The sequence below is a fragment of the Petromyzon marinus genome, chromosome 59 (genome assembly GCF_048934315.1).
Source record: "Petromyzon marinus isolate PM22_M1 ecotype Great Lakes invasive population chromosome 59, UKy_Petmar_22M1.pri1.0, whole genome shotgun sequence".
Classification (NCBI taxonomy): Eukaryota; Metazoa; Chordata; class Hyperoartia; order Petromyzontiformes; family Petromyzontidae; genus Petromyzon; species Petromyzon marinus.
Genome location: NC_133725.1, coordinates 8,665,380 through 8,729,029, shown reverse-complemented (window position 1 = coordinate 8,729,029; position 63,650 = coordinate 8,665,380). Strand labels below are relative to the sequence as shown.

At 50.3% G+C, this 63,650-nt stretch overlaps 1 protein-coding gene across 2 annotated transcripts; it reads left to right on the top strand.

Moving 5' to 3' along the window:
- Positions 1 to 6,836: 6,836 nt before the first annotated feature.
- C59H1orf21 (chromosome 59 C1orf21 homolog) lies at positions 6,837 to 43,974 on the top strand. 2 transcript variants are annotated; one of them, XM_032976553.2, is made up of 6 exons: positions 6,837 to 7,055; positions 30,257 to 30,528; positions 31,899 to 32,050; positions 32,956 to 33,017; positions 40,342 to 40,402; positions 42,337 to 43,974. In XM_032976553.2, exons 2-6 carry the CDS (start codon positions 30,384 to 30,386, stop codon positions 42,373 to 42,375), a joined length of 459 nt encoding a protein of 152 aa, XP_032832444.2. In that variant the 5' UTR covers positions 6,837 to 7,055; positions 30,257 to 30,383; the 3' UTR covers positions 42,376 to 43,974. The 2 variants fall into 2 exon arrangements, with proteins under 2 accessions (XP_032832444.2, XP_032832443.2); XM_032976552.2 differs by having other exon boundaries at positions 6,842 to 7,055; positions 32,953 to 33,017.
- Positions 43,975 to 63,650: the final 19,676 nt, after the last annotated feature.

Genomic DNA, 63,650 nt, shown 5'->3' with positions numbered 1-63,650 from the left:
TAATGGCAGGTGTAACATCAAGGTGTAAACATCACAGGTGTAACATCAAGGTGTAAACATCGCAGGTGTAACATCACAGGTGTAAACATCGCAGGTGTAATGGCAGGTGTAACATCACAGGTGTAACCATCACAGGTGTAACATCACAGGTGTAAACATCGCAGGGGTAACATCACAGGTGTAACATCGCAGGTGTAAACATCGCACGTGTAAACATCACAGGTGTAAACATCGCAGGTGTAAACATCGCAGGTGTAACATCACAGGTGTAAACATCACAGGTGTAAACATCGTAGGTGTAACATCACAGGTGTAAACATCACAGGTGTAACATCACAGGTGTAAACATCACAGGTGTAAACATCGTAGGTGTAACATCACAGGTGTAAACATCACAGGTGTAAACATCGCAGGTGTAACATCACAGGTGTAAACATCACAGGTGTAAACATCGCAGGTGTAAACATCACAGGTGTAAACATCACAGGTGTAACATCGCAGGTGTAACATCGCAGGTGTAACATCGCAGGTGTAAACATCGCAGGTGTAACCATCGCAGGTGTAACATCGCAGGTGTAAACATCGCACGTGTAAACATCGCAGGTGTAACATCGCAGGTGTAACATCGCAGGTGTAACATCACAGGTGTAACATCACAGGTGTAACATCGCAGGTGTAAACATCGCAGGTGTAAACATCGCAGGTGTAAACATCGCAGGTGTAAACATCGCAGGTGTAACATCACAGGTGTAAACATCACAGGTGTAAACATCGTAGGTGTAACATCACAGGTGTAAACATCACAGGTGTAACATCACAGGTGTAAACATCACAGGTGTAAACATCGTAGGTGTAACATCACAGGTGTAAACATCACAGGTGTAAACATCGCAGGTGTAACATCACAGGTGTAAACATCGCAGGTGTAAACATCGCAGGTGTAAACATCGCAGGTGTAACATCACAGGTGTAAACATCACAGGTGTAAACATCGCAGGTGTAAACATCACAGGTGTAAACATCACAGGTGTAACATCGCAGGTGAAACATCACAGGTGTAACCATCACAGGTGTAAACATCACAGGTGTAACATCACAGGTGTAAACATCACAGGTGTAAACATCGCAGGTGTAAACATCGCAGGTGTAACATCACAGGTGTAAACATCGCAGGTGTAAACATCGCAGGTGTAACATCACAGGTGTAAACATCACAGGTGTAACATCGCAGGTGTAACATCGCAGGTGTAAACATCGCAGGTGTAACCATCACAGGTGTAACATCGCAGGTGTAAACATCACAGGTGTAAACATCACAGGTGTAAACATCGCAGGTGTAAACATCGCAGGTGTAACATCACAGGTGTAAACATCGCAGGTGTAAACATCGCAGGTGTAACATCACAGGTGTAAACATCACAGGTGTAACATCGCAGGTGTAACATCACAGGTGTAAACATCACAGGTGTAAACATCACAGGTGTAACATCACAGGTGTAACATCACAGGTGTAACATCACAGGTGTAAACATCGCAGGTGTAACATCACAGGTGTAACATCACAGGTGTAAACATCGCAGGTGTAACATCACAGGTGTAAACATCACAGGTGTAAACATCGCAGGTGTAAACATCGCAGGTGTAACATCACAGGTGTAAACATCACAGGTGTAAACATCGCAGGTGTAACATCACAGGTGTAAACATCACAGGTGTAACATCGCAGGTGTAACATCACAGGTGTAAACATCACAGGTGTAACATCACAGGTGTAACATCACAGGTGTAACATCACAGGTGTAACATCACAGGTGTAAACATCGCACGTGTAACATCACAGGTGTAAAGATGCCAGAGGTGTCATCTTTGAACGTTCATCAATTATATTTAGTTTCAAATCATTCCAGGTTCTTTGTTGAGTTTTGTAAACGACCGATCAATGTGACCCCACAGAAAGAAGACACTTTGTAGATATTAATAATTATGATAGACACAATATTATCTTTAAAAAAATACAGAGTGAGCATGCGTTAATGCCAGTATTAAAATAAATTAAATAACCCTGTGTCATAACTTTTGGGCCACCCTGTATATATGGGGGAGCGATAGCGCCCCATCATATACGGTAGCGCACTGCGCTTCGGTGAACCAAGTGACCACCCCGAGTTCGACGAGAAACAGTGGTGAATATCTGAACCGGGCCTCCCCTAGGTCGACTCAGCCAATGACACGGAGCGTGTGTGAGCGATTCTTTTGCTGACCCCCGTAATCGCCCTCGGCTTTACAATCGAGGATTTTTTTAATGGGGCTCGATCGCGTCAATATAAACGTGACGGGCCAATTAGCAAGGTCTGTCACGTCAACGAAACGTGGCCAAACCGTTCCGAGCACAGCACGAACCGGTTTCTTCCAGGGCGAACCCACCGCAAGAGAATGAATCCCTGCAGTCACGAAAGCCTGAAATCGAAATTTAAAATCCACTGCAACATTTTACAATTCGAATATCGTCACGTTTCGCCGGTTATTTACAACGACAAGCAGCATCATCAGTAGGGGTCGGGGGAGGGAGCTCTAACGACGCGTTTCTATTTTACGTGACCTAAGCCAAAAAACCAAAAACTCTGCATTGTGTCCTCATACTCACAAGTCATTTGGATTGCACCCGTTGAGTTCTACTTTAGTTCCTTTGGATTGTACCACTGTTCGAGTTCACAGTTACATGCTAATCTCTCACGTTAACATCACTAGCCCCGGCCACTTCTTTAAGACCCTTGCGGCTACACCCATTTCAAACTATTTAAAAACAGTGAGGCATCAGCAGCAGGCCATGCCCTCCCACCTGTTCACGGACGCTTGTGTTGCGCCCGAAACGTCGTGATTTATTTGATGTTATACCTACGTGAATTTACGGGAAGAACCAACGAGTATGATCTCTTTATGAGACCTCCTTTGCCAGAAACAATATATAGGAATAGGTTTTACCCTTTTAACTGGCACAAAAACTGACACCTTTATTCAAGGCATCATGTTTGCAATAACCACAACACAAGCAGTCAAAATGCAAACAAAAAAGACAACAGTGCATATTATTATCAAAATAATAAAATATATATTTTATTAGTTTCCCTTCAACGTAGAATTGTTTTTATTATTTTATTGTTTCCCTTCCACGTGACTTTGCCGAAGGAAACCAGGAATATGAATCCCTGCAGTCGCGAAAGCTTTAACTCAAAACGAAGAACATTGTTCACCTGTTGTGTTTTCGTTGTTGTCGTTGATGTTGTCGTTGTTGTCGTTGATGTTGCAGCGAAGGCAGGAGACCTGCCCCCGGGGGCTGTTAAACGGTCGGCAACCACCACACGCAGCACGCCGGTTGGATGTTTATCTCCCGGCGCGGCAGTTGAAACGAATATTGCTAATTTCAGAAAATATTTTAAATACTAGCTTTTGGTTTGTTTTGCCCCCCCGCCCCCGTCCAAGGAAAGGTTGTACTGTATATTACAGTGAGTCTGAAATATTGAATAGAAAAATTGTTCAGCTCGTGATTATTAATGAGGGGTGTGAGTGGGGGGGTTGCCATCATGTGGAGTGACGTCACCCGCTCATGATTATTAATGAGGGGGTGGGGTTACTCCATGTGGAGTGACGTAACCCGCTCATGATCATTAATGAGGGGGGTTTGCCCCATGTGGAGTGACGTCACCCGCTCATGATCATTAATGAGGGGGGGTTGCCCCATGTGGAGTGACGTCACCCGCTCATGATTATTAATTGGGGCGGGGGGTGGGGTTACTCCATGTGGAGTGACGTCACCCGCTCATGATTATTAATGAGGGGGGTTGCCCCCATGTGGAGTGACGTCACCCGCTAATGGTTATTGGGGAGGGGTGCGGCATGTGGAGTGACGTCACCCGGTTCCGCCGGCGACGTGGACCCAGCACGTTGTGGGTTCACTCTCCAACACAGCGGCGCGTGCTGTGAGAGTAACGAATCGGCACGTGACAAACCCCTCACTAATTGGCTGTGTCGGGCGGTGGCGGGTTGAACGACACATTTATATATACATATTTATACGCCATCTAACCCACACACACACACGCAAAAACCTCTACAATGCATGTTAAAACCGTGGTTGGCCCGGTCGCTGCGTGCCATGTGGTGAAGTGTGGCTATTGCTCGCCTCCTGCGAGACCGCTGATCGGCACGCAAGGAAGAGTAGGCCAAAGTGCGCCAAACACTTCCGCAGGGGTCCTCCTCTGCTGCGGCAGAGTTGACGGCACACGTGGGCAAGATCTAGGCCACGCCCTCACCGAAGGTTGCCGTGCGGCTTCTACGTTCGCACGCGTGCCAATGGTTTAATTGCCCCACATTTCACTCACACTATGGGGAGGCCTTCATCCAGCAGTGGATAGACCGTGACTGCTGCTTGGTGATGGTGTGTGGGCTTGGGTGTCCATCATCCAGCAGTGGATAGAACGTGACTGTTTGGTGATGATGTGTGGGCTTGGGTGTTCATCATCCAGCAGTGGATAGACCGTGACTGTTTGGTGATGGTGTGTGGGCTTGGTGTTCATCATCCAGCAGTGGATAGACCGTGACTGGTGGTGATGATGTGTGGGCTTGGGTGTTCATCATCCAGCAGTGGATAGACCGTGACTGGTGGTGATGATGTGTGGGCTTGGGTGTTCATCATCTAGCAGTGGATAGAACGTGACTGCTGGTGATGATGTGTGGGCTTGGGTGTTCATCATCTAGCAGTGGATAGAACGTGACTGCTGGTGATGATGTGTGGGCTTGGGTGTTCATCATCTAGCAGTGGATAGACCGTGACTGGTGGTGATGATGTGTGGGCTTGGGTGTTCTTCATCCAGCAGTGGATAGAACGTGACTACTTGGTGATGATGTGTGGGCTTGGGTGTTCATCATCTAGCAGTGGATAGAACGTGACTGCTGGTGATGGTGTGTGGGCTTGGGTGTTCATCATCCAGCAGTGGATAGACCGTGACTGCTTGGTGATGATGTGTGGGCTTGGGTGTTCATCATCCAGCAGTGGATAGACCGTGACTGCTTGGTGATGCTGTGTGGGCTTGGGTGTTCATCATCCAGCAGTGGATAGAACGTGACTGCTTGGTGATGATGTGTGGGCTTGGGTGTTCATCATCCAGCAGTGGATAGAACGTGACTGTTTGGTGATGATGTGTGGGCTTGGGTGTTCATCATCCAGCAGTGGATAGAACGTGACTGGTGGTGATGATGTGTGGGCTTGGGTGTTCATCATCCAGCAGTGGATAGAACGTGACTGTTTGGTGATGATGTGTGGGCTTGGGTGTTCATCATCCAGCAGTGGATAGACCGTGACTGTTTGGTGATGGTGTGTGGGCTTGGTGTTCATCATCCAGCAGTGGATAGACCGTGACTGGTGGTGATGATGTGTGGGCTTGGGTGTTCATCATCCAGCAGTGGATAGACCGTGACTGGTGGTGATGATGTGTGGGCTTGGGTGTTCATCATCTAGCAGTGGATAGAACGTGACTGCTGGTGATGATATGTGGGCTTGGGTGTTCATCATCTAGCAGTGGATAGAACGTGACTGCTGGTGATGATGTGTGGGCTTGGGTGTTCATCATCTAGCAGTGGATAGACCGTGACTGGTGGTGATGATGTGTGGGCTTGGGTGTTCTTCATCCAGCAGTGGATAGAACGTGACTACTTGGTGATGATGTGTCGGCTTGGGTGTTCATCATCTAGCAGTGGATAGAACGTGACTGCTGGTGATGGTGTGTGGGCTTGGGTGTTCATCATCCAGCAGTGGATAGACCGTGACTGCTTGGTGATGATGTGTGGGCTTGGGTGTTCATCATCCAGCAGTGGATAGACCGTGACTGCTTGGTGATGCTGTGTGGGCTTGGGTGTTCATCATCCAGCAGTGGATAGAACGTGACTGCTTGGTGATGATGTGTGGGCTTGGGTGTTCATCATCCAGCAGTGGATAGAACGTGACTGTTTGGTGATGATGTGTGGGCTTGGGTGTTCATCATCCAGCAGTGGATAGAACGTGACTGGTGGTGATGATGTGTGGGCTTGGGTGTTCATCATCCAGCAGTGGATAGAACGTGACTGTTTGGTGATGATGTGTGGGCTTGGGTGTTCATCATCCAGCAGTGGATAGACCGTGACTGTTTGGTGATGGTGTGTGGGCTTGGTGTTCATCATCCAGCAGTGGATAGACCGTGACTGGTGGTGATGATGTGTGGGCTTGGGTGTTCATCATCCAGCAGTGGATAGACCGTGACTGGTGGTGATGATGTGTGGGCTTGGGTGTTCATCATCTAGCAGTGGATAGAACGTGACTGCTGGTGATGATGTGTGGGCTTGGGTGTTCATCATCTAGCAGTGGATAGAACGTGACTGCTGGTGATGATGTGTGGGCTTGGGTGTTCATCATCTAGCAGTGGATAGACCGTGACTGGTGGTGATGATGTGTGGGCTTGGGTGTTCTTCATCCAGCAGTGGATAGACCGTGACTGCTTGGTGATGATGTGTGGGCTTGGGTGTTCATCATCCAGCAGTGGATAGACCGTGACTGCTTGGTGATGCTGTGTGGGCTTGGGTGTTCATCATCCAGCAGTGGATAGAACGTGACTGCTTGGTGATGATGTGTGGGCTTGGGTGTTCATCATCCAGCAGTGGATAGAACGTGACCGCTGGTGATGGCGGTTTGTGATTGGCCCTGCACCGACAACATCACGGACGCGTCCCCTTTAAACAACCAACCCTTGGCCACTTGCCATGCCACATCTGTGCCCCCCCCCCCCGCCGCTAAATAAACCCTCGCTCGCGTTAACCGCGCATGCGCAAGCCAGCCCTCTTCAACGCACGCGGGTGTGCCGCGAGGACGTGGAGGAAGAGGAGGGGAGGGGGGTCCAAATTTAGCAAACGGGAAGAGGCGACCCCCAACCCCCCCCACCCACCACCCACCCACCCCCCCGGGGTCGCGACTGGGGAAGCGTTTCAGGCGGCGCTACTTTTCACGCTCTGAGGCGAACAGAAATCAGGTGAAAAACATTTCGATCAAAACTTACATTTGTACACGTTCGTGCCGCCTCGCGCGCCGCGCTATCGAAGGGCGTTCGCTGATCCACCACTCGAACGTGTTAAAACTTTATTTATTTAAATCCCCGCTATCCCCCCTCACGACGGGCACGGCGTCGTCTTTATTGTTTCGCGTTGCTTGCGGCCGCTCGTGGAGGTGATTTTTTTGTTTTGTGTTAATTCGTAATTCCTGACGATTTTAAGACGCACGCATCGCAGGTTTGTGTGCTGTGTAAAAAAAAAAAACACGTTTATGTTTGGCTTGTGTTCGCTTGATACGTCGATATGTTGAGAAGAAAAATAATAATCTTAATAAAATATCGCCTGGCGCCGTGGTAGGCCCAAGGCGTGGAATTGCGAGCGAGGAATCTCGTGCGTGACATGGATGGGTGGGAAGAACTTGGCCCCGGCCATAGCAATGTGGAATACACACACCACACACACCCACACACACACACCACACACAGCACACACCACACACACCACACACACACCACACACAGCACACGGACATTGCGTGGCTATAATTGTGTCGGTTGTGAGGGGATGAAGGCGCACGGCTGCGTTGTGATGCTGATGAGAACCCGCGATGAGAACCCGTGATGATGATGAGAACCCGTGATGATGATGAGAACCCGTGATGATGATGAGAACCCGTGATGAGAACCCGCGATGAGAACCCGTGAAGAGAACCCGTGATGCTGATGAGAACCCGTGATGAGAACCCGTGATGCTGATGAGAACCCGTGATGAGAACCCGTGATGATTATGAGAACCCGTGATGCTGATGAGAACCCGTGATGCTGATGAGAACCCGTGATGAGAACCCGTGATGCTGATGAGAACCCGTGATGAGAACCCGTGATGATTATGAGAACCCGTGATGCTGATGAGAACCCGTGATGCTGATGAGAACCCGTGATGAGAACCCGTGATGCTGATGAGAACCCGTGATGATTATGAGAACCCGTGATGCTGATGAGAACCCGTGATGCTGATGAGAACCCGTGATGCTGATGAGAACCCGTGATGGTGATGAGAACCCGTGATGGTGATGAGAACCCGCGATGATGATGAGAACCCGCGATGATGATGAGAACCCGCGATGATGATGAGAACCCGTGATGCTGATGAGAACCCGTGATGCTGATGAGAACCCGTGATGATGATGAGAACCCGTGATGATGATGAGAACCCGTGATGATGATTAGAACCCGTGATGATGATGAGAACCCGTGATGAGAACCCGCGATGAGAACCCGTGAAGAGAACCCGTGATGCTGATGAGAACCCGTGATGAGAACCCGTGATGCTGATGAGAACCCGTGATGAGAACCCGTGATGATTATGAGAACCCGTGATGCTGATGAGAACCCGTGATGCTGATGAGAACCCGTGATGAGAACCCGTGATGCTGATGAGAACCCGTGATGAGAACCCGTGATGATTATGAGAACCCGTGATGCTGATGAGAACCCGTGATGCTGATGAGAACCCGTGATGAGAACCCGTGATGCTGATGAGAACCCGTGATGATTATGAGAACCCGTGATGCTGATGAGAACCCGTGATGCTGATGAGAACCCGTGATGCTGATGAGAACCCGTGATGGTGATGAGAACCCGTGATGGTGATGAGAACCCGCGATGATGATGAGAACCCGCGATGATGATGAGAACCCGCGATGATGATGAGAACCCGTGATGCTGATGAGAACCCGTGATGCTGATGAGAACCCGTGATGATGATGAGAACCCGTGATGATGATGAGAACCCGTGATGATGATTAGAACCCGTGATGATGATGAGAACCCGTGATGAGAACCCGCGATGAGAACCCGTGAAGAGAACCCGTGATGCTGATGAGAACCCGTGATGAGAACCCGTGATGCTGATGAGAACCCGTGATGAGAACCCGTGATGATTATGAGAACCCGTGATGCTGATGAGAACCCGTGATGCTGATGAGAACCCGTGATGAGAACCCGTGATGCTGATGAGAACCCGTGATGAGAACCCGTGATGATTATGAGAACCCGTGATGCTGATGAGAACCCGTGATGCTGATGAGAACCCGTGATGAGAACCCGTGATGCTGATGAGAACCCGTGATGATTATGAGAACCCGTGATGCTGATGAGAACCCGTGATGCTGATGAGAACCCGTGATGCTGATGAGAACCCGTGATGGTGATGAGAACCCGTGATGGTGATGAGAACCCGCGATGATGATGAGAACCCGCGATGATGATGAGAACCCGCGATGATGATGAGAACCCGTGATGCTGATGAGAACCCGTGATGCTGATGAGAACCCGTGATGATGATGAGAACCCGTGATGATGATGAGAACCCGTGATGATGAGAACCCGAGTTCTTGTCTCCGACCAAGAAGCGTCGCCTTAAACCAGACCGCCGCTGGGTTTGACTCCACCGGCCCACAGCACCGTGGAATTCCCGTTCAAAAAGAATCGTGATGCAATATTGTTGTTGTTGTTGGGCGTGAGGCGGGAGCAGTGAGCGCACACGCTGCGCCCTGAACGTCGGCGACCCCGAGTTTGAATCCCGGCCACGGCGAACATCGGTGGGTGATGAAACGTTTCTGGTAACAGCACACACCGGTAGTGTGTTGGAGAGCAAAACCACGATATTTACAATCTGATTGCGACGTTTCGCCATGAATTACAGCTAGCTCCATCAACTAGCTTGAACTGGTTATTACAACTAGCAGATGCTAGTTGTGAAGCCACAACATTTACAATCCGAGGACAACGTTTCACAACTAATTACAGTTAGCTACGTGACTTTACCGAAAGAACCAAGAATATAGCTTCAACCAGTTGTAATTACAATTAGATGAAGCTAAATTTTGATTTAAAGCTTTCGTGACTGCAGCAATTCATATTCTTAGTTCTTTCGGTAAAGTCACATTGAAGGGAAACAATAAAATAATAAAAAATATATCAAACAAAAATTCTCACGACGTTTCGACCATAACACAAACGGTCGTTTGTGTTATGGTATCTAAACCAAAATAAACTGCGTGGATGATATTGGTCGCGAAAGCCTACGTGTTAAACATCGGTGGGTGGTGTTTAGCTGAACCGAGGCTGGTTTGGGGTCTCCCCTTCACCAAACCTGCATTAGGCGGGAATGGTCGGGGCCCAGGGAAAATCCCAATGTGTGCCCTCCCCCCACACACACCCCCAGACGCTTTAAAACTAAACCGCAATTATTACATCTGCTGACACTGTGGCGTCGAAAGCGTGCCCCCCCCCCCCCCCAAGCGCGGGGCCCGGGGCGGTCGCGCCGGGTACCCCAGGGACGGCTCTTGCCAACCCGCGTTCGTCAGCGTGGTGCATGAAGTATTTGGTCAAATAGTGGCCGACACCGGTGCGTGGGCTGTATCTTTGCTTTGTTTAATACAGCAGTGGATTGAACATGGTCGGAATGTATTGCATGGTGTAATGTGGGCCCTTAGCCACGGTGTATCCTGGACGTGCAATCGAGAGGCTGTCAGTTTTATCTCCCGGCGCGGCATCTGAAACAATAGTGAAGTTTATTATTCCCCCCCCCAACGCTTCAGTCCTCCCAGCACTATGAATGGGTTCACTACAGGGGTCGGCAGGTCGCGTGTGGTGGGTTAAAGTGTGGCTATCCTTCCCTCGTTCAACACGAGTCACGAGGCGCCGGATGGCCTCCATTCTACGGCATGAGGGTAGCACAGTGCCAACACTGGTGCCTCGCTGCAGGATACACCTGCATTAGATTCCTAACTCTGGCACCTTTGTGCAATTGCTATGTTTTCCCCGTATTCTGCGTGGGGTTTTGTCTCCAGGATTCTCGGGTTTTCTCTGATAGCGAATCACATGCAGTGTAATTGATGTGGGCCATGCATCCCAAAGCATGGTCTTCCTACAACCAAAACACCTCTGACTCGGTGTAACTTTCCTGGGTTAAAAAGTTATTATCTAGCGGTGGATAGAGAATGGTTGATGAAGATGAAGCCTAGGTCTGCCGATGGCCGAACTTGTACCGTGGATTGACTTTTCACATCGGAAATGCTGCATCGTCTAGTTTGTGTCTTAAGTTTTACCCACAAGGCGACAGGTTCTCCTCGGTTTTCACTTGGTCTCGTGCACATGTGTCCGTGACTCGAGAGGCTTTCCTGACGAGAAGGCCCTCCACAGTCGTACTCTATCTCACAAGGATGTACAGTGGTACCTCGGTATACATCGTTAATTCGTTCCAGAAGGTAGGAGGACTTATACCCGAAAGTGACGTCTGCCAAACGAATTTTTCCCATGAGATATAAAGGGAAAGGAATTAATCCGTTCCAGAGTATAAGAAATTATATTTTATATGGCATATTGTACATTAATGGGGTTGTATAACATAATGTAGACACTACTTATTACTAAAATGCATACATAGATTAAAATAAATGCATACATAAATTAGAATAAAAATATAGCAAGGGTTGTGCACTGAACGAGATCTACTTGCACAGGCAGACTGTGGAGCGGGGCTTTGTTTCAGTCGTGAGCGGGGTGTACGCGGGTACGCGGTGACTCATCCCGACCCATACAAGTTCTAGCAAGCGCGTCGTTATCCCAAGACATTTTTTTCTCGTCAAAACACGACGTATACCAAATTCGACGTATTCCAAAGCGGTCGTATACCGAGGTATGACTGTATGGTCAAACTGCTGTGCGCAACTGGGTATTATAGGCTTCTGCGTGGCCAGGTTGTGGGCGAACGTACGAACCACACGGCAGTCTAGGTCAGCGGGTGGCTGTTGGACTGTACTTTTGTGCTCCCCATCTATGTGCCTCACCCTCCACCGGTGGGGGGAGGGTGGGGGGGGAGGACGCCTTCATCCAGCATTGGATTGTCAAATGTGTCGTACATGTACCTGGGGTTAAATTTCAGAAGATGAATAAGAACAACATTGGACCAACATTATTTTGAAATGTTGTTTTCTCAGTGCAGACTCACAAAAGATATTGCAAATATGATGTTTTCAATTTTAACACCAATGTTGATTCATTGGTAATATACTGCTCCAGGCAATCCATTTATAGACACCCCCACTGATTTATAATTACCCTCTTTATTTCGAATGACCTCGGCTCTCGCATTATGGAATGTTCTGAGTGCATCAGACCGGCTAAGTTGGACAAAATGTTTCGGGAGGGAGTTAATCAGTGCATTTAGATTACTGTGGGCAATGTCTGGAGGCTTTAAATAAAAATGTGGATTTCTCACTTAATGTCTCTCATCCAGCGGTGGATTGACAAAGGACTGCACGTACGTTTCACCTCACGCCGTGCCCGCCAAAAGAGAGATACCAAAGACTGTACAAGAAAATCGCAGTGTACCGTCACATGGGACAGTGGCAAGGGCCTGTATTTTCCTTAGTAATCGAGTAACGTCTCCTGACGTGATGGTAATCGTGTGCTGGTTGCAGCCTCGAATGCGTAGCTGTTGACAAGCCTGGTGTGTCCACTCTGCAATGGTAAAAGTGCAGCCCTGCAATTGCTTCGTTGCACGCCTACAGCTGGCAGAAGGGCATCCACTAGGGGGAGCTCTGGAGGGGCCCCCTCTTGATGGTTATTTGAGGGTGTTGACCCCCTTTCACTCAGCTAAACCCTCCAATACTGATGGGACAGATGAAATTCGTCCAAATGTGTTGCGCTGCTTTATTTAAAGCCAGGATTTGTCTTTTCGATACCCACAGGGATAGGGATTTTCGCAACATACACGTGGGTCCACCAACCCTCGCCTCCACAGTGCTGGATTGTCGGCCACGCGCATAGCGTACGCATCTGTGCATCAAGTTATAAATGTTGTGGATTTACTCTCCAACTCACCGGTAGGCTGAAGTTGTAACTAATTGGCACGTTTTGTTTACGTGACAAACCTCTCTAATTGGCTGTAGCGGGTTTAACTGCACAATTATACTGGCGCGATCTAACCCAACAAACCTTTGTTATTGGTCTGTAAAACCGACGTGTCAAACTTGCATGCATTAGCCACCACTGCAAGGCAACGTCGGTCAAACCATTTACACTGCTGGGTGGAAAGAGCCGCGGGGGGGGGGGGGGTGGGAGGAATTAAGAAACTTTAACTGTTGTTTGAACTTCCGGAGACCTCTGCAATGGAAGTCCAGTGTGCTGACCATCATTACACCACGGCAACAATCCTTGCCTCAACTGCATCCCTGTCAATATCAAAATTTAAAACAAAATAACCTCGGCAGTAAAGTGACATTTCACAATAAAAAATGTTTACCCTCCTCCAAGCTAGAGAAATGGTGTGTGTGTGTGCGTGTGAACGTGGAGCAATGTCTATTTCGGGCCAAAGGGTTTCGCAACGATTGGCAAGATGTGGATATTTAAATGTCCAGATGGATCTGAAGATGATGCCGAGGAGCTCAGAGACTCGTAGAAGCAGTAATGCTGTGTCAGACTCCTTGAGGTCGCATGTTCTCATCCGGCTTTCTGCCACCCAATCGTGATTTAATCCGGGTTCTCAAGTGTGGTGAGTTGATGGTCTAAGCTCTGGCAAATGACTCGCGCAGAAACTCCGTAGGGTTACATGGATGTCCATTGATTTGCATAGAGATGTGTACACCTACGCAGTGAGCCATAGAATTTACATAGAGGCCCATAGACTTACATGGGGGGGACCTGTAGACTCCCCGTTGACAAGTTGTGATTAAACTGGATAATGATGACGATGAGGGATTGAATTGATGATCGGTGATGATTAGCCAATGCACACGAGCTGATTTAATCCCTCCGTCTCCTCGGCGGAGTACCTCTCGCGACGCATTTCGTTCCTTGGCTGCAACTCCGTCATAATTCTTGCCCATCGGCCATCAACCCTTCTGGCCATGACGTGTCGTGCCCAAGGCCACTTACATAGATTGAATGATGCCATTAACCTGAAACAGTTGAGACAATGGGTGAGTTTAATAAATCATCCCCCCTCCCCGCTACGCGTTGGTCCACCCGGCGGTATAAATAGCTACACCGCAGTTGATTGGTGGGCGAGCCACGTGTGTGGTGGGGTAATGTGTGGGTTACTTCCACCTTTTCCGAGACATCTGGCCAGCATGTAGGAGGAGGGAAAACCCTTTCTGGGGGGGCACTCCCTAGCGCTGCACTATTATAGTGGGTGCTCATTCAGCAGGAGTCATGTTAACAAGCTATTTTTTGGGCTGCACCTTTAAATGTTTGCTCAATAGTTGGGTAATATAGCCTTCCATTGACTGCTGCGACTTCTGTTGTGTTGCCAATCCCCCCAAGGTGTCTGTACTGGTGCCTGGCCTAAGGTGCTACCCTTAAATAAATATTGTTCAATAAATAATGAGCGAAGCTCTCCCACATGGAACCCCTGCTGTTTGCAATATGCACACTGCACGCATGCACACTTGTGCAGTGTGTGTGCGCGCGCGCTCTGGCTGTGGAGAGAGGTGCTGTAGTGGTTAGTGCGTTGCGCGAAGAGCCCATAACTCTGCATTTGATTCCTGCTCGCAGCCAATATCAGAGATAAATATATCTGAACTTTTACTCTGGGAGTGTGTGTACACGTGGGTGTGGTGGTTGTGTAAGGTATTTGAGGCGGTGGCTTGTGTATGCGCGCTGATGGTTGTGTTATGAGAGGCGGTGTAGTGGTTAGGACACTTTATTACGATACAAACCCGGTGACCTGCGTTTATATCAGAACTAGGTCAACTCAACCCTTAAATGAGTTCCTGGTGTGATGTGTAAACATCGGCACTGGCTAAAAAAGGACAGCCGGATGTGATGCTGGCCATACTCCACCCCCTTGTGCATCACGCCGGCCTTCATAGAAGCCGGCTGTAACAGAACTTTCCCAGGCTACACTGCATATTTTTTCTTTGAATTTCGGGTGTTAGAGGCTTGCTTTGTTATCTTTGCGAAGCGTGTAGGTCGCTTGTAATCCAGCAACTTGGAGGTGAGGATTGACGGTTTGAAGAGTGATCGGAACACTTTGTGGATGATGTCGTGTGGATGTGCATGTAAGGGGAGTTCAGTTGAGTAGATTGCAAACATCAGGTCCGAGCTGTAATCCTCGTCCCCCGAGTTCGATTCCTGGCCACGGCTACTCGCACCAGTGGTGAGTGACTTCTAATCAAAGTCCTGGGCACCTTGCCATCATCAACAATATCGTTGTAAGCGTGACAATCTCGTCAGGTGGAGGAGGGTTAATAGCAAGCAATTATGGAGCATTGCATTGGTTACTGAAACTTACGTTATAAGTAAAAAATACTATTTTTCAATCGCATAATGAGTATATTTGGTATTGGCGCTGTCGTTCGTATAGCGCAGGGCGATCATCGCAGAGGAAGGCGCTCCTGTGTTTCGCAGACAGTCTGCAGTAGTTTCACAGTAGGAGGGTCATGTTGCAACGCGTTCTCCCGATTGAGTAATTTGCCGTGCGGTTTTATCAAAGTCGGCAATTTTGGACCGTGACGCCGGCGTGCGATGGCCTTCTCCGTTTCAATTGACGTCAAGGGATCTTTTAACGTCCGCTGTGACGCCGACTGCGCATGGTCTTTATGATCAATGCACAGCGCAGAGTTGGCCGGGGCGGCCGCAGAACTCGAACCACAAACCTCTGCAGCAAGCAGCAAAACGCTCTACCACTCGGCCATGTCACTGCCCCTGTCTATCAGAGACTCCTCTACTTAGGTTCCAGAGGTCTGTTTGTATGTCGATTTGTTCGTGAGTACTTTACTCTTGTCGATTCCAAACACGTTGTGCGGCATGTACACTAACCGCGGGGAACGGCTTTAAAAGTTGTATAATCTCCTGTAGATGCCACTGGTTCTTCATGTTCTGGAGATCTAGATGCCACTGGTTCTTCACGTTCTGTAGATGTAGATGCCACCTCCGCCATCTATTGCACAGCGGTTGAACTTGCGACATGGTCTGAAGAGGCAAATGGACATGCGGACGGATTTGTTCGTATCTCTGAAAGTTCGTAAGTCGATTGTTCGTAAGTAGAGGAGTCCCTGTATAATCTCGCTGCCCGAAGTGGGATTCTGGTCACTGCCCCCACCCCGAACTATACCTGCCTACCCTCACTACTGCTACATGCCCCCCCCCCCCACAACACTTACCACGACCCTAACCAGCTCAACACGGAATAGCTTATGTGCAGGAGGCGGCAGCAGCAGCAGAATGCCTTTTAGTACCGCAAGTGCGGCCACAGGCCAACTAACATGTTACTTACATTTTAAAAAGGACCATTAGCCTAATAATTTATATGCAAAGGGGCAGCAATAATGATGAAGGCAGTGAGTTTTGTAATGGATTTCTCTCACAGACTCTAGTACAGGATTTGTGCTATACTTAAGGTAGGAAAAATGTGTGTAATTTAACGCAATGGGCCTCTGAAGCCTCGCTTATGTGTGACACATTTTTGTCTTTGCGGAAGTCGCTGGGTTCGTTTCGGAATATGGATATTACCTGGGCACCCCACCTCTGGACGAGTATTTTTGAGGACATTGGTATTTTGAGGATGCACTGTGTGAAGCTGCTTTTTTTTCCCCACTGCTGTAATGGGGGAGCTCTGTTTGCGGATTTAAGTCTGGCCTGGGGGATGGGGGGTGTTGGTGGGCAACTTTAGAGAAAAAAGCAGATTGCAACCCGGGCTGTCCACCGACGCACCTCAATCTTGCCAGGGGCTTGTGTCACGTATAAACATCTCTTGATTTTTCGTAACCCGATGCGGTATTTTGCACCTCATGCCACTGAGACTCACCTGGTATCCTGAACCTTCCAGCCAGACGTTGTGCTTGTACGGACGGCAGTGTGGCGGACAGGGTGCCCCAGTGGTAATAACACTTGCACCCCACACAGCAAGCGGGTGGTGGGGGGGGGGGGCCTGGCTTCGATTCCGAACGCGGGTGCCTTTTTGCGGCGTTTCCCACGTTTCGTCCTCCAGTTCGGCAGAGTGTGACTCGAACAGCGGCGCAGTGGCTGGCGCACAGCGCTACGGACTCTCTCGGCGACTGGAATTCGATTCCTGCTCCCGGGCAACATGGCGAGTGACGAATGTCCGAGTCGGTTTTTTTTTGGGGGGGGGGGGCTTTTCTAAGTCGCCGACTCGGTGATCTTCACATGCAACGCGAAACATCCCCACTTGGGGGAGATGGCGGCGGCCGGGTTTGGCGCTGACGACTCTCCCACATTTGTGCCTTCTTGGCCCTCGCAGTTGCTCGAAAAACAACACTTAACCCCGACAGCCCGGTTAAGGTTAAAGGGGAATCTTTACCCCGTGCGAGTGTTGCGTGGCGTTTTTACGTTCTCGCTGTTTTGCACGGGTTTCCTCACGAGTTCTGCAGTTTCTTCCCATAGCAATTAAAAAAAAACACAGACAGTGTGACTGATGTTGGCCAAAACATCTCAATGCTGAGAGATGACCTGCAGATTACTCAATTCGGGTCTCAAATGCCAACATCTGCCCCCTTTCCTGCGAAGGCTTTGCAGGACCCCCCTCGATAAAGTGTCTTGAGACTCTGAGGCTTTTTTTCGCGGAAACAAATGTCATATTGATAAACATATATACAGGTACAATCGCTTTATGATAAAATTATATACGTGTGTAATATAGCAGTCTATCGGCTGTCCAGACCGGTATTACCAAGCAGCATTTGAACCTTACGGTGGGAACGTGGGGTACAGAATAAACGGGGGGGGGGGGGGAGGGCGATTATTTATTTATTTCTGGCGACTCCGTCCCGCCACGCACGTAAACGCCGCTACCCGCCTGGCGCGGATCGTTCTGTTGTCGTGTCCAAGCGCAGCAGCGAGGATGAATGAGCAGAAGAGCTGAACAAGCGAATGCACTGCATGCTCGCGTATGGGCAGGGTCATAACAAGTCTTATCCAAAGCTGCTCAAACTGCCTACACGACTTAAGTCCTTATTTGTCATAACGGTATGCATAATACAGTGAAACTGCTCTCTTATCCTAATTATTATTTGTGACCTACCAATGTCTAGCAGCCAGGATCAATCGATCACAATCCTATTACCTGCAGATATTTAACAGACGAGACGCGTTGCACCGTTAATTCCTCCTGTTTGATAATTATAATACGTTTCTTGTCCGTATGCATCTGTGCAGATAGGTGTTTTTTTGCGGTTCAGCCATAGTCCCCACATACTGCTCGTATCAATGCGGATAAGAGGAGCGGCGATCCACTACTCTGTTACAATATGAACAGCGCATTGAAAACACGTCCTATTTTATGTACTATTTACAAAGTGTGTTCACAAATCCACACTGAGAAACATGATGATTGACAGAGGGGTGTAAATTATTTTTTCGATAGTGTATTTAAATCGAGGTACTGTAGGTAACTAGTTTTCAGTTTTAAAGGCAGAGTTTAACAAGACAGCACTTGCCACCATCCTTCAAACCCATTGGTGAAGAAGAGCAAAGTTATTGTTGACGTAATATAATGTTTACGTGAGAGCCGGGGGCTTATGGGACCCCGGGGTCCCACCATAAGGTTAATTTGTTTAAGGCAAATTATGGACTGAGTTCAACCTTATGGGTCTCATAAGCAGAATCAGGCTTGTTAAATAATTCATACTGGATTCCCAGATAGTATTGGCAAGAACAGCAGCAGCATCTGCTGCTTGTTACAAAGAAAGAAATTCAATAACGTACAGACAGATACACGTGTCATTTCAGTGCAAGAGAAAGTCGGCAGGCAGGCTAAAGGGAAGTAAAACAAAATCGATAGTATCCAAGACAGAAAGAGAAGTGGCTTAATGTCGAAATAGTGTACACGCACGAGAGAGAGAGAGCATCAGGGCTGTGGAGACAGCCAAGGTAGACGGAGAGTGAAGGTTTGTGATTGCCACCTTGCTTGAAGTTAATTTCCACGCCGTCTAATCATCGGCGCGAGCGAATTATGGCGCGGGGACTTGGACGTTGGCTTCGCGAGCGATGAAGTGCGCCGCTATGTCAGAGTAGAAATTCCTTCTCCCACCCCTCCACCTCCCAGGCAGTTTGAGTGGGAGTTGAACCTTTGGTTCAGTGCGAACGGGCCAAGTGGTCCATTTGTCCATCTGTTTACCAGTCCTTTTGGGCTTATGTATATTCCTCTGCAGGTCAGCTCCTCTGTCATTCCATTCATCGAGCTGTCTGCCTGCTTTGCTTGTCATGCTTCTTGCTTCTCCATCTGTATGTCTGCCTGTATCTCTCACTCCGTGTGTCTCTCTTCATCAGTTCTGTCTGTCTGTCTGCCTCTCTGTTACTGCCTATGCATTTCGCTGTTCTTCAGTTGATCTCTCTGTTCATCACTCTCTCCCTCCCTGCATCTATCTATCCATCCATGTCTCTGTCTGCCCATCTCTCCTTCCATCGGTCCATACAGTGAGGGAAAAAAGTATTTGATCCCCTGCTGATTTTGTACGTTTGCCCACTGACAACGAAATGATCAGTCTATAATTTCAATGGTAGGTTTATTTGAACAGTGAGAGACAGAATAACCAAAAAAATCCACAAAAACGCATGTCAAAAATGTTATAAATTGATTTGCATTTTAATGAGGGAAATAAGTATTTGACCCCCTCTCAATCAGAAAGATTTCTGGCTCCCAGGTGTATTTTATACAGGTAACGAGCTTAGATTAGGAGCACATTCTTAAAGGGAGTGCTCCTAATCTCAGCTTGTTACCTGTATAAGCAATCAATCAGATTCCAAACTCTTCACCATGGCCAAGACCAAAGAGCTCTCCAAAGATGTCAGGGACAAGATTGTAGACCTACACAAGGCTGGAATGGGCTACAAGACCATTTCCAAGCAGCTTGGTGAGAAGGTGACAACAGTTGGTGCGATTATTCGCAAATGGAAGAAACACAAAATAACTGTCACTCTCCCTCGGCCTGGGGCTCCATGGAAGATCTCACCTCGTGGAGTTGCAATGATCATGAGAACGGTGAGGAATCAGCCCAGAACTACACGGGAGGATCTTGTCAATGATCTCAAGGCAGCTGGGACTATAGTCACCAAGAAAACAATTGGTAACACACTACGCCGTGAAAGACTGAAATCCTGCAGCGCCCGCAAGGTCCCCCTGCTCAAGAAAGCACATATACATGCCTGTCTGAAGTTTGCCAATTAACATCTGAATGATTCAGAGGACAACTGGGTGAAAGTGTTGTGGTCAGATGAGACCAAAATGGAGCTCTTTGGCATCAACTCAACTCGCCGTGTTTGGAGGAGGAGGAATGCTGCCTATGACCCCAAGAACACCATCCCCACCGTCAGACATGGAGGAGGAAACATGCTTTGGGGGTGTTTTTCTGCTAAGGGGGCAGGACAACTTAACCGCATCAAAGGGACGATGGACGGGGCCATGTACCGTCAAATCTTGGGTGAGAACCTCCTTCCCTCAGCCAGAGCATTGAAAATGGGTCGTGGATGGGTATTCCATCATGACAATGACCCAAAACACACGGCCAAGGCAACAAAGGAGTGGCTCAAGAAGAAGCACATTAAGGTCTTGGAGTGGCCTAGCCAGTCTCCAAACCTTAATCCCATAGAAAATCTGTGGAGGGAGCTGAAGGTTCGAGTTGCCAAACGTCAGCCTCGAAACCTTAATGACTTGGAGAAGATCTGCAAAGAGGAGTGGGACAAAATCCCTCCTCAGATGTGTGCAAACCTGGTGGCCAACTACAAGAAACGTCTGACCTCTGTGATTGCCAACAAGGGTTTTGCCACCAAGTACTAAGTCATGTTTTGCAGAGGGGTCAAATACTTATTTCCCTCATTAAAATGCAAATCAATTTATAACATTTTTCTGGATTTTTGTTGTTGTTATTCTGTCTCTCACTGTTCAAATAACCCTACCATTAAAATTATAGACTGATCATTTCTTTGTCAGTGGGCAAACATACAAAATCAGCAGGGGATCAAATACTTTTTTTTTCCCTCACTGTATATCGCGTGGAGCCGAGTGCCTGGACGGGGCGTGGCTGAGAGATGGCCTGCGTAATTACACTGTCTCGCTCCCTCGCTCCGCGTGGTTGCTTGCTCCCTCTCGCTGCCAAAGCCGGCGGTCACCGCCGTGTGACCCGGTTTGACCGGTCTTGCCGGTGACCTTCACGGCGAGAGCCCACCCCACGACTTAAACCCAGAGTCAGAGACCTCCGCTACAAGATCATATCTTCTTTCAAATGTGTCCTGCCGTTGGTTTTCACACCTGACGATGATGACCGTTTGTGTCATGGTCGAAACGTCGTGAGAATTTTTATTGTTTTTTATATATATGTGTATTTTATTATTTTATTGTTTCCCTTCAACGTGACTTTACCGAAAGAGCTAAGAATATGAATTACTGCAGTCACGAAAGCTTTAAATCTAAATTTAAGATCATGTCTCCTAACCTGTCGGTGCATTTAACATGACTGTTGTGAGAGTGATGATGTCGATTTTAGTTTCTAAAGATGTATTTTGTGTACAGTCGCTGGTCAGTCACTCCCTTATTGCTCTTCTATCGCTACTGCCATGATTACTGTTCCTGTGAACTTCACTCATTGATTTCTTCATCCATGTTTGAGGGCTGTGTCTACCGGAACTGAATTTTTTCATCTCATCTATGCCGTGTTCAACAAATTGTGTCAAGTGGCATCACTTTTGTGAGCCAGAAGACCCAAATAGGTGGGGCTGTGGTGGCTATGCGTGTGGCCTCCTCGGAGGAGGCTCGTGATGTACACTCCTGGGCAGTTGCAGGATAGTCGGCCTCCAACAACGACTGAGGGCAGAGGAGCAATGCTCACAACAACGAGCGGCATGCCGGGCAGCTGAAATGCAGCAAGTTGGCACAGTAGTAGGGGGTACAGCTGGTGCATCTGCCAGTCATCTAAGTCAGCCAACTCATGGCACCTGGGTCTGTCTTGTGACCTCCTCTCAGTGAGCCTTTGACACTTCACGGTGACCTCAAAGTCCACCTGGCCTGGCACAGGCGCCGTGGTGACGTCACCGTCACTTGGTGGCGAATGGTGGGTATTGGTATTGGCCTGTAACCCAGCACTGTGGAGGCAGCAAGGGTTGGTGGATCACATACCGATGTTGTGAAACTCCCTTTCCCAGAGGCGTCGAGGAGGTGCCATACCCTGGGTCTCCAGGAGAATGTCGTACAGCACAGTTCTGGTTTTATCTCCATCCGTTTCCATCCGCACAGGATCGAGTGTTTCCCTAATTGCTGTAGAAGTTTATAGGTCTCTGTGCGAGTCTGTGTCTCTGTGCGGGTGAATGAGCCTCTATGTAAATCTGTGGGTGACTGGGCTGACACCACGAACTCGCTACCCTTGAGAACCCATTTTAATCACAGCTTACTCTTTGTGAATCTGTGGCTCTCTGTGAGTGGGTCTCTCTGTGAGTCTAGGGCTCTGTGTGAGTCTATGGGCTTCTGTGTAAGTCATTGCTGACTGGGCTGAGACCATCAACTCACTGCACTAGAGAACCCCGTTTAGCCACAGGCAGCGGCTGCAAACTGGATTCCAACTCAGGTTCTGAGCGGTGCTGGCTCTGCGCTCTGACCTCACCCGGCCGCCAACCCCCAATGCAATTTATTTTTTTATCACATGTGGGTGGACACCAAAGTGCCCAGAGAAAACCTACAAAACATCCCAGAAGATAACCCTTAAATAGTTTTGCTGTACAGGTGTGTAAGGAACCTAATTGCTATATTGTAATCCCATGAGCACCTCGCTTTCCAGCAGGTTTGAAAGTGTCACAGATCTACACATGACCCACCAACCCTTGTAACTGTGTTTCGTATCATTATTACTCGTTTGGTATTATTATTATTGTCTTGTGTTTGTGGTTTGCTTTATTCTCGATACAAATGACGATTCACTTCAAAAAGTTCTCCGGTTGCAGTTCACTCAAACGTAAGCGTGTCCGAGTGTCCTAACTTTAAAATCTATAACACTTATAATGCGTATGCTGTCAGAAGATCGATGACGTGTAAACGATGATGTGTGGGATCCCGTCAGCGGTGTCTTGGACTTGAAATTCAGAAGTCACTAGTTCGAGTTCATCTCCCGGCACCACAGTTGCAAGCTTCTTGAATTCCTCCCAATACCACTGCCTCTGTCCACGCAGCAAATTGAAATGGGAGTTTCTGCAGTTTAAGTCGATCGGCACACCGCGCGTGGTGGGGTAAAGTGTGGGTAACTCCTACCTCCTCCAAGATGTCCTCGTCAGAGTGGAAGATTAGGCCAAATGCCCACTTGTGCATGATAGCAATATAGGCCGGGGTTCGATTCCCAACTCGGGTGCTTCTCTGTATGGAGGCTGTACATTCTACTGCTCTGCAGAACGTGAGTTTGAGTGAGCGTGGGAATGTGATGTCGGTATGTTCTCCGGCTGTCCTGCGTGGGTTTTGGCCAACCATCCCAATTACCTGCAAACTACTTAATGGGTATTGCGCACAGCAACATGGCAGGATCATCCTGAAGAAGTGTATAACTAAAATCTAAACTATTTTTTTTATTTTACCAGGTAAGGCCCACTGAGCTATATAGCTGTTTTTCAGAAGTGACCTGGCCACAATTCACAGCCCAACGAAGTGGCTTATCACATGGAAATGTTTCGCAGACAAATACTCTTAGCACTTGTTTCTAAATGTGGAGGGGAAAACCGGAGGACCCGGAGAAAAATCTGTGGGACCACGGAGAGAGACATGCAAACTCCAAATATACAGGCATCAGGGTTAGGATCAAACCCACGACCTCCTGTATACCGGGCGAGGTAGTTAACATCTCGCCACCGTGGCGCCTCAGTGAGGCTCTCCTGGGTCGGCGAGTGTCATGATGTGTAACAACGTGAATAATAATAAAAATACCTTCCCATATCTATCTCGACCAAGAATGTTTTCAAAAGTTTAACCCATCCCATTGACCACACTGCCTTCTCGTGTCGGCCTTTTCGTCAACAGTGCCGTGAGAAAGCAGTTGCTGGGCTCGCACCCTCTGCCTGCCTATAGTAGTTTCACCGTGCGTCGCGGCACTTCTGGAAAGCGTCGCGTAGCAGTCGGTCGTTAGCGCGCACGCATCGTCGACTCTGGGTTCGTAGCAGTCGGGACCAAAGTCCTCCTTGCGTTGCGGTCCCTATCTCGGGCGCCCTGGTGATAACGCATCTCCTTGGCTACACTTTCCCGTTATCAGGTGGGTGCGCCGTTAATCTATTCCTGGGTACCTTCCTGCTACTCGGCGTGCAAAGGGATTCTGTGCGGTTGGCGAGGCAGCCGTCATGCGCTTCTGCATGAGTATGCATGTGTATCTGTGTGTCTTGGCCACGTTAATCGAATTTTAAATTTTAGGGTCGCCACTGAAATGTTGAAGATCTGCAGTTGAGACCAGACGTGCTGTGAGCATCGCGGACCTGATAGTGGTGAACGTAACTAGCCTCGAGGGTGAGTTTTGTTAAGCCTGTGTGAAGACAGGTGGGGAAGGACGAAGTTTAGCAGTCCACGGTGTACAGGAGGACAGAGATATTTTAGCGGTGCAGGGTATTGTGGGAAAAAAAGAGCAGCGGTGAGGAGGGAGCAGGTTCCACTGCTTATAAGCCGCCCTTGGGACTCGGTGCCCTCTGCACAATGGGGCCCATCCCCTCTGGTTTGTAAACAACCCCCCTTGAGTGGTTGTAGTTGTAGATATCAGGCCTTGCCGGTGCGTTTAGCCCAGAGGAAAGGTAGGAAGCGTGTAAACAGCCTGTTCATTGAAGGGAATCCACTCCGAAAGTGTGTGCCAGGATTAATTATAATGTGCGTGCTCGCTAACGGCACTTTACCCAAGCAGCCTGTGTTGGCTACACAGGGGATCCTTGTCTTTGAATTTGCATCTGTGTGTCTGTACATGGTACTGTTTTTACACGTGTGTGTGTGTGTGTCTACGTGTATCTGTATGTTTGTGAGCATATATGTCTGTGCCGGGAATTATGGCGTTGTGATTCGTGCACCTTTTTTCGAACCAAATGACCTGGGTTCAATTCCCACTCACAATTTTTATGATTTTTATCTGAACCGATTCTGGGCCTCCACTAGGTCAGTTCAGCTTTAATGAGAACCTGGTGTGGTGTATGAACCATCAGCACTGGGGAGAGATGAAGGCAGCCGGGCGTGGTGCTGGCCACACTGATCTTGTGCCCCATGTCAACCTTAATAGGTGCTCACTTTAACACGTGGTAGGCTTTCAAGACCAATATTATTCATAATAAAGGTTTTTGAATTCGATCGTGTAAATATAAATGTGTCGATAACCCACCGCCACCCTACACGGCCATTTAGTAAGCTTTGTCACATGAACAAAACATGCCAATGAGTTACTTGTTTCAGCACACTGCTGTGATGGAAAGTGAACCTACAACGCCATTTCGCTGGCGATTACAACCAGCTTCATCGGGTGGTTTGCCAGAATTGTGAAGAAGTCTTCCATCCTCTTGTCTTGAAGAGCCGGGAACCCGGACCGCAATTGGCATTGATTGCCTGGTGGCTACTGAAAGCAATCGGGGAGATCTTGAGGATAGGATATTTTAAGAACATAAATGAATGCAATAAATGTGCATAATTCGTTACGGAAGGTCATTCATTGCTTTAACATTATTCCATCTGTGAGCAGGATGAACCTTACAATTAAAAAATATATCAATGTTGTGGTCTCAACGGGGACCACCACACGGCGGGGGGGGGGGTATTAGTCACATTGCGCTGCCCCCCCTCCCCCCCGCTTGGGTCTGCCACAGTGCCAGTGTGAAAGAGTAGGCCGAATACCCTGTGAAGAGAGAGAATCTAGCAGCTTAAACGTGTACACCACACTCAATCGGCAGATCACGTGTGTGGTGGTGGGGGTAAGCCACCCGGCCAGCTTGGAAGAGTAGGCCAAAATGATCCTCCCGAGAGGGCGGGGGGACCTCTACCTACCAATCGGCGGTGGCGTGAGTGTGCAAATCACAGGGTTGTACCAACTGCACCGGTCGTCAGCGGGGGGGAGGGGACGAGGAGGGGGTCGTGAAGGCGAAACCATTGCAGTTTGAGAGCACTGGCTAAAAAGCGCACAGTTTGGACGTGCGGTTTGCGTGGATAATTTTGCCGGAAAATAGGCCCTGCTGCGTTTGTGATTTTAATGGGGCGGCGGGGGTGGGGGTGACCTTTTTTTGATTGAAAGTGCTAAAGGTTAAAGGGATATTTTTTTCGGTTTACTCTGAAATATCGGCTTGTGCAGGACCAATTGTTGTAGCCACTTTCAGTGCGATGGCTTGGACAAGTCGTGGCTTTGATCGCGGGGGGGGGGGTGGGTGGGAAGGCCCTAAACAGATCATATTTTTGTGCCACCCCCCCCCCCCCCCCCATTTCTCTCAGTTTATAAAATCCTGTTGAGATGTGGGAATGAATAATGGAGATTTAAGTAAAGGCATGGTCCTGCAATTGCGTGCTCGTGCCACTGTTGGTGGAAGGGCCTCCGCTGGAGGCAGCTGTTGTTAGAGAGTCCCTCTGCAGGGGGTATCTTTGGCCTATTCTTCCACACTGACCAGACATCTTGTAAGAGGTGTTAGTTTCCCCACGGCATGCGATCTGCCGATTGACCAACCGTGGTGAACCCGTTTACACTGCTGGGTGGAGGGACGGGAGGCGGAGGAAGGTCGCATCGTTTCAACTGCCGAGCCGGTAGTTTGAGCTCCTGTGTCCTTATCCATGTTGTGTACAAGAACAGGGTGGGTGGCCAGATGAGAGAAGGGAGATGCAGACAAGTTGGCGGTGTGAGAGAGATATCACGGTAATTGTGCGATTTATGTTGATTAGCCTACTGTATTGTGTAGAATTTCTAATTTGAGTTTATATTTACCGCACCGATTGTATACGATTCTGGTGCCCCCCATGAGCTACTTGTGGGCCCGTGTGCCTTTGCTTGATATAACTGTTGCTTCTCATCTACCACTGGAGGTAAAACAGGCAGGCCACAGCGTGCCTTCTCAACCTCACCCCCGACACATTGTTTCTCGGTAATAATATTAAGCCCCTTTTTTATCGTCTTCTATTGCCTTATCACAATTCCAATTTGTGCTGCTGTTGGTGTCTTATAATGAGATGAGGGCCTCCCCCCACCCCTCATGGGCGTTACAGGGATGGCCCCCGGCGTCTCGGTCGTGCCAGCTCAGCGCTGTCACTTCTGCGCCACCTCTTGAGCGAAAAACCAAATGTGACGTGATAAATGTTGTTTTGTGTGTGTGCGGTCTATTTGGGTAGCGGTTAGGGCCCCGCGCTACGAACTCGGCTACCCGAGTTCGATTCCCGCTCACGGTCAACACCAGTGGCGATTATCTCAACCGGTCATGGGCCTCCTTTGGGTCTACTCGTCTTAAATCTGTACCTGGTGGGATGTGTAAATATCGCCACTTGGGAGACAAAGGGATTGGGCGTGGTGTTGGTCAACCATCCCCTCGTGTGTCGTTCCGGCCTTTACAGGTGTTCGCTGAGGGCACTTGCCCTCACAGTCATTGGTGACCGGGCTGAGGCCATAAACTCGCTACAGTTGAGAAACCCGGTTGAATAACAGCTCGATCAACGTGATGCTGTGGGTCACTGTGCGTGTCCGTGGGTCGTTGCATAAGTCATTGGTAACTGGACTGTTATTATCAACTCGCTACACTTATGGAACCCCGATATTCAGTTTACGTGTCGGTGGCAGTGGCGCATAGCACCAATGGCAAAAGCACAACACATTCGTGAATTACACTGCCCCTTAAAGTAAGAAAAATGTATAATACGATGTTATATTCTTCCCCTGTTCTGCAAATAAACTGAGCCTGCATATTTTACTGCGATATAAGAAATATACGCTATTGTACAGCGGTACTGACCAGTCGGTTGTAGAGCATTCTCAGTTTATTGTAGAGTAGCAGTGTGGGTGCCCGTTTAAGAGTACAGTATACATGAGTACAGTACAGACTATCGCTAGCGCCACGACTCAGCAGCATCCTGAGTCTCCCGTAAACAACGCAGCTATCATAAGCGCCCGCACGGAAAGATGGCAGATGGCTGTTGGGATTTTTTCCGGATACATGAGAAAATATTTGTATTTTCCGTCTGTGGCAGACGCCGGTTAATGGAGCCTTCCTGGGTGGCAAAGTGCCGGATAATAACGTCGCTTTTGCTGCGAATGAGGCTCATCCTGGTCTCTCCGAGTTATTTTTTCACCTGGATCGTCAAAGTGAACTGGACATCATCATCATCGTCTACTCTCAGCGCTTGTGTGTCTGCCCTTTGCCCTGCAGCGCCCCTCTGAGCTCGCCTCCCTTAGCCACGTTTTTCGGCTTCGTGTCTCAACCCCAGCCGGGCAGAGATCCCCCGTGGTTTGCTTCTGAAATTGGTTTAACGGCAATGATCAAATTTTGACTTCGTCCAACGTTTCAAGGAGTTAAAAAAAAAACGCCGCTGCTGTTGTTTTATTGAAGCGCAGCAGCGTGCGTATGACCGGATTACCTAGAATGTATGTTCACGTATGTTGAACTTCTTTCGCACAGTACGTAGCCAATCGCGTTGATCGGAGGTGCGGGGAAAGGAAAACAAACCAAGCACAAAAAGCAGTTCTTAATAAATTAGCTTTCAATCTAGATTTCGAAGTGCATAGCTGCAGTGGCTTTCCGAGTACCATGAATCCACGTTTCTCTCTTCCTGTCCACTTGTTTACCTGTATAGCCCCCAATCTCTGCTGAGATTCTAATGCCGCGTGCGTAGAGACCAGGAGTGTTTTGTTTTGCATTCTTGTTGCGGCTGCTGTCTCCCAGCTCTGTGGTTTTACTGCTGCGACATATTCATTGCAACACACTACGCCACCAGGGCCTTATCGGAGTGTTTTTTGTTCACCGTTAGTGGGTGTTGCTGCACAGACAGGTAAGGAAGCTTGGTTGTTTAACACACCGAGCGTCTCTTTTCTGAAAATTTCCACCTCCCGTGAACTCCGCCCCAATCGTATTCGTTAATTGGGTCGTTCTCTAACATTGTAAATAGTGTAAAGTAAAAAAAAAAGCTACAGCGTTGGAAGGTGCAGCCCTGCAATTTCCTTCTCTCACCACTGCCGGTCGGAAGGGCGATCACCAGAGGGAGCTCTACAGAGCCCTTCTCTCCAGGTTATTTGGTCTACTCTCCCACGCTGGGGAGCAGGGGGGCGAAATTTAAGAAACTCGCCGCCCCCCCCCCATTGTTTCTACTGCCACGCCGGGAGATAGAATCGACCCGGCGACCTCTGTGTTTCTCGCCACCGCTCGGCGTATACGTGTGCTGTTTGTGTGCGCGTCTCTGTGAGCAGTTGCGCTACCGTTTGCGGACGAGATGCCGCTGTGGACCGTTGATCTGCTCGGCAATCTTAAGCGACGCGCTTTTGTCCCGTGAGACGTTGCTAACGATGCAGTTGATAATGCGCAGCGACATTCACGGACGGAAAAAATGACGGCGATACTGAGGTGCGGAGCCAGGCTCGGTGTCACTTGATAGCCAGGTGAGAGCGGTGGAGCCTATTAAGCGTCTCTTTAAAAGCCGGCGCAGATTGAACGCTGCTGCTGCTGCTGCTGCGAATGTGCAGCGGTGGGACGATGATGGCCACGTTCCAGATGGCCAGAGCTGCCACGGAGAAACGACGCCAGGCAGTGGCGCCGCCCAGGTTGATGGTCGAGAGAGGAGGAGGAGGAGGAGGCTGTTGAGAGTCGCGCTGCTGCAGCTGCAGATCCTTCTCACGTGAGCCATAGTGCAGGGTGATGGAAGCGGAGAGAGACACGGTGGACGACCAAGAGTAGGGGCGCTGTGGCAGAGAGGCAGGCGATGGGAAACCGGCGGTGGGAGGCCAGGGAATCTAGCTGATGATTTGCAAAATTTGCGAACTACGATTGGTCGGCACGACCCTGAATACGGCGTTTGTTCTCCTCCGTTGCGCAACTGCTCACTCGGATGCGGGCAGTGGTCGCGGGCGACATAGCGTTGCACGATTTCGGGATTGGCGATTCGTTTGCTCGACCGATTCGATTGCTCGTGAGCCGGCTTCAAGAAATGCGCGGGGAAGGACGCGCCGGCGCTGACGCGCGGTGTCCACTCCCCTTGTGCTTTCCCGCAGTAATGCGCGAGCTCGGAGGCACGTGAAGCCGCACCGGCGCGCGGCAACTCTCCGCCGGAGGACTCCGCCGGAGGAGGGGGCGTGGGGGGAGGGAGGGAGGGAGGGAGGGAGGGGGGGGGGTGCCCCGATGCGCGTGCCCGCAATGGGCTGCGCCTCCAGCAAGAAACAGCAGTCGGTGGGGCCCGGCGACGAGGAGGAGGAGGAGGGGGTGGAGACCAACGGAGCGAGCGCCGAGAGGGCGCAGCACAACGGGGACGCGCACAAGAAGGGAGGTGAGCGGGCGGGGGAGGCGCGCAACCACCTGCACCGTCGTCGGTGCCACCAGAGTTCGCCATCGTCGGCATCCTCATTGGGTGTCATCATCGTTCACTCGGCAGCATCGCGGTCATCGGCATCGCGAGTGGCCGTCGACAGAGCTCGGGGCAATGGAGAACGCGCGTTAGGGAGAGACGAGCGACGTTCCCACCATCATCCCTCATCGTGGTCATCATCAACCGCTGCCCCCCACACGAGTTTGAATTTCCATCGGGCGCGTTTGCGTGTGATGTGGACACGGGCTGAACTTATCGATTGGCGAATTAACGCGGCATTAAAACTGCCCGACGGGGAGCAACGGCTTCCGGGGACGCGTACACCCTGGGGAACGTGTCCACCGGTCCGCGACCGTGTTACATTTCCCCTGTGTGCGTCTTCCTTCCAGAAAAATCGATCAACAATACCAATCGGTAGGAGTAACTTGGTTGGCATGGGCCCAGATGCAATTAATGAAATGGACCCCACTGCCCACCACCCCCTTACTTACCCCTACTCGTGTACGATTTGTAGCCCAGGGCCTGGGTGGGCCCCTCTGGCCCATGGGAGGCCTGGTGCAGTTTCATTTAAATATTTGTGTCAGTTTTTTTGTTGTTGCTGTACACGAGAACAAAGGCCCCGCAGCGGAACGTTGGGTGACAAAAATCAACCGCACGCGAATATCCGCCAGGCCCCCCGTGTACCCTACGCATCCTGATTGATGGGGGTGGGGGGGGGGGGACAGGGACAACCTGGGACACAGTTTTGGGTTTTTAACTTGGGATGTATTTTCAAGGGGCATCCCTCCTCATCCGACCGTGAGTGTACAGATTCGGCACTCTTTCCGCCAAAAAAACCACACGAGATAAGGATTCCCCTGTCAAATGATAGAACTTTATTTTCTTTGCTGTGTATATCTTCCGATGACTTTGATAAAAAAAAAATTCGTGTCGGTCTGGGAATTTAGCTGAAACATGGTCTCTTGAAATAATTTGAAAGGTTAAAAAAAGGGATTTCCTTTATTTCCACGGCTTTAACTTTGCAATCCATTCCAGTGCAGCTCACGTTTTTGCCTAGGTTATCGAGTTTGGTTACTTGCAATGTTTTCCACATTGAGAACCCCACGCGTGGCCACTCTGGCATGGGCTACCGTGAGATACACCGAGCCTCCCTGCCTGCTCAGCTGTGCTGGAGCGCAGGCAGTGGCGGGCGGCGGCGGAGCCACCGCCGCCGCCCGCCCGCCCGCGTGTACGTTTGCGTTTTCGGCCTCGGCCTGGTAGAGTGCTAACGGAATAAATAAACATTCCAAAAGAACATAGCAAAAAAAACACCTTGGCCCGTTTCGCCGCAGAGAAACCCTCGAAGACGGACGTGGAAGGGCCGAAGAAAAAGGCCGCCGGCGCTGATGGGATCGGTGCTCTCAACACCATGCAGAACCACCTCGCCGCCAGGCCCGATGCCAACGACCGATTTGCGGGGATTGCCGGGGATGTGGCGGCCGGGGTGAGCTGCTCCCCCCCAACCCCCCCCCCCCAACTCGCCCCACCACAGCTCCTCCGGTTCAGACTCGCGAACCGGGGATGGAGATGGGGGGGGGGGGGCGATTCCGGTGGAGTAAATCAAAACCCAACCCCCCCAAACACAAAGGAGCCAAGAAATAGAACAAAAAAAATCGCTTTTAAAAAGTTCCGTCTTAAGGCGTGATTTTAATGAAGTGAGAGAGAGGGGGGGGGTGGGGGAGGAGTCAGCAGAGTGTATGTCCAGTGGAAGTGAATTCCACTGGTCGCTGTTGGGTGGACAGATTTAGCAGGGTTGGCTACGTACACTGTGAAAGAAGTTCAACGTACATATCAGGGGGGATTTAACAAACTTGCTCTCGCTATTGTCTCCGTTGCTGTGCTGGGAGCTCACCCGACACGTGGCCCGCACGTTGGGCAGTCGTGGGCGGGGGGGGGCGGGCGGTGATTCCACCGCAATCATCGCCAATTGAGTCATGTGCGGTATAATTTTTAGATTAGGGCAAAATTTTGGACTGTAACTTCGGCACGTGATGGCCTGCTCGTTTCGAATAACGACACGGGATCATTAACGTCCGCTGTAAAGCAGACGGCACGCAGCCTTTTATGATTAACACACGGCGCAGTATTGGCCGGGGCTACCCGCCGGAATCGAGACATAAACCTCCGATTAGCTCGTTTGGCTGCATATGGTACCGAGGAAGTTCTACATAGGAAAGAAGTTCTACATACATACATACATAGTTATGAACAGGGTACCGCTGGGCCGCGTCACCGCCCTGTGTGTTGCGCTTCTGCAACAGGCACCGGGTCTAGCAGAAGAAGGGAGGTTTGGTGGTGGTGGTGGTGGCAACAATGACCTTGATGCCTCGTTCTGTTGTCTCTCAGAAGCTGGGAGTCGGGAGGCAGATCGTGAGAGATGGTCTTCAAGTGAGCGGAGAAACGCGAGCCAAGTAAGGCATCCCGCTGCACGGCATCGCTTTCCTCCTGAGATTTTAACCGTTAATGCACGAGTTCCGTCCGTCTGTCTTTCACATGGGAGGGGTGAGGGTAGGTGGGGGGGGTTGGTCATGAGATCATTCAGTACGAGCAAAACTTTCCTGTCCAGTTGCATTGCTATTGGGAATTTATCCTGCGGAAAAGCAGCCACATTGATGCGCACCATCTCCTTCCTTCCTATGTGGAAAATTAAAGACAAGCCATGCAACACAAAAGGGAAATTTGTGAATGTGTGTCCGTTCGAAATGTTTAGCATACTTCCCGACATGCAACAAACTTGAAATTTGGCACGTGGGTAGCTTCCAGACTGTACGCAATGCAAAAAGTATAAAAGTATAAAAATATACTTTTGTATTTTGGGGGGGGTTGGGGGGTGCGCAATGATGGATATATTTTGCACGGCAAGTGTGATGTCACCCGCATGCGGCAGCGTCGCGCAGTGTGCCTGCTGACGTCACGCATCCCCCCCAACCCTCCGCGTAGGCCGTGTATTAATCCAAGACAAGAATCCAAGTCCCGGGCGAAGCCGGTGGTAAAGCTAGTAGACAATATACTAAACCCATATTGATATAGATCTATTTAAAGACAGGCCATAGCAGTGCGATTGTGGCCGTACAGTCCTCCGCATTGGCATCGAGCTCCCGAACACATTTGCCACGTGCAAGGGATAGAATAGAATCGGCCATGTAAATAAATTGGTAATACTGAAGTTTTTAAACAATAAAAACAGATTTAACCATTTCTGAGACTAAAACACGAGGTGTTAACATGTTTAAACACCAAATAGGAACCTTTTGCGAGGTTTAAAGTCTGCATTAACCACACGTACTTTCGGCAAAATAAGCAAACAAACGTTCTCTGATAATGATATATGCGTTGTCCTTGTAACTGATTGGCCTGCACCAGAGAGACTTCTTTATCGCCTTGTCTCGCCGGTGTTAGACCAGAGAACGCTTTAAAGGCAAAAAGTACAAAGACAATGCAAGTATCGGAACATTTGGTTCTTTCGGTAAAGTCACTTAGGTGAAAAATAAAAATGTAATAAAATAAATTAAATTAAATTTGCAACGTTTCGGGCACAACACAAGCGCCCGTCATCAGGTGGGACCACCACAGCTAGAAACAATGTCGTGATTTTATTTTTTATTTTTCTCCCTACGTGACTTTACCGAAAGAACCAAAGAGTATGGATCCTTGCAGTCACGAAAACTTCAAATCTAGAAAGTATCATGACATTTATAACTCGGTTCGAGCAGTTATATCTATGGGATAACTTTTTTGTTAGTGTCCAAAATGTACATATTAACCCCTCCTCTTGTATTGCCAGAATAGGGTAAAACCTTTTCTTATTCATTTTCATAATTTTTAATATTGGCAGAAAAGATCCCTATTCGTATTCAGCAAAAATCAAAAAGAAATGATCCCATCGACGAAGGTTTTTCTACCTCTCTTACATGGAGGTACCAATCTCTTCTCTGGCATCTGCACGCGGATCGCCGTGTTATTTAACGGAGCCGTTATTGTGAAATGTAAAATTTTATTGGCAGCGGGTCAAACGGAGGCGGGTTGAGTTCATTGTGGGCAGGAATCGCCGTCAAAGTTGGTGACCGCTGCTGCTGCTGCAGCGGTTTTCCTGTAGCCACGGCAACAGGGCGGCAACGAGGGTGCTGCCCGGCACTCGTGGCGCGGTGCCACCGTGGCCTGGCGGCAGCGGCACGTTTGCCAATCGTTGCGGGGGTTTTGCGGTTTGAATCCAGCGACCAATCCTGATGAATACTGCGGTGTAAGATTGCCGCAACAATATTACTACGACTAACAACCACGGTGGTCGCTAAAAATTTCCCGCGCCAGCATTCGCTAAGAGCAGGCCGTCGTGTGCAGGCGTTGGGGTACAGCATTCGGCAAATTCGAAGGTTATCGGATGGGGGATTATACACAACGGCAATCACCGCCCCTCCCCACCCCCCATGCTACTGACAGAAGAATGCCCCAGGTCACCAGTGTAGATGAGTTGAGTTCTCACCTGGATAAACAAATTCTACTTGACACTCGTTCGTGTACCTGTGAGCTACTGGCACCATCACAGGAGCACGGTTAATTGCAGTGTGTCCTAACATTATATGGGAAGCTATATATATTTATAAAAACAAAGACAGACCCCCCCCGGGTAAACTGTTAGGGCAAGTGCTGTTAGGGAGCACCTATGAAGGCCGGCACGGCACACGAGGGGGGTGGGTGGCCTGCACCACGCCTAGCCGCCTTTGTCTCCCCAATGGCAATGTTTACATATTGCACCAGGTACTCATTTGAGGCTGAATCGACCTAGGGGGGAGGCCCTGGGACTTGTTTAAAATAATCGCCACTGGTGTTGACCGTGAGCGGGAATCAAAGTCGGCTCATCGGGTTTGTAGTGCAGCGCGATAACCACGGCACTACCGCTCCCTTATATATACACACGCACACGGTGTCCCGCGTACTATTGTTACGTTTCTTACTCAGGAGAGCCTCATTAGGGCGGACCACGACTGCTGCGTTTCCCCCCAATTAATTTATCGCGAAATAATTTGGAGCGCGTGGCCACCTCGTCTAACAGCAACGACCGCCGCGACGCAGGCTGCGCCGAGTGTTTGCGGTCGATAACAACGCACTTGCAGTGTTGGCCCAGGGGTGGTTGTGGGTCTCAAGTAGGGATATTTGTTTTGAGAGAGGTGGGGGGGCGGAGGGGGGTGGTGGGCGTGCCCTCCATAAACATTTAAGTAAATTATATTTTAAAATAAATTCGCACTACCAAAGCTTTTGCACACTTGTGATTTGCTCAGAGAGACTGTAATGTGTGCCGATACAGGTCCAGTCCAGTCCTGCACCGTGGCAGTGACCAACTAGCATTGGATCGTGCGATCCAGAATCGCTTTGCGTTTTTGGTTACTTTTACAGTGGTTTCTGTTCCCCGTTGCCACATTTATTTTTATATTGCTGCTTTTCTTTGTTACACATTGTAAAAAAAGCAATATAAATAACATTGCAAGCTGTAAACGGGCTAAATAAAGAATGGGAGTCTGCCACGGTGGTGTAACAGCAGCACACTGGACTGGCAATCCAGAGGTCGCGGATTGAAACGCCACCATCCACCGCCTCTGTCCACCCGGCAGCATAACGCCGCAGTTATTCTATTGGCAACGCGCCTGCGGTGGGGAAAAGTGTGGATGCTCCTACCTCATCCAAGATGTTGAGCCGGCGTGGAAGAGTGTAGGCCAAAACGCTGCCCAGATGCAACTCCGCAGAGCTCCCTCCTCTAGTGGAGGCCCGTTCCGCCACCAGTGGCACGAGTGAGAAATTGTAGGGCTACGCCTCGACATGTCCTGAATTAACCCGTAGTGTTGAGGACACACTCCTGTCCGAAGAGAGTGGAGGTAGCAGGAAGATGATGCTCGCTCGTGTGAAGACCTTTGCATTTTATTGGGTGGTGCTGAGCTGGTTGGCGCCAGACTTGGTTTATCGGAAGGTTGCGAGTGCAAAGTCCAGTTTGGGGGTCGGGTCAGCTTATTGCCATTATCTGTGCTGCCAGTCATTGTCATTATCTGGGAGCTGATGACAGAGGTCACAGGCCACTGAGCCAGCACCGCTAAGAGCTTGGGTTCGAATCCATGTTTCAGCCACCCACTGTGATTAAACTCGGTTGCAATGCACTCCGATTAGCATGGTTGGCTACGTACGGTGCGAAAGAAATTCTACATACATACTGCCCATAGACTCAACACTGCCCATAGACTAACTCTACGCATAGACTCTTCACTGCCCATAGACTAACACTGCCCATAGACTCAATACTGCCCATAGACTAACACTGCCCATAGACTCAACACTGCCCGTAGACTCAATGCTGCCCATCGACGAACACTATGCATAGACTCAATGCTGCCCATAGACTCAACGCTGCCCATAGACTCAGCACTGTCCATAGACTCAACGCTGCCCATAGACTCAACTCTGCCCATAGACTCAACACTACCCATAGACTCAACACTGCCCATAGACTCAACCACTGCCCAGAGACTCAACACTACCCATAGACTCAACACTGCACCATAGACTCAACACTGCCTATAGACTCAACCACTGCCCATAAACTCAACACTGCCGATGGACTCAACACTGCACAATAGACTCAACACTGTTCATAGACTTAACACTACGTATATACTCAACGCTGCCCATAGACTCTACACTGCACCTTCGATTAGCACGGTTGGCTACGCACAGTGTGAAAGAAGTTCAATGCATATACAACAGTGGGTCTTTCTGCACTGCCGTCTGTTACCGCCCACGAACTTGGCCGCAACGCCTCGCGCTCAGCGCTCGCCCATCCCCCATGACGCGGGCTCAATGCCTGTTGAGCTTGCATGATCCGATGGCGATCGGACGCATTGCGGGTGGCTTCGTCGCAGGGTTTGTCCACGTTGATGCTGTTTTGGCTATGGTTGTGGCCATATTGCGGCTGTTGTCGTTATGTCGTTCCAGTTGTGGTTGTAATGTGGCTGTTATAGTTGCGGTTATAATGTGGTTGCCATTGTGATTATAATGTTTGTTCGTTATAGTGTGGCTTCAGTTGTGGTTGTGAAATACGCGAGGTGTTGATGATTTTAACGTTGGTGATATGTCACTGGTGGATGTTGATATATTATTGTTGACGTGAACAATTATCTTATTGTTGTTGATGTATATTTGTCATTAGATTGATGTTATGTTGAATCGTTCTTGGTGTTGATTTAGATCCGTTATATATCTGTTCATATTGTTACGGCACATTATTGTTGTTGTTGTTGTTTGAAGTAGGCCAGTGACTGTCGAGCAATCCGTTTCGCTTGTGATTCACTGTAGTGATATCCCACGCAAATGCACGGCAGTGCTTGTTGGCGGCCTTCGTTTAACACAAATACAGAGTAAAACCTTGGATCGCGAGTAACTTGGTCTGCGAGTGTTTTGCAAGACGAGCAAAAATTTTAAATAAATATTAATTTGATAAACGAGCGAGGTCTTGCAATACGAGCAGCACGTGTAGTACACTTTGTCTGCAGAGCGTCACGTGATCACAACTGACATACGAGTGCTTTGATATACGAGTGCTTTGGATTACAAACACGTTTCCGGAACGAATTATGCTCGCAATCCAAGGTTTTACTGTATAACGTTTGATCGAGTCTCGAGACGTTTTTTTTTAGGAAGGTCTTGGCAGGGTACGTTTGGCCACGAGAAAACCTCGCCAATCGCGGCTTTGCATCTAAACAGTTTTCCGGAAGACTGGGATGAGGGGGGTGATGTTTCGTCTGTACGCGGTTGGACATTGCTAAGGTTGTTGTGAAGATAGTCATTCGACGTCCGTATGTTGAACTCTTTTCACGCCGTACGTAGCCAACTGCGCCCATCGGAGGTGCGGCCTTGCGAAAGATGAGGGAGCGTTGCGTCCGTTGGATGGGACTGTGGTGCGAATGAATTGACTGCGCGGAACGATTTATTTGCCGCGTGTGTGTGTGTGTGATGATGTAACACACAGGGAACTTGACACGCTCGCGCACAATGCAGATGTTCGCAGGCGCGTTGCCGCCACGCATCTAGCCGTCTATTCGGGGGGGGAGGCTCCGTGTTGGGGGAGGGGGAGAGCGGTTGGGCGCGAGTGCAGCGGTGCGGGAAGGGTAGAGGAGAGACGGGGGATTTAGTGATGAGGTGAAATTGAAAAATAAAGAGTGTACACGCGCGCGCGTGCACACAAGGGACGGGGAGCGACTCCGCTCTCCTTTAGTACAACGGCAAGGGAATTAGTTCAACTGAAGGGGGGGAGGGAGGTGATGATTTTGGACCCTGGAGCTCAACCCTATTTCCCAGCGTGGCATTTTGCAGGAACGTAACCCCCACCCCCACCCCGGCCTTTAAAGATCCCTTGACATCATTCGCAAGAGTGTGCTGCCTGCCGCGTGCCGGCCAAGAGGATCCAAATTTGCCCAAATTCGAAAACGACACCGCGGATCGCTCAACAGCCGTGAACCGCCCCCGACTGGCAGATTAATGTCCCCGGGTCACTCTTACCTCTCTCTGTTACTCCTGCTTGTGCTCAATCACATGATGTCGCTCCTTCTCTCGTCTCACTCGCTCGCTCGCTTCTTCACTGGAACAAATTAACCCCCTCCACATTTTGCAGTCGCCTTCGCTCGCTAAGTTTCCGCTGCTCACTCAAAACCCACTGATTGTTCTATAGCTCACCCCACGACCCCCTGAATCTCCCCCTCATAACCACCACCACCACCACCGTTACTGTTCCCACTTCATATTCTCATTGCATGGCTGTCACGATACCTCTGCTAATGTCAAGGACTCCATTCACTAGGCTGACCGTTACGTAAATGTTATGTATATCGTTTATTTATATTCTTAGTTTTTTCGGTAAAGTCACGTTGAAGAGAAACAACAAAATAACAAAATATATATAAAACAATAAAAAAAAAATTCTCACGACGTTTCGACCATAACTCAAACGGTCATCATCAGGTGTGTGACTTTACCGAAAAAACTAAGAATATGAATTACTGCAGTCACGAAAGCTTTAAATCAAAATTTATATCGTTTATTGTTAAATTTGAATCACGGTTCCCTTTTGATTGCTGTTACATTGTTTTTATAGCTTCATTTTGCTGATTTCGAAAACATGGTTAAGCCGTGTTTCTTGCGGAAGTGCGGAGTTGGCCTGATAACTTTAATCTAAATTGTCTTATGGTTGTTATTGTTTGACTTGCATCACACTGGGATTTTTGCACACAGCGTTGTAATACGGTGTTTTTTTTCTGGAATATTTGCTGGTTTATCCCAGGATGTTTCTGTTGCGCGTCGTCGCTTTAAGATGTTTCTCTGTTCATATTTTGTTTGTTGCGGTTGCACCCGACTGAAGAGCCGCGTGGCTCACAGGGCTCTACCTCATAAATGGAACGTGAAAAACTTGAACTCGTTCCACATTCACTCAATCCATTCATCATCATTTACTGTCATCAGTTTCGCTTTCACCAAATTCACTCATCACAGATTCGCCCCCATTGCTTCCCTCTCATCTATTTCATTCACCTCATCTCGACCATTACATTCACACACACACACGCACGTGTTGTACCGTTCTTAATTCTCCATAAAGCGGCCTCGGTTAAAGCGCCGAACAAATTCCGTTAAGGTAACATCTTGTCCTGGTCTCTTGATCACGTCTGGCTAAACAACATTGACTTTGAACTTGTTTTGCAGCCTGCACCTGTCGGAGAGTCAAATTGAATTCTTCCGCATGTTGGATGAGAAGATTGAGCGGGTAAGTTCATTGTTGCATCTCTACGTCTACAATGGTGATTGCTACAGTGATGTTGAAGATCAGCTAATATGTTGATCATATTAAAAGTAAAAACCATTTATAATTTGCAACAAGCACAGTTTTAGTTCACTATCCGAGAGAGACAATGTTTCGGAGGCACCGGCAAAACCCACAAATAAATGGAAAAAGGAGCCATCTGCTCTGTGGTGCTGTATTAGTGAGCTGCCGTGGTGCTGTGTTAGTGAGCTGCTGTATTAGTGAGCTGCCGTGGTGCTGTGTTAGTGAGCTGCTGTATTAGTGAGCTGCCGTGGTGCTGTGTTAGTGAGCTGCTGTATTAGTGAGCTGCCGTGGTGCTGTATTAGTGTGAGCTGCTGTGTTAGTGAGCTGCTGTGTTAGTGAGCTGCCGTGGTGCTGTGTTAGTGAGCTGCTGTATTAGTGAGCTGCCGTGGTGCTGTATTAGTGTGAGCTGCAGTATTAGTGAGCTGCTGTGTTAGTGAGCTGCCGTGGTGCTGTATTAGTGAGCTGCTGTGTTAGTGAGCTGCTGTGTTAGTGAGCTGCTGTGTTAGTGAGCTGCTGTGTTAGTGAGCTGCTGTATTAGTGAGCTGCTGTATTAGTGAGCTGCCGTGGTGCTGTATTGGTGAGCTGCTGTATTAGTGAGCTGCTGTGTTAGTGAGCTGCTGTATTAGTGAGCTGCCGTGGTGCTGTATTAGTGTGAGCTGCTGTATTAGTGAGCTGCTGTGTTAGTGAGAGCTACTGTGTTGGTGAGCGGCTGTGTTGGTGAGCTGCTGTATTAGTGAGCTGCTGTATTGGTGAGCTGCCGTGGTGCTGTATTAGTGTGAGCTGCTGTATTAGTGAGAGCTGCTGTATTAGTGAGAGCTGCTGTGTTAGTGAGCTGCTGTATTAGTGAGCTGCTGTATTAGTGAGAGCTGCTGTGGTGCTGTATGGGAGATGTTTGACCAAGCTCCATGAACGGGTGTTTATATTACCCGTAGCAATATTGACAATAATGATGCAAATTTAAACAGGGCCACAAATCGCTTACTCTAATCCCCGCTCCTCCCAGCCCGTTGCGCTGCTAATACCTCCGGCTTTGGATTGTTTTGGTGAGCTGCGTAAATGGCTTAGCGAGCGGGGGGCTAACGCCAGGGCACATTTGCTCATTGGGAAGCCACTCCGTTGGACGAGCAGTCAAGGGTGCTAATTGTCGACACCGTCGTGAAAGGCCGCGCTTTGTTATTTTACATAATTATATCTTCCCAATGGTTTTGGCGCAACAACACTGAAGCAGACTTGAGCGGCTGACGTGCACCGTTGTGTTAGCACGGAGGCGTTCAACGGCCGCCTGCGATCTCCCGGGGGAAACAACGGGAGGAAGTGCGCACGAGAGGGGGCGGAGGAGAGAGAGGGCGAGGGTTATGGGGGAGCTTGTATGGGCAAGAGAGGAAACGAGAGGGGAAGAGAGAGAGAGAGAGGATAATGCCGTCTTGGTAAAGTCGCTAAATTGGGGGGGGGGGGGGGGGGAGCTGGGGGGGGGGGGGCAATGGTCGGGATTCAGGAGCGACTAAATTAAGAGGGATAATCTCGCTCCCATTTTGACGAGCTACGGAACGCCAATGATACAGAATGTTGATTTGCCTTCCGGTGGAGCCGCCTAAGCCGGGGCGGCTCGGCGCTCCGCACAGCTCCGTCTCAACACCCCCCCCCACCCCACCCCACCCCCCCCTTAGTCTTAGCTGTGACTGAAGCACAAATATGACTCCAGCAGCCATGGGGGCGGGCCACAATAATTGCCGCTGTCTGTCGCTCCCCCCCCCCCGCCCCCCCCCCCGAGCTTACCCTGTCCTGTGTTTATTTCCCAATGCTGTTATCTTCTTTGTCGGATGCAAAAACAACGAAACTTGCCGATCGCCTGTTGCGTTTTCTTCTCCCGGCAGGGGCGCGACTACTGCTCTGACGACGAGGACGTGACATAGGCGAGGACCCCCCCCCCCCCCCCCCCGCCCGCAGTGAGGGGTGCTGCCCCCCACGCCCCCCGCGCCCGCCCGCCTGCCTGCAGTGAGCGCTACCACACGGCGTGCGTGTCTTTTGTGTGTACATACGACGGCGCGGAGTGCAAGACGACCGACAGACTAAAACTCGCCAACGGGGCGAGGGCAGACGTCCTCCACTTGCGCGTCGCGGTGCGGGGGGGAGGGCAATGCGCTTTGACGCCGGGGAACGGCGGGCGCGTGAGAACCCGCGGCCGGAGCGACGGCAAAGACGATCGAGACGGGAAGACTGTGCGGGGAGGAGATGGTTTAGAGGTGGTTGCCGATGCGCCCCAAAACGTTTCGAGAATCCCTTCGCATGCGCCCATGCATTTTTATCCCTCCGAGCGAAGGACGCGGGGCAAGGCAGGAGGAGGAGTACGACGATGACGACGGCGACGATGTGTTCGTGATTTGTTCATCTCCGAAGAAGAAGACGACTCCTGAGTCTGACCTAACGCAACAGTTTGGAGGTTCGTGAATAATAATAATAAATATATGTAAATAATAACGACGACGATGATGATGATGATGATGAAGACGATGATGGCAACCAGAAGAAGACTTTGGGACACGTGCCTCTTGCGGCCGCTTCGGGCCCGGGAGTGAATCGACCAGTTTCCGCCGTTGAGATGGAGAGAGTGATTGTTTTAAAACATCATTTTTAGTATTCCACGCTCTGCAGCTACGTTTTGCTGTTTCCGCCGTCGTGTTTTTACTTTCCGCGCGCGGGCAAGGGGCTCATTCCCGGCCGCGGCGTTATCCGTGGAGCCCCGCCGCGCCCGCGCCCCCCCCCCCCCCAGCCCTGCGCTCCACTCTGCCGGTGACGCCGGTGACGCCGGTGACGCCGGCGGCGGCGGCGGCGGCGGCAACCGCATTCTCCCTCGCTCCAAGCCGGGCACGACGTCCCGACGGCGTCGCTCGGTGCGCTGTGCGAGCCGCTTCTTCCGGCAGCTGCTGAATCTGAAATCGTCTTGGGGATGATGGCGTTGATGGCTGATGGGCACTCACGGCGAGAGCCGTGGCAGATGCCACGGAACGCACCGCTTGCGGCGGTCGCCGCCAGAATGGCGACGACCACGACCACGACCACGACCACGACGACGACCACGACGACGACACAGATTTGAACAATGGAATCATTTGGAACTAATTACTTGCTTAGTTCCAAAATTCAGTCGCTGAAGAAGCTGCCGGCGCGCGGAGCGAAACGTCGGACAGCGGTGCCGAGTTGGGATGCGGCGCAGCCGCGAAGGGCCTCCGCAAGTATCAATCGGAACATTCCCATCTCCACACCGTATTCTTCCCCTAAATTATTATTTTTCTACAGATATCGTCGATTTCTTTTTAACTTTGGCAGGAGACGTAAGCGCCACGGAAGTTGGTCGAATTTTTTTTTTTTATTCTAAAGTCTTAATATGAATATCTGCTGAAGGTGTTGTCATTGACACGGTGAAGGTGATGACATGAAGTTGTTGACGTGGTATCGTAAACACTACAAAAGTGGCAGGCTTTGTAAACTATATTTTTTTCCCCCCGCTGAAACCTTTTCGGTTGGTGTAAAAAAAAAAACAATCGCGCCCGTGAAATACGTGTCGAGAGCGTGATGAGAGCTCAGCTGCATGTGAATCTCGCCGCCGTGCCCCCCCCCCCCCCCCCCACCCATTCATTTTACTATCGTCGAAATTTTTTTGCCGAATTATTGTTTTGCGAGCGGGCGAAACGCAGACGCCGACATGCCCGTGCATTTCAACACGGTACCGCCCCGTTCGCTGTTCTTAAGCCAAACTGCAAACTAGGATGATTTTTTTTTAAAACCGAGCAGTATTTTTTTTTCCTGGCCGGGGTCTACACCTGAACCGATCGGTTGCACTTCTTGCTTGCGTGCAACTGAATGTCTTCTAATACGGGCGCATATCTGCAACCAGTTGTGAGCAGTTGCCTGCAACCGGGGCCCGCTCATGGCAGAGATCGGACTCCGCATTCAAGCGTCGATCCTCTCAGGCGATTTGTTAGCGACTCGTTCTCCGTCACCCACTCGACAACATTTGCCCACAGCTACGATTCGGGCCCGTTAGGTTTTTATGGGCGGAGTGGGTTGTGGCCGGACACGAGCCACGGGCCCGGACACCTCGTCCTTGTTGCGCACGCGAGCAGAGCGTGGGCCAATGGGTGACGGTGCGATCCGAATTGTTTATCCTTGCCGCCACGCAAGCGATCCCATTGAGCAGCTCCGCGCTCAGGTGTGCAGCAGCCGGCTTGAAGAATTGCCTAACATTTCCCAACGTGTTGTGCCAACGCATTTATTTTGGGTCGACTTTGCCAATTTTTCCCACGTTTGCCTTCTTAGATGTGGGTAGGGGGGGGGGGGGGCGGTCACCCATTAGCTCTGTGCCACGCTGGTGACCAACAATCATTCCTGGGGGGCCGTCTGTCCATCTGCGTGCAGTAAAATCACTTTAAAGAAATACGAAATTAGTAAGTCAGGGAGTGATATTGTTTTTTAAGCAAAGTGAATGCAAATTCATTTGTGTGGGGTGTTTGTGTGATTTTAGTGATGGGGGTGTGTGAGTGTAGCTGTACGTGTATGGATATTTGTACGTATGTATATGTTTGTGCGTGCATGTGGAATTCATGTTGGTATGTGGTGTCACTGGTGAGTGTGTGTATTGGTTTACTGTGTGTGTGTGTGTGTACTGTGTGAGTGGATTTACTGTTTGGGGCTGTGTGTGTGTGTGCGTGTGTCGTCACTGTTTAGGGTCACTGTGTGTGTTTGGGTTTACTGACCTCCCGCAAGCGAGCCTTCGACATTTCGCATTGCTTCAAAATGCATGCAGCCTGGCACAGGTGCCATGGAGACATCGGCGACACCTTAGTGGCGAATGGCGGCTGTTGTTTTGTCTCTGTGTACTGTAGTGTGTGTGTGTGTGCGCGCGCGAGTTTGTTTTTGTACGTACGTGTGTACGGAATGGCAGTACACCGGTTTGCACAATGCGCTACGAACTACTGACCAGAGTTGAATAGCCGGCCACGTCCAACATAAGTGTGGTGAGCAGTACCCGTTTGGGTACTGCTCACCCCAGCCGCCCTGCTTCATCAACCTTTGGTGACCAGTGCGGTGAAATATGGTCAAACATCCCCCATGCCCGATGCGGATTAGAGAGGCTGTCACCCAGCAGCAAATTGACAAGGGGCTGTAAGTTATATCACTATGTACAAACAACTGCAATGGGGCTAGCCTGAAGTGGCCGTTGTAATGAGGGCCTGGTGCGATGTGTCGTAAACATCAGCACTGGGGAGGGAGATGTGGACGGGGCGTGGAGGCCGGCCACATCAGCCCCTTGCATGGCGCTACGGCCTTTAAAATAGGTGCTTGCTTGTTAACAGCACTTGCCCCAACAATTAAAACAAATGCACAACAACCGACCTTTGTGTTTTGTACGTGTGCATGATTGTGTGCATGCTTGGGAATGTGTGCGCGTGTGCCCTAAGTGTGTTTAATGGGGGAGCTGTAGTGTGGCAGGTCAGCGCTACGCTGCGCTACGAACCCGGCGACCCGAGTTCGATTCCCACTCACGGCCACCAACGCCGGTGAGGATTATCTGAACCGTTCATGGGCCTCCTCCGCTAGGTCGACACGGCCGCAACTGAGTACCTGGTGCGGTGTGTAAACATCACCACTGGGGAGACAAAGGCGGTCGGGCGTGGTGCTGGCCACCCACCCCCCTAATCTGCCGCGCCGGCCTTCATAGGTGCTCGCTAACAGGACTTGGCATAAAATCTGTTGCAGCTATACGGGAGGTCTTTGTGTATGAATGTGCGTGTGTGCATGTTTAAAAGTGTGTGACGTAACCGTCACTTAGTGGCGAATGGCGCGTATTGGTTTATGAATGCGTCTGTATGTATGCACTGGTATGAATGCGCGTGTGTGTGTGTGTGAACGTGTACGTACGTGTGCTTTTTAGGCCGTCAAGTTTATCCCAGCCACTTGATTCATTCATTACTCTACTTAATTACCTCCACACCCGGCAACCTCTCCACGACGTTGGGCGGGTGAACAGTGAAGGGATCGTTCTGCCTCGTGGCGTTGTGACTTAACACACACGGCTAAGTAGTCAGCTCTCAGGGCTTGTGAGGTACAATTCCACATCGGACGTGAACCAGCCCGGACGCTGTTCCATTGCAAGTGCTCCTCTCCGCACATTCGGCAATCGCGAGCTTGAGAAGACCGCCGCAGTCGTCCCCCAGTGCTCCGCAACGACGCGCCGTGAGTTTGCGTACAGGGTCTCTCTTCGTACTGATTGTACAATCCTCCATTTACCCAGGAAAGCCTCAAAGAGTCCCAGGATTTGTTTGCAGGAGGGTTTCTGCTCAGGATATTTGGCCACGTTTTTTGTTTAATGTCCCCGCCTAACAGCCGCGTTTAATAAATTAATCGGTACCGCGGGTTTTGTCACGGACGCGCGATTGGCGTCGCTTCGACATGAAACGAAGAATCCGTTGGAAAATCTCGCACGGTGGCGGTGGTACAGCAGCTTCATGTTAGAGAAGACCTCCTGCGGAAGTGGACATCACAGAGCTATCTCTGAGAACCTTTTGAGTGATCTGCTGGTCCACAGGAGAGGAGAGTACCGGTATTTTTTTTAATTCTCCGAGCTGTAATTTGGACCAGGATGAGACGATCATCTCGCTGCGCCAGAGAACCCAGTTTAACCGGAGGCAGCGGCTGGAACCTGGATTTTGAACCCCAGGCTCTCAGCGGTGCCGGCTCAGCACCTCTGATCCCTGGGCCGACCGGCCACCAAAATGCCAAGTGGCCAGCAACAGACTGCACTAAATGACGATGCAACAGATCGAGTTAGAAGGTTACTTGAAATTGAGAAAAGTTCTAGAAACCTGGTGAAATAAGCCAATGGGAGGGAATTTCAGAGTGGAGCAATGCGAGGGAAGAAGCAGAGAGAGAGAGGGAGAGAAGTTGAGGGTGACGTACATTGCGGCGGTCGAACAGACGTAGCTGGTGCACCTCGCCCAATGTGTGGACGAATCGCTGAGTGAAGTCCACGGTGACAGGGAAGTGACTGATCGCCAGCGAGCCCAGTGGCTGGGCGTGAAATCGGCGAGGTTCACGGGAACAGAAACCGTCGCAGCAGAGCGATAAGGGGACTCCCAAATGCCACCTGGGCTGCGGTGTGGCCAGGAGGTTTCAGTAGAGCCAAGCGAGTTTGTAAACCCATCTGCCAAGGAGCTTTGGCATGTTATCTTCTCTTGCACACGTCACGGTTGGTTTAGTGCAGATATTCCGATTTTTCTCCCACGTGAAGCAAAGCACGTCCAATAGCAAATGGCCACCCCCCCTGGGAAAGGAGTTGAGATTCAGTGAGGCTTTCATGATAGGTAATATATGGCATTATGATTAATAGTGTTTATACTCAAGTGTTCGGTGGAAGGTTAATTGTAGGGAAAAAAAATCGTATCTAAAGGCCATGAGTTTTGATGGATTTCCATTGGGAGTAAAAAAAAGTCTCAAACGCCGATGTTGTATACCTAAGGCTTCCACGTGACCCATATTTCATAATCACAATATTTATTTATACCGCAGGAGTAATCCGATGAGCTGTAAAGCTCTTTTTTTCACATGTCCAGTAGGGGAACGGGGTAAGAACGTGACAGGAGAGCCCCGCAGTCCCGATGGTTTTTAGGAATTCTGTCCCAGCGTTTGCCCCCCCCCCCTCGCCTGCCTGATGGGTTTTTTCGTGTCCTGATTTTATCACCGGTTTCAAATCCTCTGGGCCTCATGTTCAACTCGTGGTTCAGGCCCAAGTGTGGGGCCACCCGGGTAAGGGGTGGGGCTAGTTTGTGGGGCTCGTGCGTGAGTGGGCGGGGCTAGTAGGGGAGTGGTTGCGGCTCGTGGGTGGGGCTTTGTAAAAAAAAGTAGGCGGGGCTAACAAGGCGGGGGGGAGGAGGGGGCCTCCCGGCTCACCCTGTGGCCCACTTAAAGCCTCCCAGAAATGTTTGGTAGCCGTCCAGTGGAGACCACCACCACCACAAGGTGTTTGAAAAACATTCCTGGGGGCCCCACAGCACGTGCACGTAACTGGGGCCTGCTCTGCAACGTTGTCCTGCGTTGCGTGTGCCAATGAGGAAACGTGAAACTCTTACAAGTCCTTGAAGAAACTCTTGTGCAGGATCCATGGGGGGTGTGGGGGGAGTTGCTTTGGGTGGTGGTCACTGGGTTTCAAAAGTGTTATTTTATTCTTTGACCTGTTCATTTTAACGGGGAAAAGAAAAAAAACGTTGCAATTCAAGTTATAATTATTTTGTTTGAAAAGTAGGCCGTGTGCTGGCATAAGATAATGAATTAATTGCACATAAATTATAATTTAATTGGGTAAAAATCACATGCCACTATCACCCGCTACTGCAAGACTACACTCGCCCGTGAAACATGATAACTGTGACTATAGCCTTGTGCTATTAAGAATAGTGCCAATACCAAATGTGCTAATTTAATCATAAATTATCCGGCAATGCTGCTGCATTGGCAGTGATGCATAAGCACGATTAACACAAAACATCTCCACATTCGTCAATGACCATGCATGCCATTAAAATATAAGGCTGCACACAGTTTTGTTGATGAATGTGCAGAGTTTTTTTTTTAACGCATCAATAAGATTAACTTAAACCCAGGGATCGGCAAGAGAGTGAAAGGAGTGATAAACTTAACGCACACACTTTGTGGCAGAGTGTAGGTTGAACAGAAAGAGTCCCTTCCCTTCCCTTCCCTCCCACCCACCCACCACCAGGTGGAGATGTGGCATGAGCCCTTCACACTATGCACCTCCCTCCACCAGCATTGGAGAATGTTGACTCGGTCTCGGCGGTGTTGAGCGGTTGCCACGGGCCTCCGGCCCAAGCAATGAAATGCCCCAAAATCCTCCCCTCCCCTTCGTAGCCCGGCGCCTGTTTCCCCTTTGTGGCCCGTGGTCCTGGTGCAGTTGCGCCCCCAGCACAACTCCGCAATTACGTCGCTGCGCCGCGTAACTCCACGTCGGTTTTGACTCTTGGCCCACTCGCGAGTCGTCCAATGCCGCCGGGAACGCAGTGTTACAGAAATCCTCCTGCAGGCCGACGGTATGGAGCGTGCTTGTATTTTTACGTGTTTGAAGGAAAACGGACCCTCGTCCCTTATTTAGCGAAAGGGGGTGGATCTGTCTGACAGCAGAAAACAAGTATCGTAGTTTTGGGGCTTCACTAAGACTCGTTCACCCCCCCCCACCGCACAACTGAGCCGTCGCCAGGGGTTGTGCCGGGGCCAACTTGGCCACGGGCCACGGCACCAGGAGGGCACCGGGGGGTTCATTTTTTTTTTTCCCCCACTGCGGAAGCCAAGCCGTGCCACTGACGTCCACGCACAGCAACCGTGTGGGTTGACCGTCACGCACGCGGTGAACGAGTCGTCACCCACCGCCTCCCTGGCCTGGCTTGGCCCCGAGACAGATTTCGGATGACGTTTTGGCGAGGCCGGCCGTAGCACGGCTTTGGTTCCGGCTCGGCACGGGAAAATGGCTAGTGGAAAAAAAAATAACCCGTACCGCGACGGGTGACCCACGCTGGCTCGGCTCGGATGCGCCAGCGGAAAAAGGGGGTTGAACTGAAGTTTGGGGGGGCAGGGGTCACATGTTTGTATCCCTCTTGTGCACTCTTATCCCTACACAGGCCGCCCTCGGATTCCATTGAATCCCTGCTGTTGCGTGGCCTCATGTGAAAGCTGAACACTATTTTTTTTTATCTACTATCATGATTATTATTATTATTATCATCGCTGTTTATATCAATAATGTTTTATTTTCTTACGTTATGCCATTGAGCTTGTTGTGTGTGCAATCCGGCATGCTTACATATCGTGTGAAGCACGTTTAAGCGCAAGAGGGACGCCACGCCTCCGATGAGCACGGTTGGCTATGTATGGTGCGAAAGAAGCTCAGCGTGCGTACATAATGGGGCCGAGTTTGTGAAACGAAACGCGAATGGAAAGTGACGCCAGGGGAGGTGAGATTGAATCCTCGCGGCGCCGAAATGCAACGGGATGGGATGAGGTGGGCATGCCATCGTTGTAAGTTTTATGTCGAGGTATTGCTCGACTGCTGGTGGTAAGGGCCTCCGCTAGACAGAGCTCTATATATCCTACTCTACCCCCCCTCCCCCCCTAGTGTATTCCACGCCGGCCAGTAGGTTATAGGAGATGTGCGAGTAAGCAACCCACACTTTACCCCACCGCACGCCACCTGCCGATTGACTTAACCACTCGCGGCGTTGCTGGGTTGACGGTGGCGGTGGTGGGAGTGGTGCCACCACTGTCGGCATGGGGCGCTTGTTGTTACGGGCAATTCAATTGCGGTGTTGGGTTCCTAGGCCTGAGCCCTTGCCTCTTCGGGAACCATGTCGTTTGGTGCCCGCTTATCGCAGTTTTTCGTCATCTCTGTCGCCGTGGGCAAGAGACAAATATCCGCGAAAAGGCAATAAGCGTGTCACCTTTAAAGAGACGAAAACATTTGAACGTTTTTTTGGGAAAAATGTAAAAAAAAAACACATTTGAAAGCACACCGAAAGTGAAAAGGACAAATTGCCACGTTATTTAGTCACTCCGTTAACATATACAGATTCCTAACCACCGCGCTGGTCACACATTCATCTCATACCTCACGCTAACCCGCTCTGGTCAAACACACCCCACACCTCGTCCCTAACCCTCATCACACTTGCACTGCGTTCTCCGGATCACAAGATGAACCTGGTCTCAATAAAGTTGGACAAATCCCATCACGCGTGCGCACTGTCACAAAAAGACACAGATCCACCCCCCCATGTAGCCTTTAACAGAGTTTCGGGGCAAATTGCTGTTAACGAGCACTTACTTAGACCAGCGTGGCACATGAGGTGATGGACGGCCAACACCACGCCTGGCCGCCTTCATTTCCCGAGTGGCCATGCTTACAGGTATTATTTTTCCCACCACAAATTAATGGCACGCTAATCGACGATTGTGTAAGCCTTCACTCCAACCCACATTTAAAAGTAAATGTTAACCCCCCCCCCACGCACCCTAATCCTCACCAATTTAGAAGCCAATCAAAAACTAAACAGAAATCGCTTCTGACCCTCGCCTTGCCTCCACCAATCATCGTCATCATCATCACCACTGCGCAATTCCCCCATTGACCTTATTCCGAGACCAATCCCATTGCCCTGCACCAGCTGTTGAGGAAGAGCCAGGGATGACTTGCCGAAGCTCGGCCGTCAGATCACTTCAGCAGAAATTAATCGAGCGCAGAGTATCATCATTAACATCATCATTAACATCATCGTCGACTACATCATCAGTCTTGGTGTCATTTTCACTTTTCAATTCGCCTCTCGCCCGTTGCGTTCCGCATAGACCCCCCCTCCCCCCCACGTATTTGCTTGGATGGTGGATTGTTGTGGCCGCTTCGTTTATTTAAGGGACGCCGCGTGGCCTCCTCCATCTGTGTTTGTAAGACGTTGCAACACGCCACGGAGGCCCGGTATGTTGTATATTTAATTAAAAAAAAGTTGTGTGTGCTCGCTAGTTTCTGTATATGCAATATCCGTACTCCCCTCCTCCCCCCCCATTCATAGCATGCCACACTTACAAAATAATGGAAATGAAAAAAAAATACTGTAGGACCGCGCTGTTTATTCCAAGTCATCCATGATGGTTACTTTACACTACTCGCCCCCTCCCTGACCCCGCCCCCCCCTCCCCCCGCGATTTTAATAAACATGCATTTTTTCACAATAATGCTCTCGTGATTTCATTACGTTCGCAGCTCGCTCTGCGCTTGAGCGAGATACGGTGGGGGGGGGGGGGGGGGGGGTGGGGGCGGTGACGCGGTTCGAATCCAAGGTGGGGCCCCCCTGGTTAATGCTGCCCGTGGTGTGTATCTAACCGTGCTGATACATCTACGGCTACTCCGCCTCCGCGCCAGCCACTCGACTCGGGGAGTGGACCACAGGTATCCGCTGACGGCTCTCAAAGTCTCATGAATAGACGGTTGTCGCGTGCAGCGTCAGGGGATTGTGCACAAGAGCAATCGTTACTCCGCCCCCCTCCCACCACCAGCAGACCAATGCACCACCCCCCCTCTCGTCGCACGGCGTTACAAGTATGACGTCACAAAGCTCTGCCCCCCACCCCCACCCCAAAAAATAAAACATGCTTAAAATCGCTTTAAACTATTGTCATTGTAGTGCGTGTTTAATGTGGCGCTGCGCTCTGATGTGGGAGAAAAACATTATTTAATGAATATGAATCCCTGCAGTCACGAAAGCTTTAAATACAAAATGTAAGTAGAACGTGTTGTCTATGTTTATTTAAAGTTGTGCATTTTGATGTGACGTCACATTTCTCAACTCCCCCCCCCCGCCCCCCCCAGGTGCGTGACGTCAAACTATAAACTTGCAAAGCCCTTAACTTGATCAGCTGCGCAGCAACATCGTGCAACGTGATCGATTTGCCCTCGACTGCCTTGTCCACATCTGAGCGAGTGTCTGGCGCGGCAAGGACCCTCAGCGTCTGACCCACGGCCCCACCCCCAACTCCGTCCCCTGGTTAGCCCCACCCACGTGAAGAGTTCGCTAGGTGAGCTGCGCGTGATGAAACGCGCGCTCCTTGGTCTCGTTCGGCAAAAGTCACGTGGGTAATAAAATAAATTAAATCGCGACGTTTCGGGCGTCATCCTGATGACGGGCGCATCCTGATGACGATGCGCTCGTGTTGCGCCCGAAACGTCGTGATTTTATTTTATTTTATTACCCACGTGACTTTTGCCGAAAGAGCCAACGAGTATGGATGCCTGCAGCCGACGAAAACTTCACGTCCAGAATGACGGAATGCGTCGCTGCGGAATGTCTTGAGCCGATCGCTAGCAGTGGCGTCAGGTTTCATTAGTGAGGTATAGCCCTGTGAGCCGTGCGGCTCTTGTTGAGTCGCGTGCAACCCCAGCAAACAAAACTATATCAGTCGTCCGTCTGTTAGGACTGCAACCGGAATCGAATTATCCTGGAGGAGGAATCCGATGAGCTATGAAGCTCTTTCTCCGCAGACGTCAGCAACTGGCTCGCACTATGAACCTCGGCCAGGGGTTAACATCCGTGGTAAAGGGGCCGTCCATAAATGACGTCACGCGATTTTTGACCCCCCCCCCCTTTCGTCACACGGCGTCACAAAAAGACCCCCCCTAAAATATGACGTCACACAGCTCTGCCCCCCCGCCCCCCCCCCCCCCGAAAACCATATTTCCATTTTTAAAATAAAACATGCTTCAAATCGCTTTAAACTATTGTCATTGTAGTGCGTATTTAATGTGGCGCTGCACTCTGATGTTGTAGGAGAAAACATTTATTAAAAAGGAGGCGTTGGAAAGCTGAAATTTAGCTAAAAAATTTCACTTGAAAATATTCAACGTCTAACTAAAACTGCAGATGTTCAGAATATTATATTGAAATTCTCTTATAATTATCATATATTAAAAGTAATTTAACTATTAAAAAAATACTTGAAATTTTGTAGTAGAATGAAGCAAAATGGAGAGTACAATTATAACAATCACATTCATTCCACAGAATGAAAAGCCCTGGTAGAATCATTAAAATCAAAATATTTAATAACAAAATTTATGCTTCTCCATTCTCCGATGGAGAAGCAAAATGCTAATTCATGGCATAAATAAAAGGTGACCTTAGTAAATTTAAATAATCAAATAGTTAATAATGAAAATCAAAATTAGTGTTATAGCAATTATATTATTTATATTTATTTAAAGTTGCGCATTTTGATGTGACGTCACATTTCTCAAACCCCCTCCCGCTCGTCACGCATCGTCACAAATGTCTGACCCCGCCCCCCCCCCCCCAGGTGCGTGACGTCATTTATGGACGGCCCCTCTTGCCAACACACTGAGCCGCATGGCGGCGTATGGTGGAATAACCCCCACTAACGACGTGCAGAGGCCAGCGACAAACAGGACCGCGACTCGAGGTGTAACAGAACAGAATGTGCACGTGTCTTGACATTGAGCAAGGCTATTGGAGGGCTTTGGATCAGAGACGAGGGGAGGGAATTCCCAAGGGGAGCAATGTGATGGAAGAAGCAGAACGTGGAGTGGTGTGACCTGCAGTGTGGTGAGTGGGTGAGTGAGTGGGTGAGCGTGAGTGAGTGTTTGTGTTGGTGTGACCTGCAGTGTGGTGAGTGGGTGAGCGAGTGGGTGAGTGAGTGTGGGTGAGTGAGTGTGAGTGAGTGGGTGATTAGAAAACTGAGTGTGTGAGTGTGTCGGTGTGACCTGCAGTGTGGTGAGTGGGTGAGTGAGTGGGTGAGTGAGTGTGAGTGAGTGGGTGATTAGAAAACTGAGTGTGTGAGTGTGTCGGTGTGACCTGCAGTGTGGTGAGTGGGTGAGTGAGTGGGTGAGTGTGAGTGAGTGTTTGTGTTGGTGTGACCTGCAGTGTGGTGAGTGGGTGAGCGAGTGGGTGAGTGAGTGAGTGTGAGTGAGTGGGTGATTAGATAACTGAGTGTGTGAGTGTGTCGGTGTGACCTGCAGTGTGGTGAGTGGGTGAGTGGGTGAGTGAGTGTGAGTGAGTGAGTGTGTCGGTGTGACCTGCAGTGTGGTGAGTGGGTGAGTGAGTGTGAGTGGGGAGCGGTAGTGTAGCGGTTAGCGCGCTGCGCTATGAACCTGGCGACCCGGGTTCGATTCCCGCTCACGGCCAACACCAGTGACGATTATCTGAACCGGTCCCGGGCCTCCCCTAAGTCGACTCAGCCTCAAATGAGTACCTGGTGCGGTGTGTAAACATTGCCACTAGGGAGACAAAGGCGGTCGGGCGTGGTGCTGGCCACCCACCCCCTCGTGTACCGTTCCGGCCTTCATAGGTGCTCGCTAACAGCACTTGCCCCTACAGTGTGTGTGTTGGTGTGACCTGCAGTGTGGTGAGTGGGTAAGTGAGTAGGTGAGCGAGTGGGTGAGTGTGAGTGGGTGATTAGATAACTGTGAGTGTGTGACCTGCAGTGTGGTGAGTAGGTGAGCGAGTGGGTGAGTGAGTGTGTGTGTTGGTGTGACCTGTAGTGTGGTGAGTGGGTAAGTGAGTAGGTGAGCGAGTGGGTGAGTGAGTGAGTGGGTGGTTAGATGAGTGTGAGTGTGTGTGTTGGTGTGACCTGCAGTGTGGTGGTCGAACACGTTGTGGATGAGACCAAATAATAGACAGTCCTCAACACGGATGGAGGAATCCATGAGCAAAGTTCCAGGGAACAGTAACTAACCACCGTAGTCGAAATGGCTGGGATTTATGTAATTTGAATTGCCTTATTGACTGATGATTACCTTTAATTGGCTGTCAGTGAGTACATCTGTTAATTGGAAGGGCACAATGGATGGCATTGTGAGTGTGACCCGCAATGAGATGATAATATCCAATTAGTGTCACCCGTCATTAATTACACAGATCGCTTAAATTCCACGGTGCGAGGGTGCTGCTTATGTGCTTATTTTTAAGCGAATACGATCTCAAGATTATTTCCGTCTGCTGTGCTCAATCCAACCAAGGCGCTCACCCACAGGCAGGATAGTGAGCTATCTGCTCACTATCCTGCCTGCTCACTATCCTGCCTGTGGGTGAGCGCCTTGGTTGGATTGAGCCTCCGTCCAGAGCTCGACCCCTACAGCTTGTACGGCGGTAAAGACCGGGAGAGTTTCATCCCTTCGATGTTGGACCGGTACCGGCAGATACTTTTTTCCGCCTTGCAACTATGTTCCACTATCTGCTCACTATCCAGGCCTTACAAACCCTGCTTAGCTTCGGAGACCTGACGAATTCGGGCGCAAGTCCGGGCGTGATGGGGCCACACGCAATGTTCGTAATCGTCCTCACACCGGCAGTGTAGCGTGAGCAAGCAGTTGCAATTCAGGACTTGTCACCAAGGGGGGGAGGGGGGGGGGTCAGACATTTGTGACGATGTGTGACGATGTGTGACGAGGGGGGGTTGAGAAATGTGACGTCACATCAAAATGCGCAACTTTAAATAAATATAGACAACACGATCTACTTGAGGTGTTTGAGAACGCTCCCGCTGATAAGGATGTTGTTTTTGAATTTTCAAATACGGGGCGCTTAAAACTAAATGGTAACGCTTCTGCGGGACTATCGTTTGTAATGGAAAAAAAAGAACGGACAAGTGAATACAATGTAACACGACAATAAATGTAACGTTAATAGCTTGAAAAAGTCAAAGGGACTCTTCCCACGTGTTCGCCATCGTTGTCACGTGGCCTGGAATCTCCTCCCTGTGGTCTCCAACAACAACAACCGCCATTCGCCACTAAGTGGCGGTGACGTCACCACGACGCTTGTGCCAGGCTATGTGCACCCTGAGGCCACGTGAAGTGTCGAACGCCCGCTGGCAGGAGGTCACGGGGCAGACCCAGGTGCCACGGGTCGACTGACTGAGATGACTGGCTGATGCACCACCTGTGCCCCCTACTGTGCCAATCTGCTGTGATTTGGCCACCCGGCGCTCCGCTCGTTGTTGTGAGCGTCGCTCCTCCGCCCTCCGTTGTTGTTGGAGGACGGAGTATCTCCGTCTTGGAAAAATCTATTTCGTGTGAGCCCACAGCGTTAAAACAATGATCAGCAACAGCGGAGGTATTGGTATTTATATACAATATTTATCTCTTCGGGATTACCTTTCCTATACTTTGCACTCCGATCGTTTTTTCGTATTGTTTGTTGATGTTGTTGTAACGAAAAGTAACATTTTTTGATTTAAAGCTTTCGTGACTGCAGTAATTCATATTCTTAGTTTTTTCGGTAAAGTCACGTTATTTTGTTGTTTCTCTTCAACGTGACTTTACCGAAAAAAACTTAGAATATGAAAAGTAACATGTCCAGCTCATCGAATGTCTCCAGGATAAATAAAGATTCTGATTCTGAAACATGGAAGGTTCAGCCAACGCTCCTCCAAAGGTTCCAACCCCGTATGCTGACGTGGCAAAGTATTGTCACGGCGTGGTTCCAGAGGTCACGGCGTGGTTCCAGAGGGTCACGGCGTGGTTTCACAGGGTCACGGCGTGGTTCCAGAGGGTCACGGTGTGGTTCCAGAGGGTCACGGTGTGGTTCCAGATGGTCACAGCGTGGTTCAAGAGGGTCACGGCGTGGTTCCACAGGGTCACGGCGTGGTTCCAGAGGGTCACGGTGTGGTTCCAGATGGTCACGGCATGGTTCAAGAGGGTCACGGCGTGGTTCCAGAGGGTCACGGCGTGGTTCCAGAGGGTCACGGCGTGGTTCCAGAGGGTCACGGCGTAGGTTCCACAGGGTCACGGCGTGGTTCCACAGGGTCACGGCGTGGTTCCAGAGGGTCACGGTGTGGTCCCAGAGGGTCACGGCGTGGTCCCAGAGGGTCACGGCGTGGTTGCAGATGGTCACGGCGTGGTTCCGGAGAGTCACGGCGTGGTTCCAGACGGTCACGGCGTGGTTCCACAGGGTCACGGCGTGGTTCCACAGGGTCACAGCATGGTTCCACAGGGTCACGGCGTGGTTCCAGAGAGTCACGGCGTGGTTCCAGAGGGTCACGGCGTGGTTCCAGATGGTCACGGTGTGGTCCCAGAGGGTCACGGCGTGGTCCCAGAGGGTCACGGCGTGGTTCCAGATGGTCACGGCGTGGTTCCGGAGAGTCACGGCGTGGTTACAGACGGTCACGGCGTGGTTCCACAGGGTCACGGTGTGGTTCCAGAGGGTCACGGCATGGTTCCAGAGGGTCACGGCGTGGTTCCAGAGGGTCACGGCGTCGTTCCAGAGGGTCACGGCGTGGTTCCAGAGGGTCACGGCGTGGTTCCAGAGGGTCACGGCGTGGTTCCAGAGGGTACCAGCGTGGTTCCAGAGGGTCACGGCGTGGTTCCAGAGAGTCACGGCGTGGTTCCAGACGGTCACGGCGTGGTTCCGGAGAGTCACGGCGTGGTTCCAGACGGTCACGGCGTGGTTTCAGAGGGTCACGGCGTGGTTCCAGAGGGTCACGGCGTGGTTCTAGAGGGTCACGGCGTGGTTCCAGAGGGTCACGGCGTGGTTCTAGAGGGTTACGGCGTGGTTCCAGATGGTCACGGTGTGGTTCCAGATGGTCACGGTGTGGTTCCAGATGGTCACGGCGTGGTTCCAGAGGGTCACGGCGTGGTTCCAGATGGTCAAGGCGTGGTTCCAGATGGTCACGGTGTGGTTCCAGAGGGTCACGGTGTGGTTCCAGATGGTCACGGCGTGGTTCCAGAGGGTCACGGCCTGGTTCCAGAGGGTCACGGCGTGGTTCCAGAGAGTCACGGAGTGGTTCCACAGGTCACGGCGTGGTTCCAGAGGGTCACGGCGTGGTTCCAGAGGTCACGGCGTGGTTCCAGAGGGTCACGGCGTGGTTCCAGAGGGTCACGGTGTGGTTCCAGAGGGTCACGGCGTGGTTCCAGAGGGTCACGGTGTGGTTCCAGAGGGTCACGGCCTGGTTCCAGAGGGTCACGGCGTGGTTCCAGAGAGTCACGGAGTGGTTCCACAGGTCACGGCGTGGTTCCAGAGGGTCACGGCGTGGTTCCAGAGGTCACGGCGTGGTTCCAGAGGGTCACGGCGTGGTTCCAGAGGGTCACGGCGTGGTCCCACAGGGTCACGGCGTGGTTCCAGAGGGTCACGTCGTGGTTCCAGATGGTCACGGCGTGGTTCTAGAGGGTCACGGCGTGGTTCCAGAGGTCACGGCGTGGTTCCAGAGGGTCACGGCGTGGTTCCAGAGGGTCACGGCGTGGTTCCAGAGGTCACGGCGTGGTTCCAGAGGTCACGGCGTGGTTCCAGAGGGTCACGGCGTGGTTCCAGAGGGTCACGGCGTGGTTCCAGAGGGTCACGGCGTGGTTCCAGAAGGTCACGGCGTGTTTCCAGAGGGTCACGGCCTGGTTCCACAGGGTCACGGCGTGGTTCCAGAGGGTCACGGCGTGGTTCCAGAGGGTCACGGCGTGGTTCCAGAGAGTCACGGCGTGGTTCCAGACGGTCACGGCGTGGTTCCAGAGGGTAACGGCGTGGTTCCAGAGGGTCACGGCGTGGTTCCGGAGAGTCACGGCGTGGTTCCAGACGGTCACGGCGTGGTTCCATAGGGTACCAGCGTGGTTCCAGAGGGTCACGGCATGGTTCCAGATGGTCACGGCGTGGTTCCAGAGGGTCACGGCGTGGTTCCGGAGAGTCACGGCGTGGTTCCAGACGGTCACGGCGTGGTTCCAGAGGGTCACGGCGTGGTTCTAGAGGGTCACGTCGTGGTTCCACAGGGTCACGGCGTGGTTCCAGATGGTCACAGCGTGGTTCCACAGGGTCACGGCGTGGTTCCAGATGGTCACGGCGTGGTTCCAGAAGGTCACGGCGTGGTTCCACAGGGTCACGGCCTGGTTCCAGAAGGTCACGGCGTGGTTCCACAGAGTCACGGTGTGGTTCCAGAGGGTCACGGCGTGGTTCCAGAGGGTCACGGCGTGGTACCAGATGGTCACGGTTTTAATTCACCGTCCGCCCTGGTTATCCCTGCCTTGCTGGTAACAACTGTGATAATTGTTTAAACTCTTGTTTAAACTCTTGTTATCAGAACCCTATGGCGGTGCCCCGGGGTACCATAGCACCCCGACTCTCGCACAATGTCCGGTCATTTCTAGTCTCTGTTGATGCGGCAATCGACTCATACCGACGAGCTGCACCCACGGTGATGCACCACCACCGCTGCGGTGCGTACCGCGAGCGTCCAGGGTCTCGGCGAAATCGTCGTCGACGCTGCGTTTCGACTTCGTGGACTGCCACCCATGTCGGAGTGATTGGTACTCCAGCCGCGGAGTGTTATAGTAACACCCCCCAGAAACAAATAGTGTCCCAGAAATGTAATATTTAATTGCCTCTGCCAGTTTGTATTATTTGGTCACCCCGGGGTCCCGCCACGAGGATCAATTCACCAGGTAAGGTCCGCTGAGATATATATATAAAAGCTTGCTTTCAGAAGCGATTTGGTCAACAAGTTATAGCAGCCAAATACTCTGAACGCGTGGATGTTGTTTCTACTGGGGGGGGGGGGGGGGGCTGGAGAGGCCGGGGAAAAAACATCCACGCCACAAAGAGGAGAGAGAGACACACCAACTTCCAAATATACAGCAGCAGCAGCAGGCGTCAGGGTCGGGATCGAACCCACGACCTCCTGTGTACCAGGCGAGGTAGTTAACATCTCCTAGCCACCGTGATGATGATGAGAGAGAGACACACCAACTTCCAAATATACAGCAGCAGCAGCAGGCGTCAGGGTCGGGATCGAACCCACGACCTCCTGTGTACCAGTTGAGGTAGTTAACATCTCCTAGCCACCGTGATGATGATGATGAGGGACACACCAACTTCCAAATATACAGCAGCAGCAGCAGGCGTCAGGGTCGGGATCGAACCCACGACCTCCTGTGTACCAGGCGAGGTAGTTGACATCTCCTAGCCACCGTGATGATGATGAGAGAGAGAGAGACACACCAACTTCCAAATATACAGCAGCAGCAGCAGGCGTCAGAGTCGGGATCGAACCCACGACCTCCTGTGCACCAGGCGAGGTAGTTAACATCTCCTAGCCACCGTGATGATGATGAGAGAGAGAGACACACCAACTTCCAAATATACAGCAGCAGCAGCAGGCGTCAGGGTCGGGATCGAACCCACGACCTCCTGTGTACCAGGCGAGGTAGTTAACATCTCCTAGCCACCGTGATGATGATGAGAGAGAGACACACCAACTTCCAAATATACAGCAGCAGCAGCAGGAGTCAGGGTCGGGATCGAACCCACTGCCTCCTGTGTACCAGGCGAGGTAGTTAACATCTCCTAGCCACTGTGATGATGATGATGAGAGACACGCACACTCCAAATATACAGCAGGTGGGAGAGTTGGGATCGAACCCACGACCTCCTGTGTACCAGGCGAGGTAGTTAACATCTCCTAGCCACCGTGATGATGAGAGAGAGATACAGCAGGTGGGAGAGTTGGGATCGAACCCACGACCTCCTGTATACCAGGCGAGGTAGTTTACATCCTCTAGCCACCGTGGTGCTGTCATCGGACAAAATCGTGAATCGTGATGATTTGCGATCGATTCCACTCAGTCGATCCATTATTAATCAATCATCGAAAGTATCGCGGTTAATCGTAATTTGCGGGTTAGTCGCTGTGTCGACGCATTGCCAATCGATCCACGGATCGAATAATGATTTGACACGCCCCCCTTCGTTTGATTGGCTAATATCGGCGAGATCGATGATTCCGTCATGGTCCGCTTTCATTGTTACCACGACGCGCGGTGTCGTGATAGAGGCGCTATGGTTACATTGTAACCTTTGTTACATTGTTACATTGCACTGCGGTAACAATGTCACCTTTGTTACATTGTTACATTGCACTGCAGTGACAATGTCACCTTTGTTACATTGTTACATTGCACTGCGGTGATAATGTCACCTTTGTTACATTGTTACATTGCACTGCGGTGACAATGTCACCTTTGTTACATTGCACTGCGGTGACAATGTCACCTTTGTTACATTGTTGTATTGCACTGCGGTGACAATGTCACCTTTGTTACATTGTTACATTGCACTGCGGTGATAATGTCACCTTTGTTACATTGTTACATTGCACTGCGGTGACAATGTCACATTTGTTACATTGTGACATTGCACTGCGGTGACAATGTCACCTTTGTTACGTTGTTACATTGCACTGCGGTGACAATGTCACCTTTGGTACATTGTTACATTGCACTGCGGTGACAATGTCACCTTTGTTACGTTGTTACATTGCACTGCGGTGACAATGTCACCTTTGTTACGTTGTTACATTGCACTGCGGTGACAATGTCACCTTTGTTACGTTGTTACATTGCACTGCGGTAACAATGTCACCTTTGTTACGTTGTTACATTGCACTGCGGTGACAATGTCACCTTTGTTACGTTGTTACATTGCACTGCGGTGACAATGTCACCTTTGTTACGTTGTTACATTGCACTGCGGTGACAATATCACCTTTGTTACGTTGTTACATTGCACTGCGGTAACAATGTCACTTTTGTTACATTAAAATAATAAAATATATATAAAACAATAAAATTCTCACGACGTTTCGACTGCAACACAAGCAGTCATCATCAGGTGTGAAACCCAACGGCAAGAACATTTGAAAGAAGTGGCAGTTTGAATGTATTTATTTTTAAACATTAGCACCACGGATAGCGATTTGACAGTTTGTTTAGATGGACGAGTCCATCTATGTTCGGAAAAACAGGAGGGGGAGACGAAAAATTAATGTATGCTGTCTGAAAGCCACCGTAAGCGTGAACAATCAATTAAGACCCGAAATGGTTTATCAAATCCTTCAAATGATTGCTAAGCCAAAATCCATCTTCTCTGATGAAATTGTCTCTGTGTTTGTATATGTGGATAGCCTCATGAACGAATCTCTCATGGTAGCCAGATGGCTTGCAAAGAACCTCTGTCTTGGAGAAGTCAATGTCATGTGAACCTACTGAATTATAACAGTGATCTGCCATGGCCGAGGTGTTGGTCCTACCGTGTTTAAGGTCTGCTTTGTGTTCACGAATGCGGTCCGAGACATGTCGTTTGGTTTCTCCAATGTAACTACTACCACAGAGACAACTTAGTTTGTAGACGCCAGGGTACTGTATGTCCGGAATCACACCTTTTACAGACGGAACCAGATCAAGCATATTATGTAATGTGTTGAAACGGACCTGGATCTTGTGTTTATTCAAAATTTTGGAGATTTTTTGTGATCCCCGCAATGTAGGGTAAAGTGATGGTTTTGAAAGGCTCCTCAAGAGGGCCCTTCTTCATGGTTTGAGTGATAGCTTTGCGGATTGTATTGTTGGAGTATCCATTAGCCTTAAGAGCTTGGTGTACGTGCTTGAGTTCACTGCCTATGGGTTCCTGGTCAGATATGCATTGGGCTCTATGGTGCAGAGTCTTGATGAGAGAATTCTTCTCTGATGGATGGTGGTGGGAATCCGGTTTCAGATAAGCATCCGTATGGGTAGCTTTCCTGTAGACAGAGTGGCTCATTGAACCATCAGGTCTCTTTTTTATTAGGACATCCAAAAAAGGTAGCTTGCCAT

Excerpts from the sequence above, each read along its gene's own strand:
- C59H1orf21 (XM_032976552.2), top strand. The coding sequence starts at position 30,384 with ATGCGCGTGCCCGCAATGGGCTGCGCCTCCAGCAAGAAACAGCAGTCG. Across the intron at positions 30,529-31,898 it reads GGACGCGCACAAGAAGGGAG|AGAAACCCTCGAAGACGGAC; the intron begins GTGAGCGGGCGG and ends GTTTCGCCGCAG. Across the intron at positions 33,018-40,341 it reads AGCGGAGAAACGCGAGCCAA|CCTGCACCTGTCGGAGAGTC; the intron begins GTAAGGCATCCC and ends CTTGTTTTGCAG.